Source organism: Carcharhinus amblyrhynchos, chromosome 13 (genome assembly GCF_965287045.1).
Source record: "Carcharhinus amblyrhynchos chromosome 13, sCarAmb.v2.hapA, whole genome shotgun sequence".
NCBI lineage: Eukaryota > Metazoa > Chordata > Chondrichthyes > Carcharhiniformes > Carcharhinidae > Carcharhinus > Carcharhinus amblyrhynchos.
The window spans coordinates 29,119,727-29,187,647 of record NC_137336.1 but is presented as its reverse complement, the minus strand read 5'-3'; the positions used below and the strand labels follow the sequence as shown (position 1 = coordinate 29,187,647).

At 40.1% G+C, this 67,921-nt stretch overlaps 1 protein-coding gene across 2 annotated transcripts; it reads right to left on the bottom strand.

The window, feature by feature from the left end:
- Positions 1-7,288: 7,288 nt before the first annotated feature.
- Positions 7,289-61,323, bottom strand: ddx46 (DEAD (Asp-Glu-Ala-Asp) box polypeptide 46). Of its 2 annotated transcripts, XM_080201445.1 has the most exons (24): positions 61,223-61,323; positions 50,222-50,413; positions 48,094-48,132; positions 46,371-46,499; positions 42,944-43,031; positions 41,477-41,642; positions 40,195-40,343; positions 39,270-39,383; positions 38,974-39,139; positions 33,410-33,530; positions 33,138-33,313; positions 32,445-32,566; positions 30,341-30,419; positions 21,650-21,732; positions 19,499-19,663; positions 17,190-17,352; positions 16,418-16,611; positions 16,177-16,314; positions 15,840-15,989; positions 15,480-15,653; positions 12,332-12,550; positions 11,114-11,258; positions 10,726-10,799; positions 7,289-7,681 (listed from the first exon to the last, which is right to left on the bottom strand). In XM_080201445.1, the coding sequence occupies exons 1-24, from the start codon at positions 61,237-61,239 to the stop codon at positions 7,634-7,636; spliced, it is 3,111 nt and encodes a 1,036-aa protein (XP_080057571.1). In that variant the 5' UTR covers positions 61,240-61,323; the 3' UTR covers positions 7,289-7,633. The 2 variants fall into 2 exon arrangements, with proteins under 2 accessions (XP_080057571.1, XP_080057572.1); XM_080201446.1 differs by lacking the exon at positions 48,094-48,132.
- Between the last annotated feature and the right edge of the window lie 6,598 nt (positions 61,324-67,921).

Here is a 67,921-nt window from a genome sequence, read left to right as displayed (position 1 = left end):
GACTCAGTGGGCTGAATGGCCTTGTTCTGTACTGTAGGGATTCTATGGCTCTACGGTTGGTTCTATTTCGCCATGTCTGTCTGTACCACTTTCTGCCACAATTTCTAACTGTACTGCTGCTTCCTATATTACAATCGTGACCACACTTAAGGATTCCCAAAGCTTGTGAAATGCACCATCACAATGCAAGTCCATATTTTCATTTGCGACAATAGTTTGTATTTTTTTAAAATTTCTAACAAATGCCTGGTTTGATCTTGAAGTTGTAAAAGCTCCCGTTAGTAGAAAATCAAGACCAGCTGAACAGGATAAACAGCCATATCAATTATATTTGTATCAATTCCATTTACATCTGCAGTTCCTCTTCTGTAATTACGCATGACCATTATTCAAAAAAGAGTTGAAATTTCTTCATGACACCAAAACAAACAGTTAATTCAGTCAGACCAAAGGACCTGCTTTCTGATAAATAATTGGTACTGATAAAACTGGAAATAATTTTATCTGCTCTCACTATGTCTTCTTATATTGGATTCCCCTGCCTAAAGAAAAATAAATAAAAATTCTGTGCATGAAAGTACGTACTCAATCCAGTCAACTACCCATTACTTCTGCTCACTAATTAAATAAATAATAGTTTATTTGTACTGGACGTAATTAATATATTTCCAAAGCTTCAATTTGTAACTGCTGAATTGCTACTTCTAGTTAAAGGCTGTGCTAGAAACATATAATGTTACAAATGCAAAGTTTTACAAGATTTTCATGTTTTGGGACTGCATGTTTAAATTAGAGAAAATAGCGGACACGTGACTTGTGCTGAAGTCGGCCTGACAGCAGGGCTGGGTGACATGATTGTTAAAGATTAACCAAAGGCCTAGGTTCTTTGCTGGATAGAAGATGTAAGGCATTCACATTTGGAGACAATGGCAGAAGCATCTATGTTTACAAAGGTTAGATTGCTAGTCTCCTAAGTCTCAGGTGGTGTTGAGAATGTTGGGTTGTAAAAATTCATGCTTCAAACTGTCCATTTACCTTTAAGATGAAAGAAAGTTTGGATCGCAAGGATAGCTAATCAGCATTTCTTCCTGGATAAAAGACCCAGGTGATTCACTATGCCATGGAGAGGGAAAAGATTTCTAAGATGCCCCGGAAACTCACAGATAGAGGGACTCTGCCAGGAGAGAACAACTAGAAGCTGTAAGTTTATTTGATTCACCATGCAAGACTATGAGTGAGAGTAGATGCTTGATTAGAAAAGACAAAATTCGTAAGCACTTATAAAGAGGATACTATATTTGCCTAGCTTATGCTACAGGGAGAACACTCAGGAATCACCTTGAAAGGTATATTCCTGGGGTTAGAAGTTAGCAGCCTGGCAATGGAATGGAAATAAATCCTTGGGAGCAAAGAATCACTTTTAATTGGTCTGGGAAAATTGAATATCTACCTAAGAAACAATGTAAAGTATAACGATGAATTAGAATTTTCCTTTGTGTTAGGGGAACATTTTGTTTGGTAGTTTCTTGCACAAATGGTGTTTAGTCAATGTTGCTCCTAATTTGCTTGCTGGTGTAAAAGTCTTAAAATATGAAACCTTGATATATCATCTTTTTAGCTATTCACTAGATGTTTAATTCCCTTTAAAGGTTATTGAGAGAGACAAAATCATAGAATGGTTAGGGCACAAAAGGGGAACATTCAGCCAGTCATGTCCAAACCTCTATGTTTATGAGAAATGTTACAGATGTACACTCTGTCAATCTGCATCACGTGGCTTCATATTGTTACATTTTCCTCCATTTTTCTTTTGTGCTAATGTTTTCCCATTCTGAATTCTAATTTCAACATTTATTTTTACCTGTAAGAATAGGAGCAGAAATACGTCTGATGCCTCTTTGTGCCTGGTACGCTATTCAATAAAGTTATGTTTGAACTTCTAATGGGGCAGAGCGGTGCTTTGTATAGGGCAAAGTTAATATTTGTCAACTAAACATTGGTAACGTCAAAGACATTGGGCTGGATTTTCCAACCTTATCCACAGCTGGGATTCTCTGGTCCTGCTGCAGTGAACAGAGATTTGGCTGACCGCCAAATTTTCCATTCTTGCTGGTGGCAGTGTGGGCGTGAACAGCTGGAGAATTCTGGCAATTGTCTTTTGGCAAATCTCCCTTGTCACCAATTCTATCCTTTTTCCTTGGCCATTGCCTCAGATTGAATTGGATAGTTTGCAATCTATCGGGAAAAGGCAGGAGAATGGGGATGAGAAAAAAAAAATCAGCCATGATTGAATGGCGGAGCAGACTCAATGGGCCGAGTGGCCTAATTCTGCTCCTATATCTTATGATCTTATTGTTTTATTTGTTTTTGAGCTGTTATTTTGGCCCATATCTTCTCTATCACAAAGACTAACTGCTTCCACTGCATAACATCACTTGTTTCTCTGCCTGTGCTTAATGTATGTAGCAGAAACCTTTGAGTTCATTGTTCAATCTGTCATTGTCTGTGCTGGCTGACAGCAACTCAGCTAAGCCCACTGCCCTTCCCTTTCGCTGTAGTGCTGCAACTTTTTCCTTTCAAGTGCTTATCCAATGCCTTGTGAGAGCACCGATTACCTCCACCACACCCTCAAATAGTGCATTCTGATTTGGACTCTTGCAGTTTTGGCCAACCACCTTAATTCAAAGTCTTCTGGTACTTTACCTTCCACCAAAAGGAACTTCCTCTCTATCTGGAGTCCTGATTTTTAAATTTTTACGCTTGTGTTCAAATCTCTCCATTTCCTCACCCCTCCCTATCTCTGTAACCTCTTCCGGCCCAACAAGAATTTTGCATTCCTCTAACTGATACCTTTTGTGACCAACTCTCTTCATCCCACAATTGGTGGCTGTACCATCAGCTATATAGACTTTGAAAACTAGAAGTCCCTCCTGAAACCTAGCTATCCTCTTTTAACATCCTGCTTGAAACCTACTCCTTTGATCAAGCTTTTAGTCACCCTTAATAAGTTATCTTCTTCTTTAACGCAGTGCCAATTTAACTGATTACGCCACACAGGCACCTTGAAATATTTTCCTGGTGAAGGCACTACATAAATGCAATTTGTTGTTGTTGAAATTACATGGGCTGATGGGCTTTCTTCATTAAAAATGATCCCGTAATCTATTGCAGCCACTGGAGTTTAAGTGGTTATCACAGATTCAAAGCAATCTTCTGTGAATTGATTTCAAGTTTGCTAGCGCAATGGGCTGCATGATGATGAAAAGACATGCATTATGTTAACTCACTTTTACCGGTTCCTTTCATTAAAGATGCAGGATTTCAGAAGGGGTGCTTCAAGCGCACAAAGAGGAACAGGAAGTACGACAATTATCTGGAAGCAAATTAAATCACCAAAAGATCGAACAGCACTGAAAAACCAGTTGAGGTATCTAAATGGATACAAAATTGGTTTCTTGACAGAAGTCAGAGGGTGGTTGGAGAGAATTGTTTTTCTAACTGGAGGCCTGTGACCAGTGTTGTGCCTCAGGAATCACTGCTGAACTCACTGTTTTTGTAGTTGGCATTGTAGCCACATAGATTTCTAGGACCCCCTCGATCTTAGATTTCATAGTTCTCTTTGATGATCATAGTCATTGGGGAGAAGCCATCTAAGCACCCAAGGATTTTGCTCGTTTTCACTTGGACCAGCCAATGATGATCCATACCAACAAAGAAGCAAGTTTTCTGTAAACCATCTGAATAATTATTTATTTAGCTTTTCTTGACAATGGATCAATTATTTATTTAACACTGTGGACAATTGTTTGTTTATATACTGAGCCAGATCATATCTTACTTATTTATTAAGACCACTGTTAATTATTTATGTCAAATATATTTATTAGTATCAATTATTTATGTCTTAAATTAGGCAACATGGTTTGATTTTGCATATCTCCCAATTTATAAGGAAATCTCTCTCGGGTGAGGTTCACGGTGCTAAAGGAAAAGATGTGTTGTAGTCAGTACCCATAAAGAACAAAGCAAAATCACAGCGGGGATTCCAATCCTAAAGCAAATTGTCAGTTCAGGATCAATGTTTCAACAGGGCTCTTAGTTTGGGAAGGACAGTTAGGAAACTGAGAAAGATCAGTGACTGGTCAAAACAGTGATCATTTTTGCAAGGGTATTCAGATAGAAGCATGAATGCAGTAAACTAGAGCATTCAGCTGCAATACCTGTCAATAACAGTGCCGTTGGAATTACCTGGTGTTTGGACACCATTATCCATTTAACATCCATAGTTAATATTTGAGTTATCCATTCATTGTCATTTATTGCCTGTCCCATAATACCATTGGGATGGTGGTGGTGAGTCACCTTCTTGAACTACTGTAGTCCCCCTGTTGTAGGTACACCCACAATGCTGTTAGGGTGGGAGTTCCAGGATTTGACCCATTCTGTTGTGTATATGAATTTTCAAAAGTACTTTAACAAAATATTAAGAGTATCGCATAATAAACTTGTTCACAAAATCAAAGCCTATAAGATTAAAGGGACATTGGTAACAAATTGGCAAAGGGGCAGAGAACAGCTGGTTTTCAAACTGAAGGGAAGTATACAATGATGTTCCCTAGTGGTAGGTATTAGGATAACTGTTCTATTTGTTATGTATTCATTCCTATTGTACCTTAACATGGTGGTTTTGTGAAGCTGAGTGGTTGCTAAACCATTTTAGAAGGCAACTGAGATGCAACCATGTTGCTATGGACCTGTCACATATAAGCCAGGCCAGGTGAAGTAGCATGGTGTAATTCATGTTACTGAACTAGTAATAGTGTTAGTCATAGTAACTAGTAATGGTAATAGTTATGAATAGAACTCCCACTCACCTGATGAAGGGGCAGCGCTCCAAAGCTTGTGGTTTGAGAAATCAAATAAACCTGTTGGACTTTAACTGGTGGTGTGAGACTTCTTACTGAACTCGTAACCCAGAGTCCTCAACTAATAATCCCGAGATCTATGTTCAAATCTCACTATGACAGTTTGTGAATCTGAACTCAATTAGTTAAATAAATATTGAATAAAAACTAATACCATCCATTGTTTGTCATAAAAGCCCAACTAGTTCTTTATTTGTTTACTGAGAGAAATTCCAACAAATGGTAGACCATCTGCACTCATATGGAATCCTCTCCTTCAATGTTATGTTATATCTCTTGTTTTTTCCAAAGTATCCAGAAAACATCAACCATGTTTTGGCCAGCTCTATCTTTTATTCTTCTTGCTCATTGAACGCTCCTGTGATGTGCTCTGGGACACTCGCATCAGAAGTGCTAGATTGCAGGGATCAGTGCTGGGGCCTGTTGTTTGTATATATAAAAATGATTTGAAGGAGAACATAGTGGTCTGAATTTGTGGACGACACAAAGATTGGGGGAACTGCGGATAGCAAGGAGGATTGCCAGATACAGATAGGCTGGAGACATGGCTGGAGAAATGGCAGACAGAATTTAATCTGGATAAACATGAGGTGATACATTTTGGAAGGTTTAATGCAGGAGAGAAGTATACAGTAAATGGCAGAACCCTTAGATCCCTTTGATGTTAATGCTTCTAAGTGCACAGGTTCACAGTTCCCAGAAGTGGCAACACAAGTGGATAAAGTGGTCAATAAGGCATACTGCAAGTTTCCCTTCATCAGTCAAGGGAGAGTATAAAAATTGGCAAATCATGTTGCAGCAGTATAGAACTTTAGTTAGGCCACATTTGGAATATTGTGTACAGCTCTGATCGCCACACTACCAGAAGGATGTGGAGGCTGTGGAGAGGGTATAGAAAAGATTTACAGGAATGTTGCCTACTTTGACAGGTATTAGCAATGAGGGGAGAGCAGACAAACTTGGCTTGTTTTCACTTGAACGTCGGGGGTTGAGGGGCAACCTGATAGTTTACAAAATTGAGAGGCAAGGATAGACAGCGTCTTTTTTCCCCAGGATAGAAATGTTAATTACTAGGCAGGGAACAGAGGGATACAGGTGCATAGAGGCAAAAGGTCTTTAGTTTAGAAAGGTGTCATGTGTCAGCACAGGCTTGGTGAACTGAAGGGCCTGTTCTTTGCTGTACTGTTCTTTGTTCAAACGCAAAGTGTAAATTGCATGCCTTGTTCTTCATTTCCCAATTCCAAAAGAGGTTTCTCCTAGGCTGATCAGGCTGGGGGTTTTATCAGTGGTAGGAGGACACTCAGCCTTGGGAATTGCTTTGGCAACAGATTTCAGACCTTAGTCTGAAAAAAAACCTGGAAAAAGTGCTGGAAATATTCGACAAGCCAGGCAGCATATGTGGAGAGAAACAGTTAATACTTCAGGTCAATGACCTTTCGTCAGAAGCTCTCTTTGAAATATACATGATTCTGAAGGGGCTTGACAGGGTAGACCCAAAAGGTTCTTTCTGTTGGCTGGGGAATCTAGAACATAGAGAACAGTCTAAGGATAAGGGATCAATTATTTAGGACTAAATGTGAAGAAATTTTTTCACTTCAAGGGTGTGCATCTCTGGAATCCTCTTCTCCAAGGTGTTCCATCATTGACTATATTAATAGATGGATTTTTGATCACTCAAGGAATCAAAGGATATGGGATGCAGGCAGGCAAGTGGAGTTGAAACTCAAATCAACCACAATCATATTGAATGGTGGAGCAGGCTCAATTGGCTGTCTAATCTACCTCTGCTCCAACCTATTGTATTCTTGTAAATTTTGTTTCCCTCCACAGATTCTGCCTGACTTGAGTATTTCCAGTATTTTCCATTTTTATTTCTAAAAAACAGTTCCTGTGTAACAGAAGATGTTGTCTTTCAGATGAGTTAACAGGATGCATGTTTTCACACATTGAAGTAAAAGATCTCATGACACTATTTCAAAGTTAAGCAGGGAATTCTTCTTTCATTCTTTAATCAACCCCAAAAAGAGTTAAATGGTGACTAAATCCATTGCACTGTGTGGGATACACATATAGGATATGTTTTTTGACAATGACCACTAAAATAATTAACTGCTATTAGAGGCTGGGATGTCTGAGTATATAAAAGGTGCTGTAAAATGCAAGTATTTTTCTACCCAAGTAAAATGGATTTACACTCAGAACAATTGATTCTATATGCAGAAATGAAAAAGAAGAAGCATTATGAGCCACTTTTATTGGTACTTTAAGCCTAGTAAGATCAGAATAAAATGCTTGATGGCAACATAATAGTTATCACTAGAACTTCTCACATGTTTGGTGATTTAATGAAGGAAGCCATAAAATTAAAGATAATATTCATTTATTTGACTTTCTTGACATTTTTGTAACCCAGCCTACAAAAGACAAGTTTTGTACACTTCAAAAGCATGAGTACTTTTTGTTCACGTATAACAAGTTGGATTTAATAAAAGTTTAACATTTCAACAGAAACTTATCTCATTACTGCATTACACAGTTTCCAGAAATTCACAAGATGGATTCTACAGATTCTGTAGAATGGCTAAAAAATATTTTCAAATGAATTCGTAATTTTAACATTATAGAGAGAATAAAATAAATCAATTAAGCCACAATAATGGACTACCTTCAAAATAGACTGTAGACATTGTATACATTTTACAGGTCTCCTACAAAACCTTGTATCGTCCACGGTTGGTTGGCTGGTAGGAGTTTTGCTGCAACAAAAAAGCAAATGTTCAATAATTCAGTTAATAAGAACATAAGAAATAGGAGCAGGAGTAGGCCATCTAGCCCTTCGAGCCTGCCCCGCCATTCAATAAGATCATGGCTGATCTGTCGTGGCTCAGTTCCACATTCCCGCCCTCTCCCCATAACCCTCAAGTCCCCTCGCTTATCAAAAACCCATCAACCCGCGTCTTAAAAATATTTAGCGAGGCAGCCTCCACCACTTCAACGGGCAGAGAATTCCAGAGATTCACCACCCTTTGAGTGAAGAAGTTCCTCCTCGACTCCGTTCTAAACCGCCCCCCCCCCCATCTTGAGGCTGTGCCCCCTAGTCCTACTGTCCTTTCTGAGCAGGAAGAGTCTCTCCACCTCTATCCTATCCATCCCATTCATCATCTTATATGTCTCAATGAGATCTCCCCTCATTCTTCTAAACTCTAACGAGTACAAGCCTAGTTTATTCAGCCTTTCCTCATAGCTCAACCCCCTCAACTCTGGCATCAGCCTAGTAAACCTCCTCTGCACTCCCTCCAAGGCCAAAATATCCTTGCATAAGTGCGGCGACCAAAACTGCACACAGTACTCCAGCTGCGGCCTCACCAATGCCCTATACAGCTGCAGCAAGACCTCCCTACTTTTATATTCAATCCCCCTTGCTATGAAGGCCAGTATCCCATTAGCCTTCCTGACCACCTGCTGCACCTGCAGGCTGGGTTTTTGCGACTCATGCACAAGGGCCCCGAGGTCCCTCTGCACCATCGCCTGCTGCAGTTTTTTGCCACGTAGGTAATAGTCCTTCCTACCAAAGTGGACCACCTCGCACTTGCCAACATTAAATTCCATTTGCCAGTTCCTGGCCCATTCACCCAGCCTACCTAGATCCTGACCACCAATCAAACACTGTTAATCATTACCTTTTCAAACACCTTATGCGTACACCCTACAGAACTACCCATCCTTGCCTGTTACAAACTTTTTTGAAACATAAATGTTTATGTTGCTAACAGACTAGCTTTTCCACCCCCTAAACCTGATCCCCATTTTAAAATGACAAATAGCTGGCTCTCAAAAGCAATGAGAGAAATAAAGGGAATTTCCTCCGCTGTCAGTAATATGCAGTTTCTCGTGTACACGTGCATTTGTTAGAAAACAAAATACAATTCTTGAACATTAGAAACAAAGGCCAGCCCACATCATAAGAAGCCTAAAATTTCTTGGTGTGAGGGGAGCTTCAAATTGGCCAATTCTGCTGGCAAAGAGAAATTGCCAGAATTGGGGTGAAACCAATTGTTCTCAATTAAAAATCTCAATCGGAAAGGTGCTGCCCTCTTTCCCAGAGCGAAGGACATGTGGGAGCGAGGGGCGTGTGGGGCAAATCATTGTCTGATTTAAGAATCAGCTTTCCATCATCATTCCTCCCATTAAAATTGACAAAAGTAAGACTTAAGTGTTTTTATAATCTATTACTTTTATAAGATATCTTCTAAATTATTAGACTACTTCGAATACTCATAAAATGGGTATACTTCCAGGAATTAATATTAAGGGGTCATAGAGGGGGATGGGAGGGGTGCTTGGCCAGGGGTAAATGTGAAGGGCCACGTAGCTAGCGAATGTATTTATGACCAAATATCTCTTCCTAATCCTAATATATGCATGGATATAGCTAGAAAGGACTTGGTTACATTTGATTTCTCTATTCACATCTATATCGTGGCCAAAAAAGGGACAATAACATTGAGAATGCTTTGGGTTCCCTGATGCTATTGCGAGGTCACTGGGGGTTTCACATCAGGAAAAAAAAACTGGGAAATCTTAGCTTAATGTAATATTACTTGAGATAATACTGATGTGGGTAATTAAAAATCAGTTGGCACATCTCCCAAACCTCTATGACAAACATAGCAAAATGAGGCTGGGGCAGTTGGATGTTTGACTGTAAAAAACCTTTTAGCAAGGTACTACAGGAAGCTATAAAATGATATTACAAAAACAATGAGACAATGGTGGGAACAAGGGAGCGAATTGGCCACAAAGTATTACTGATTTAAGTGTCAGCAAGGGTGGTAAACCCTTTTGTTCAAACAAACCAAGACCTCCAAATATATTTTCTATGGAAGCAAGCTCAGTACATTGGAACAGCAAAGGCCTTTGTGGTACAGGCTCATAGGAAATCAAAAGCTGCACCTGTTTGATAGAGATGTAAAAAATCCAATGGAATCTTAGGTTTCATTACAAGAGGCATAGAATGCAAAATCCACAGAGGAAATGATGAACCTACGATAAAATCTTTACCATGTCAGTTAGGACAGAGAAGCATCATGCACAGACCCAATAGGATGTTGGCTGATATGAAGAAATGGAAATACGAAGGAAGACTTGAAATATTGGGTGCTTTCATTAAAGGAAGAGAAGATAGGGCATTCTGATAGAAATGCTGACAACAATGTTTAAATTTATGAGAGTATGCGACAGGGTAGATGGAAGTGAACTATTAATAATAGTTGAGGGGCTAGAAACAAGAGGTCTTAGACGAAAGATTATAGCAAGAGATTTAGGACAGAGGGCAGGAGAAACCTCTTTACACAGATTTGAGAGGCTGTGGAATTCACTTTCAGGATTAGTAGTTGAGATGGCAAAATAAGCCAAGAGATAAGATTAAGTTGGACAGCTAGATGAAGGGAAAGGAGTTTAAAGGATATGACAAAGGATGGGCAAATGTGATTAGAAGTATGGAATTGTGTGTGTGTTGAGGATAAAGACTGACAGACTGATTCCACTGACAACTATTTCCATGTTGTGTATTTCTCTGTCCTTTTGATCACAAAATGCAGATTTTTTTCCCCTTACTAAGCAGTCCCACTTAATAAAAGTAAAACATGGCAATAATTCAGTCAATGTTTATTGTATAAGTAGTAAGGGTTTAGAAACAGATTATTAAACTCACTCAAAAGATCATTTTATTGCAAGTGATTTTTGTCAATACTGGGTGGAGGGGAAGGGTTTCAAAGAATTTTTCCATTAAGCTGCTTACCAGTCTAATAAGTTCTTCTTTAATAAGTCTTGTAATCTCAGCTTTAGCTTTCTGAACAGCCAGTTCACTGGCACCTGTTAAATGGTAGGAAAATATGTTACAAAGAATGAAAGCATATTAATACAGCAGTTTCTAAAATTCAGCAGCAAGCAAGTCAAAATTGAAGTACGCAGTTGACTTCTTAATTGTACATTATCATCTAATTTTAGAATGCAAATATAAAACATGTAAATAAAACATTAATGAAGCATCAAAAGGCTGTTGTGCTTTCCATCTATCCTGTCTCATATGCCACTCTTTAAACAACACAGCAATAACTGCAGTTTGTGAGCATGATGCCTAAAGCAGTGTTTCAGCAAGTCACACTTTAAACACATTCAATGCTTACTTTCTATAGCAAGGTAGATTTTCCGTTCGCCTTCTTTGGGCTCTTTCCCTGGAGGGAAGTACGTGCCTCTAATAGTGATAGCAGCTTCTGAATATTCACTAATCCTCTGCAGTGCTTCCTTGGAGGTTACTTTCCACCTGGCCGTCTATAAAGTGTTAATCGCAAAGAAATGAAGGCATGGCAGATACTTCAACCCCGGTGCATGCTTATATTACACAAAGGTCCTTCAATTCTACTATACCTGGACTTCAGATCAATAAAGCCTTTGGTATCTTTTTAGCATTCCTACATGGACACATTTCAAATCATTTATTAAAGCATCAAGCATTTATCTTTCTAATTTTCTTTTGTCCTTAACCAGCAATTTTATTCCCATTTTTCACACAACTTGAATTTATATAGTGTCTATAATAAATTTCCCAAGGTTTGCCAGCTTTATTTAGCAGTTTGACACCAAGGCACACAAGGAGATATGAGGCAATATCGTATAAATACGATATTACCAGTTATCTTTATAGTCACAGACCAAAAGTAAATTATTTCACATTAATCATAGCAGAGCACAAAACTAAGTCGATTGACAGTATCCCAAGCCTCGTTCAAATCTCTTAGATCTATTAGAGAAAGAGCGATCCCATTCAGTTAGTCAGCAATGGTGGAAGAACAATATACCAACTGGTGAAATAACTCAGCTGGCTTGGAATGCACCAGCTACATTCCTGATTGCATCTTGAGGGAGCAAATGGTTGTAAGTGGGTGAAACGATAGGGATTTAGAAACACTGAAATTTTTCTTGTGGGAATGGGTTTAAAAGGGGGAGTCCTTGAACACTTTAATAGTTGTAGATGTGCAGTGGCAAAAGGAGAACCAAAGATAAGGAATGGGGCATATAAGACTATAGTTGTTAAGGGCACTCATGAATAAAAGCATTTGGATATCGCCATGTTGGTGATTGAGGCCAAGAGGTCTCAGGAAATGCCAAGGGCAAGGTGGTCGTGCATAAAGTCTTGAATCTTTATATGGAGGGTGTGCGTTGTATTATTGGTTAACTGTCATCTAATTAAAACAACAGTGTTTTTGCTTTGGTTTTGAGTGACTAGGTGAAGAAGCAGAGAACTGTCGTAGATAGATGGATGATACCAAAGTATTAAATCTCAAGTTGTTCAGGAGTCCAGTTAATTTACAACTTTGAAGTCCTCCCAGAAGACACCCTCTCACCTGTGGGAAATCATTGATCTCGAGCTCTTCCTCATATCTTTTGAATGATTCTGTTTGTGCATTTTCTGGTTTCTCATCATCTTGCTTCTCTGCCGGCACATAGTTGAGTTTGGCATTGATCTTTTCCGCTTTCTGCTCTGCAATTGTTTTAGCAGACACAGTTGGAGCTTGGAGAGTGCGGCCTCTCATGATAGCATTTGTAGCCTGCTGCATAACATCCTGAATTTAAGGGAATAAAATAAATGTAATTAACAGTAAAAAAGAAAATGCAGCATATTACTGGGAATGCTGCACATAGAATGACACAACCTATTGGAAGAATGGCAGGACAAATTCACACACCATGATCATCCACATTTCAAGCTTTCAACTATGCCACTGTGAAGAAATGTTAAGTAAAACTGTCCCCTGACGCAGGGAATGAGAAGGAAACAGATAGGAGAGTTACTCTGAGCCAGTCTTCAACTCTGCTTAATATTGTTTAGAAACAATAATTCAGTCTTGAAGATCTTCTCAATCTTTTATGCTCTTAGCCAGAAATGGTTGGTAACTCGAGTGTCAGAAAACAAAGCAGTAACTTAAGATTTACTGAAAAATAAATAAACAAACAGTGGATTACATGACCCCACATTATTTGGTGGCTTACTTTTCTTGAAAGATGGCTGTTGATTCTCTGACACACAAGTCTCTCAGTGACGATCAAATGTTACTGCCTACTTTTTCTTAAAAAGCAGTCTCACAACATTAGGTTAAAGTCCAACAGGTTTCTTTGGTAGCATGAGCTTTCGGAGCACTGCTCCTTCATCAGGTCAGCAGCGCTCTGAAAGCTCATGCTCCCAAATAAACCTGTTGAACTTTAACCTGGTGTTGAGAATTCTTACTGTGCCCACCCCAGTCCAATGCTGGCATCTCCACATCATATTTTTCCTTATACAACTGGCATGGTAATCATAGGACAAGAAATGAATAGAAAATAGAGATGTGTCCTGAAAGCAGACATTCCCATTAATAGTGTGGACTGACATTGCTGTGCCACAATACAAAACAGAATATCTAATCATTCAACAGAACATGGAACACACAAACACGTCTGGGTAGATTTTCATTTTCACATCTTTGCAGTAAACTAGTAGTGTGAATCATATGCTTATTATACGAGCTGCCACATTTATATCCATTAAAGTCAAAGGAATGAAAATCAGCTGGGTTTTATAAAAGATGGACAATCATCTCTGTCAGATTACTGCTCAGACGGTGAAAATAACAATTCAACCATTCAATCCCATTAAGATTATACTAGTAACACAGAATTTTATTATGGACAACCTGCTTTCATTTGTCGCCAAGAGATTTGATATCCACTGGAGTACGTCTTTATTGACAACCTCTGGTATTTCTCTCAGTCTTCACATTTTAATTGGCAGCCTATTCAATTTTGAGACTGTTATAGCAGAGACCAATTACGTCCCATGGTGCATTCTCTACCTAGAATCTCTGAATAATGATTCTAAGCAGAAACCAAAGTAGATCTCCCTCTGCCTAGATGAGGAGCATTGCAAAAAGTACCTTTATGAAACTGTGTATGAAGGTCTGCTAGCGATCGCTTATGCTAATTGATTTAAGATACTGACCTCTGGTTCATAGCTTGCAACTAAGTGAAGTTAAATAAAACTACATTGGAAATTATTTTACGCAGCTAATCTTATCCATTATGAGTTTCACTCCATTCTGACACTCTTCACATTTTTCACACTCACATTCTTGATTTTATCTGATGTTCCAAAAATATTAAATTAGCTGCGGATCCACATAAAACAGCTTGGATCTATGAAGAACATTTTTTTTAAACAATCATTTGTTTGCATAACTTGATTTTGTACCAAATTTCAAATTTTGTGCTCTGACGAAGGGTCATCCAGACTCAAAACATTGGCTCTATTCTCTCTCCCCAGAAGCTGTCAGGCCTGCTGAGATTTTCCAGCATTTTCTGTTTTTGCTTCAGATTCCAGCATTCACAGTATTTTGCTTTAATTCAAATTTCAATTTTATTGCAAATGCAGTAAGATATTACAAATTAACTAATATTGCCTATGAAAAATCTGCTCAACTCTGAGGTTATCATAAAGTATACCAAGGGTGTAATAGCTATTCACTGATGTTATTTCTAGAGAGGGCAATGTGAAGTTTTTCTTCACTGATACATAATCTCCAAAATAAATGCAGAACTGTCTTCAAAAGCTAGTTGCTAATCTGTTTGTGTACATTTTTATTATAATGCCAGTGTGATTTTCTTTTATTGGTTAAAAAAAAATCACATTTGAAGGTAAAACTAACTAAATAACATGAAAAACATTCTTAGTTACGTGGTCATACTTCCAAAAATAGCAATTTACTTAAGAAATTAAATGACCAATTTGCCAAATTACAAAATGAAGTGGCAAATGTGCTGCAACACAGATTAACTGGATAAAGGGAACAGGTCACAGGAATTCAAAACCCCTACAAGAAAGTGCCGTCTAGGCCATTGCCCATCTCCATCACTCACAAGTTACTGCACAACTCTAACTGGCTAGAGAGAAAAAAAATGTTTCCAAACTTGAAGAAAACATTGCTGTCTATATTTTCAATCTAAATTTATGTGAAATGTTACTCCCAACACAAGTTGAAAAAAATAGTTAACTACATTCAATTATTGATGATTCAATAATTATTGATCAATATAAAAATATAGAACTAACCAACTTAATAAACTGCATTGTCAAAGAGCAATTTTAGTGACCAAGTCCTATTCTCTCTGTAGAAGTTCTGGCTACGTTCAGATAGGTTGGTCAGGTGCAAGACACAACACAACTTGGGCAAAACCTGTGGGGTTAGATTCTATGTGGTGTTGTAGGAAATGTTTGATGAGTCAAGATTCCCTGTCTTGAAAACAGTTCTGTCAATGCTTCTCTTTTCTCAACTGGCAAACGGAATTCAAAATATTTCTATCGCTGGGTGTAGTTTTTCCTCTTTACTTGCATAATAATTTCCCATTCTAATTTATTTTAGATAAAATAACCGTATGTATATTAGTAAACTCAAAGTTTGCTGAATCAAAGTAGCTTCAAACTAGTTAACATTCCAATGGTTCACATTAGACATCTATTACCTGAGCTTCTGCACCAAGATTTTTCTGAGCATTGATCTTCAGTGCCAACCTCTTAGCAATCTCCAGTTTCTCTGCATTACCAGCAGATGGCACTGGAACATTGGCAGCTCCTGGCATTGCCATGTCCTTTACACGCTTCTTGGAATTGAACATGCTCTCGATCTGTTCATCAATCTGAAGAAAACCAAATGTTACAGCATAATAAAATGATATCAGAAGTAATTTAGATGTATTCACTAATATAAACAGTCAGCAATGACAAAATTCAAATATGATACAGGTAGCATAACACAAATGTGCATGACAGCCTTTACCCCCAAATTCCAAAACCGTAGGCTTAGTTCACTTTGCAATACTTACATCGACTGCAGTGTCCTCATCATCAGAATCCTGTAGACCCAGCGCAGCTTTCTGTAGTTTCTTTCTTTCATTTGCTAGAACTTGTTCTGTTTCATCAAACTTAAAGCCTTTCCCAGAGAAGCCACTAGACTTCTTAATAGTTTTTCCTTCCTTAACAATGCAAAGAAAATAACAGAAATTAACGGGGTTGTGCCTTATTATTCTAAAATTAGGTTAATTTCAAATTAGTTTAATTTCATGCTGAATATTAATATTCAAAATACTTGCATTTTGTATAAAAGGCAAAAAGGACAATCCTTGAACCCAATCATACAACGTAGTAACAATTACTACTTACTGCCTTTTGTTGTTCTTTGAAATCATCCCACAATTTTTCCAGCTCGAGTGGAACAGCATTTCCTGATAATTCTAAGGCCTTAATTATATCTCCTGCATAGCGGGCTTGATCTTCAGTAATGAACGTATAGGCATAACCCTACAAAACAGCAGACAGCTACTGACAAATAGAAACTGCATTTAATCAAACCTAAGAGAGCATTTCATCAGTGATCCAAGATAAATTTCTGTGCATTACTCACTTTGTTACCAGCTCTTCCAGTACGTCCCACTCGATGTACATAATCTTCATAGTGATTGGGACAACTGTAGTTGATAACAAGAATCAGCTGTTTCACGTCCAGTCCTCGTGCTGCTACTGATGTTGCCACAAGCAATCGGCACACTCCTGTCTTAAAATCATTGATTATACTGTCGCGGTCATACTGGTCAATACCTGAAACAAAATTATTTACATTTTCTGCATTGTGTTAAAGATAACAACATAAGGAGTTGGTCACAAATTCAAGTCCCTGAAAACCTGGAAAACGAGGATGCTTCTTGATGAATGAACATGTCACGGTGTTTTGGTAAACCAACCATAGAACAAATGAGACAGCTGTTTATTCAAATATGGCAGAAGACTATTACAGGCTGCACTTTGTAAAAATGTTCTCAGTACTTTTCCTTTATGATATCAGCACATCCCACGATACCTTAATTAGCTGGATTTGTATGTCAACTTTTGGAACTTCAACTTAATTCCAAGAGACATTAATTTCTTTTAATATCCATATTCTTTTTGCAATATTTATCCAATATGCGAGATTTTATGCATTACCCAGTTTCCAAACTCAAAGAATGTTCTGTGACATATGCCTCTCCCAAATAAGGCTCAAAGTTACCTACTGATACTTATACAGCCACACCTTGAGACTCTTGAGAGTCAGCACCTTCACAAGGAGATGAAAGTAAATTGTGGAAAAATATGAACACTGGGGATTAAGTGGTAATTGAAAGTATTCTCCACTATACCTCCATGTAATGACATGCAGGGGTAGGCTGCCCTCATCAGGTCCTTCAATAAACCATCGGCATGCTCTTGCTTGTCCACAAACACAATAACAGAGCCGTTTTCTTGGTAATGACCCAAGAGTTCCAACAACTTCAAAAACTTGTTCTCCTCCTCTATGACAATCTGTGAGGATAAAAACAAAAATAATGTGGAATTATAATTTTAGTTATTTTCATTATGTACGTTCTTAGATTACTAATAGGGGTCAAGTACAGTTTGGGTCCTATTCTCCCAGGATCCTCTTATCCACAAGGTTATTAAAACAAGCCCTTCAAGTAGTCTTAAATCACAACTACTTAATCTAGGGTTGTACTTTCCCAAACCCCATTATTTCGGTTGGGCCACATGACCTCACCTGCCCCAACTCCCTTATATCCACCCCATAAAAACAAATCCTCTAACCATGCATTTCCAGCCCTCTTTACTCAAAAGCATCTCTCAATTCTCCAATAATCAACGGTTTCCCTTGCTTTCAACTCATAGATCTCAAGACCTACATCAGTGTTCCCAGTTCTGCGATACTCCTGGAATTTCAGGACCCATTTCAGTACAGGGATATAACCCAATTCCGTCAGATACTGGATCTCTTTCCTAAACCCCATGGCTAACTCTAATCAAAAAGTAAAGTTAAAGTTAATTTACTAGTCACAAATAAGGCTTATATTAACACTACAATGGAGTTACTGTGAAATTCCCCTAGTTGCCACACTCTGGCACCTGTTTGGGTACACTGAGGGAGAATTTAGCATGGCCAATGCACCTAACCAGCACGTCTTTCAGACTGTGGGAAGAAACCGGAGCACGCGGAAGAAACCCATGCAGACACAGGGAGAACGTGCAGACTCTGCACAGATAGTGACCCAAGTGGCCCTGATAAGTCATTGAAGTTTTATTAAACCTTCAACTGCCCACAAATAATGCCATGGGTGGCTTCCCAGCATAATAAATCTCTTGCATATGAAGCACATTTCTTGCCTATATACACGTTCCATGTCACAATTTTTAACTTACATTTTACAATGGCAAATAGAAAGTCTCCCATCAAAGTGGTACTGGTTCAGCTCAACCAGCTAGCTCTATGTCTCTGTGTAGTGAACAATCAACTCTATCCTGAAATCATTTTCCTGGATGAGTGCAGCTCCAACAACACTCAAAAAAAACTTGACATCATCTAGGACAGAATAGTGCTTTTGATGGAACCCCATCCACCACCTCAAACATTCGCTGCCTCCACCTGTAGGGCACAATAGCAGCAACCTGTGCCATATTCAAGATGCACTGCAGCAACTCACCAAGATTCCTTCAACAGCAACTTCCAAATTCACAACCTCTACACCCCAGAAGGATAATACCAGCAGATTCATGGAGCGACCACCACTGGGGTGGCATAGTGGTTAGCACTGCTGCTTCACAGCGCCAGGGACCTGGGTTCGATTCCCAGTTTGGGTCACTGTCTGTGCGGAATCTCCACGTTCTCCTTGTACCTGCGTGGATTTCCTCCCAAATTCTGAAAGACGTGCTTGGGTGCATTGACCTGAACAGGCACTGGAACATCGCGATTAGGGGATTTTCACAGTAACTTCATTGCAATGTTAATGTAAGCCTTACTTGTGACTAATAAATAAACTTTACACTTTACTTTGCAAATTCCCTTACAAGCCACATACTACATACTTTCACCATACCTAGGTCAATCCTGGAGCTCCCTAACAACACCACTGGCATACCTGCACCCAGACAGATTGTAATGGTTCTAAAAGATGGCTCACTATCACCTTCTCATAAGCACTTTGGGATGGACAATACTCACATCCCAGGAAAGTATAAAAAAATCCAACTGTGTTCTGACCAGCAGGATACTGTGCATCACTTCCTCTCATTTCACATCATTGTTAATACAATGGTCAAATCTTGGTCAAATTTTTCCATCCCAGTTTATTATTCGATCTTCTTCAATCCAAATTTCTCAGCGTCAATTCAGCTCGTTATCAAATTTCTTCAACTGTGTTAGAATTGGTTACAGTGGTGTGGCTTCACTTAAGAAGCAGTTATGCAATGGTAGTAATTATATTTTTTCTCAGAAAGAGAAAGGTTTCACGTTGGCTAAGAAGCAACATTTAAAACTACCAATAATAAAACAAAATGGTCACAACACCATCCATAAGAAAATGAAAACTTCTTGTCCAGGTCGTAGAACTCTGGTCAATACATGAATATTCAGCTGTGGAAACAAAATAATGAGTGGGTTGCACTCTTGTCCAACACCTACCACATGTTGCTCAACATCAGAGCAAACGACACTCCTACTGCCTACTTGAACTTCAATTGGTTTTGTTAGTATTCGTCGTGCTAGGGCCTCCATCGCTCTGGGGAATGTCGCAGAAAACATAACTGTCTGTCGGTCTGGTCGAATGTTTTCTACTATCCGCATTACCTATAAATTCACAAATAGCAACTGTTAGTCGATTTGACTTTCAGTAACATATATCGTAGGTAAATTATAGGTTAGAAATAAGATTGCACACAAACCATCTTGAGAGCAGCAGCATCACCAAGAGAAACTGGGTTGCCAGTTTCATTAGAATACTGCTGAGCTGTAGTGCCATTTTCCACCCCAGAGCTTGCTGTTAACAGAGGCAGAGTCATGGGAGGGTGGGAGGGGCACAATTTAGGGAGGTAATAAAATAGCAGGCAAGGTGACTGGCATCAGCCTGTGCTTCGAATGGGCATTTTTACTGCTTCTCACTCTACAAGAGAAGAATTTTAAAAACTTTTAAACTTATTTTTTGCACAGTAGTCTCTAAGTGTTGGTGGTTCAATCAGGTAGATATTGAGAGAACATTTTCACTTGTAGGAGGATTCCAAAATTAGTGGCCATAACTATAAGATGGTTACCAACATGTGCATTAAAGAATTCAGGCTACCCTTAGAATGTAGAATCAGGGAGGAGTCGAGGTAAGTAGCATAGCTGGATTTAAGAGGAATCTAGACAACTGAATGAGGGAGAAAGTAATAGAAGGATATGCTGTTCAGTTCAGTTGAAACAGATTAGGAGGAAGCTATGTAGTTGTAAAATAGAAGCCACAGACCAGTTGAAGCAAATGGCTTATTTCTGCACGTAATTTTTAAAAATCATTCATTCGATGTGGGCATGGCCAGTATTTATTACCAATCCTTAACTGTCATCAAAAAGGTGGTGGTGAGCTTCCTTCTTAAGCCACTACAATTTTTATGATGTAGTTACATCAGAAGTAATCTTAGGGAAGGAAATATAACAATTTAGCCCAGCTGTGATGAATGGTGTGTGACTTGAAGGGGTGGTGGTGTTCCCATATTCTTGCACTCCTTGTTCTTCCATGGCAAGTTATGAATTTGAATGCCATCACATTTTGAAAAAATATTCCTATGTGCTAGAGATTGAGTTTGCAGTATAGTGGCATAGTGTTGAGCACTGCTGCCTCACAGCACCAGGAAGCAGGTTCGATCCTTGGCTTGGGTCACTGTCTGTGTGGAGTCCGCACGTTCTCCCTGCATTTGCGTCGGTTTCTTCCAGGTGTTCTGGTTTCCTCCCACAGTCTGAAAGACATACTGGTTAGATGCACTGGCCATGCTAAATTCTCCCTCAGGTGCCAGCCAGAGTGTGGTGACTAGGGGATTTTCACAGTAACTTCACTGCAGTGTTAATATAAGCCTACTTTTGACACTAATAAATAAACTTCATGCTCATGATTGCCGGGACCAAGTTACTAATCTGACCGCATTGCTGTATAGAAGTGACAAGCAGCACCTATGCCCTCTTAAACATCCAAAAGGCAGGGAGATATTCAGTGGAAATTTACTTTCCCTTGAACGTTCACACACAACTAGCCATAAAGCAGAATCACAGGGGGTGGGAGAGGGTGGAGTGTAGATGGAGAGAGAAGGGAGCGTTCTGTACAACTACAATTTCACAATTTGTACTTCTATAAAACGCAACATTAAACTTTAATACCTCTCAAATATGTCATGCACTACTATACCGATGACTGACTAGGAAAAGTAATGCAGCATAGTGTAACAAACAATGAATTTCTATATATACATGTACAGAATATCATGCAATAAAAATGTTAAACTTCTGAGCTCAATTGATGGAAAACTTTATTTGCCATAACAAACAACTGCTTATGTAAATAGTGAACCATTCTATGTTATATAAACACTTAGCAAATCACTCTCAATCAAAAGAAAATATGAATTGTTTCATTAAGCAAGCCAATCAACCTCTCAGCATGCACATATGAGGAATTATGTCAATGCTTTGTATTACCATTTTCTGTGCAATTTGTTCATGGCAAAGACATATCTACATAAGCAACACGTCGGCAAACAAAATTATCAAGCACTATCTCCTGGGAAATGTTTTCTTCAAAGTGCTTACCTGGGGCTCAAAACCCATATCAAACATTCTATCTGCTTCATCAAGTACAACATAGGTAACTCTGCGAAAATTTGTTACACGACCTAAAAAAAAAGCAAGAACATAATTTTAATAAGTGCTCTGTGCAAACATTCAGCAATCCTTAAATAATTTCAACTGATTTTATATACTAAAACTAAAAAACACCTTCCCAAATTAAGCAGCAACTTGGTCCATATTTTCTTGACTATAATTCTGTTTTCTACTTTGTCTTGTCTTCGTACAGATATTACATTCTTAGGTACAGATTATACATTGGGTACAACACTGTGAAAACAGTTGCCCATGTTTTCTAACTCTTCTCTTGTATACCATCAAGGCAAGCAGAACCTGCAAAATTCACAAATTAGCCCTCTTCAAACAAACACCCATCATACAATTTTAGACTGAGATGAAGCATGGAGCCACATCAGCCATTATCTGACAAGTCTCAGCATTCACCTAGAAAAAGAACATATTAGAGATTACGCCGCATGTGTGGAAGACAGGGATTTTGCTATAGCTATTAGTGTATTTTACGCGACAGCATATCTCCTCTAGAGTCTTAACTAGTGAAGTACTGAGGAGCTGCTGTATGCTCAGTTTTATACTAAGTATCTGAATACAAGAATATTAAAACTCTAAATGAAGTGGAAAAAAACAAATTAAAAATGTTCCAATATAAGTAGAGCTTATATTCTGCAAAGAATAATACATTTACAAGGAGCCACAAGTTTAGTAACAGGATACTGCACAACTTTATTATGGACCTACCTCTGATGGGTTAAGTCTTGCATGCCCAAATCAAATTTCTTGAGGAAACTTTCTCCGTATGGGTCAAATAATGTTGACAGTTTAGTAAAGTGATATTCAATATCATACAGTATTTGTCTAATATTAAACTGTATATTTTCTCATGCAATCACGTCTGATATAAAACACATTAGGTGTTACAATGAAGTCATAATGAACTACCTATAAATCCACATATATCCACAGCAGTTTTCTTTTGTATCAATGTGATTTAATTGATTTTTATTTTAAAGCACAATAATTTTGTAAGTAGCCCCTGCGAAAAGCTTAAATTTTGGTAGATTTGTGCAGTCTTACTACACAGCAAGATGGAAAAGGAAACCGATTAAAGGGAAACTATTGACCACTTACTTGCTGTATAAATCTATCGACAAAGTTAACCAGTGTGTATTCCAAAGGAATTCCATTTTGGCTAAATTTATTTTAACTTTGTATAGTTCACTGGTGAGGCCACATTTGAAATTGCACACAATTTGGGGTCAGTCTCGTCTTGAATGCAATGGATAGATTCAAAGAAAAACGGCAAAGCTGATTATGACCCTTGTAATTCAGCAGAATCAACTAACTTGTATATGCTAGGGAATGAAAATTGAGGAAAATATGTTGTAGCTCCTTCAAATAATGAGAGGCACAAGTGAAGATACAAGGTCACTTGAGTTGATCAGGAAACATAAAGCCAATTGCCATGGTAACTTTTGTTAGGGTGCTGGGCCAGAACCCCAAGTTACATTAGGATGCTGGACTAAATCAGAACAATTTTTCTATTCTGGTATTAGCATGAGGAAAGGATACTTCCTTCCAAGAATGATTCCATTGGAAAGTTCAGGATCTTTTGTAGTAAAAGAAACTTTATTTAATAAAATTAAATAGAACTCTTAATGAAGCAGCTTAATTATTAACAGTTGAACAATATTTAAAATTGAAAGGAAGTAACTTTACTTTCTAGATTATGACTGTTTCAGTTCCAATTAAGCAACAATCCTCTTAGAGACTTAAATCCCACTTTAAATATAATCAGCAACCTTAAATATACTTTTTACAAATTGTGTTGAGTCTTGAAGCTTTCAGAGGGAAAATGAGTCTTAGAGCAGTTCGGAGACCACCGACTTCAGCTGACTCCCAGCTAGAGCTGCCCCTCCAAAACTGCAAAAGCTCCTTTTTCTCTCTGCTATAGACAATTTATTGTATGACCCTATCATCTAAATAACAAATTCCTAGCTGAAAAATTAATTAAATTGTTTCCACACCCTTGAGCTAAATGTTTGCCAGACGCACTAGCTGCCAGCAGAATAAATCTGATATTTTAAACACACTCCTCAAATAACTTGGTACAGCATTTTGAAGTCTAAAATGAATGAACCCGAAGGAACAACATGCTACAACCAAGGCATTAGAAATGTCAAGTCCTGCCCGCTTTGAATCTTCAAGCCCTTCATATCGACACCTAGGGACTTGTGCCAAAATTGTTAGATCTGTCCCACAGGCTATTCAAGCATCAGCCTGACACAGTCATACCCAACGAATTTATACCTTACAGACAATTTCGCAGAAACCAACATCAGGATTCTGTCTCACCAGCATGATAAACCCACCAAAGGTGGTGACGTAGTAGCATACTGTCAAGAAGGAGCTTTCCTGGGAATCCTCAACACCTCCAGACCCAATGACGTCTCATAGCAACAGGGCAAACATGGGCTAGGGACACAGCTAGTTGTGGGGCTCAAATCTGTTGTACTACTGTTGTAACGTTGTCAAGGTCCATCAATTCTTTTCCAGTCATGCCAGCTATTTTTTGATATCACGTGGAGTGAATCAAATTGGTTGAAGCCTGGCATCTGTGTTGCTGGGAAATTCAAGAGGAGGTCAAGTTGGATCAGTCACCGAACCTCTGGTTGAAGGTGACTGCAAATGCTTCAGCCTTGTCTTTTGCAATAACTTGCTGGCCTCCCCATCATCAAGGACAAGAATATTTATGGCGCCTCTGTAAATCATGCTGATTTCCACCTACAGGGCTAAGCAATCTCACATCAATGGATCAGACTCAAGCACTACAAAACAGCACATCCGGTTGCAAATGGCGGTGAACATTTAAACAACTAACAAGAGGCTTGTTTTCAGTAAGTTACCTCTGTGCATCAATATTTCCTAATTTATCACCATTGAAATAATACTCTGCCATTACATTTCTCTGCCTGAAGTGGATAACGTCATATTTATCCACAGTATAAGCTTCTGCAATGAATTTGCTCATTCACTCAACTTGTCAAAATCACCTTGAAGCCTCTTAACATCCTTCTTAGCACTCACATTCTCATTATGTTTTGTGTCATCAGCAAACTTGGAAATATTACTTTCTGGCTCCGACATCCAAATCACAGATGCATATCGTGATTAGCTGAGATCCCGCACAGTGATCATGTGGGACCCCAGTAGTCACTACTTGCAATTTTGAAATAGCCCAATTTATTCCTAGTCTGTTTCCTCTCAGCTAACCAATTCTCACTCCATGCCAATATATTAGCCCCAATCCTAGGCACTTTAATTTTGCACATGAATCCCCTACATGGGACTTACTGGAAATTCAAATATATGCATCCACTGGTTCACCCTTATCTATTCTACTAGTTACGCACTCAAAGAATTCCAGTAGGTTTGTGAAACATGATTTCTCTTTCATACGTTGACTTCCTCTAATCCCACTGATATTTTCTAAGTGTCCTGTTAATACATCCTTGAGAATAAACTCTAGCATTTTCTCTTCTACTGATAGTAGACTAAACAGTGTATAATTCCTTGCTTTGTCTCTTTTTTAAAAAAAACAGTGGGGTTATGTTTGCCACCTTCCAATCTACCTGGACTGTTCCAAAATCTATGGACTTTTGGAAGCTGACAACCAATGCACCCACTATTTCCGTGGCCATCTCCTTTAGTATGCTGGAATGTAGATTATCAGGCCCTAGGAACTTATCAAGTTTCAGTCCCATTAATTTCTCCAGCACTATTTTTCTAGTAATACTAATTTTCTTCAACTTCCTCCTTTTCACTAGATCCTTGATTCCTTAGCATTCCTGTGTTATTTGTGTCATCCTCCATGAAGAGAGAACCGTCAGCTATTTACCATTTATATAGATGATCTGGAGGAGGGAACCGAGTGCAGGGTGTCGAAATTTGCTGATGACACCAAGATTGGGGGAACGGCAAATTGTGCGGAGGGTGTGGAGAGTCTGCAGAAGGATCTAGATAGGCTGGGCGAATGGGCCAGGAAATGGCAAATGGAATTTAATGTTGGCAAGTGTGAGGTGGTCCACTTTGGTAGGAAGAATGGTAGGAAGGACTATTACTTACGTGGCGAAAAACTGCAGCAGGCGACGGTGCAGAGGGACCTCGGGGTCCTTGTGCATGAGTCGCAAAAACCCAGCTTGCAGGTGCAGCAGGTGGTCAGGAAGGCGAATGGGATGCTGGCCTTCATAGCGAGGGGGATTGAATATAAAAGTAGGGAGGTCTTGCTGCAGCTGTATAGGGCATTGGTGAGGCCGCAGCTGGAGTACTGTGTGCAGTTTTGGGCGCCGCACCTGCGCAAGGATATTTTGGCCCTGGAGGGAGTGCAGAGGAGGTTTACTAGGCTGATACCGGAGTTGAGGGGATTGAGCTATGAGGAGAGGCTGAATAAACTAGGCTTGTACTCGTTAGAGTTTAGAAGAATGAGGGGAGATCTCATTGAGACGTATAAGATGATGAATGGGATGGATAGGATAGAGGTGGAGAGACTCTTCCCGCTCAAAAAAGACAGTAGGACTAGGGGGCACAGCCTCAAGATAAAGGGGAGGCGGTTTAGAACGGAGTTGAGGAGGAACTTCTTCACTCAAAGGGTGGTGAATCTCTGGAATTCTCTGCCCGTTGAAGTGGTGGAGGCTGCCTCGCTAAATATTTTTAAGAAGCGGGTTGATGGGTTTTTGATAAGAGAAGGGATTGAGGGTTATGGGGAGAGGGCGGGAAAGTGGAACTGAGCCACGACAGATCAGCCATGATCTTATTGAATGGCGGGGCAGGCTCGAAGGGCTAGATGGCCTACTCCTGCTCCTATTTCTTATGTTCTTATGTTCTTAACTGCTCTGCCATTTTCTCATTCCCTATCATGAATTTCCGTTTCAGACTGAAAGGGGCATTTGTCTTCACTAATCTTTTTTATATTCTAATTGAAGCCTTTGCAGTCTGTTTTTATGTCTCATACAAGTTTACTTTCATATTCTATTTTCCCCTCTTTATCAGTCTTTTGGTTCTCCCAATCCTCAGGTTTGTTACGTTTTTTAGCAACTTTATATGACACCTCTTTGGATCTAATACTATCTATAACTTCTTTTGTAAACCATGATTGGGCTGCTTTGCTTGTTTCGTTTTTGTATTAGAAAGGGATGTACTACTACTGTTGCAATGCATACATTCGGTCCTTAAATATTAGCCATTGCCTATCCACCGCCATGCCTAATATTAAAGTTCTCCAGTCTACCATAGCCAACTCATGCCTCATATCTTCACTGTTTCCTTTGTTTAGATTTAGGACCCTAGTTTCAGATTGAACTTCTTCACTTTCTACCCTAATAAAGTTTTTTTCATGTAATGGTTACTGTTCCTAAAGAACCCCAACACAAGATTACTGATTAACCTGTTCCCATTACCTAATACCAAATCTAGTACAGTACATTCCCTTGCTGGATCCTCACCATGCTGGTCTAAAAAAATCATGTCATGCACACTCCAGGAATTAATTTACACAGTATTGTTGCTAATTTGATTTGCCCAATCTATACGTAGATTAAAGTCATGCATGATTACTGTAGCAGCCTTGTTATATGTACTTCTAATTTCCTGTTTCATGCTATTCGTGACATTATCACAACTATTTAGCGGCTGATAGACAACAACGACGAATGTTTTCTGTCCCTTGTCATTAGGACAGCACTATGGCATAGTGATTAGCACTGCTGCCTCACAGCACCAGAGACCAGATTCGATTCTCAGCTTTGGCCACTGTCTGTGTGGAGCCTGCATGTTCTCCCCATGTCTGCATGGATTTCCTCCAGGTGCTCCAGTTTCCTCCCACAGTTTGAAGATATGCTGGTTAGGTGCATTGACCATGCTAAATTCTCCCTCAGTCTACCCAAGCAGGAGCCAGTGTAGTGAATAGGGGATTTTCACAATAACTTCATAACTATTTGTGACTAATAAATAAACTATGCAAACTTTATTTTGATGGATTCTACATTTAGATTTTCTAAGCCTTTCTCACTATTGCACAATTTCATCCTTAACCAACACCATGAAACCACCTCCTTTCCATTTTTGTCTTTCCTTCCAAAATATCAAATACCTTTGGATATTCAATTCCAGTCTTGGTCAACCTGCAGCCATGTCTCCATTATCACAATCCTTTTGTATCAGTATAGACCAATTTATGCTTCTAAATAGTCTACCTTATTGTGAATGCTCCAGGCATTCATATAGAGTGCTTTCAGATTATCTTAACATTTTTACATGCCTTTTGTACTACAGCTTTATTTGCTGCTCGCCCTGGTTTCCTTTGCCTTCTATACTGCTGACTTTCACTTCTATCTTTATTTTGCTTTCTTGTGTCTCTCCGTTTAGCTTTACCTCCCATCATAGAATCTCTACAGTACAGAAGGAGGCCATTCAGCCCATCAAGTCCACACCGACCACAATCCCACCCAGACCTTATTGTTGCAACCCTACACATTTACCCTGTCACTCTAGTTTAAATCCTTCCCAACAGAATTAGCAAATATCCCTGCAAGAATATTGGTCCAATACTGCTGGGGCGCAACTCATCCAGCTTGTACAGGTTCCATCTCAGGAATCCAAATCCCTTCCTCCTTTCTCCTCTTTTTACACATTCACCTGGTCTATTCTCCTACTCCTGTTCTCACTAGCATGTGGCATTGAAAGTAATTCTGAGATTAGAGCCTGCTTTTTAAACTTATTTCCTATCTCCCTATATTTGACTTTCAGAACCTCACCCATCTTCTTACCTATGTCTTTGGTGCCAATATATTCCTTAATCTCTGGCTGTTCACTCTCCTCCTTCAGAACATTCTGCAGCTACTCAGTGACCTCCTTAATCCCCTAGCACCAGGGAGGCAACATCCATCTTGGTATTATGTAAGCAGCCACGCTTCTCCTAATGTTAGAGCCCTCTATCACTGTTGCTGCCCATTCTTTTTCTCCCCCCCGATGCCTTGCTCTCGCATACCTGACTCTTGCTATATTCCCCTGATAAACCACTTTCCCCAACAGTATCAAAAACAAAAAAATTCTGTTAGAGGCAGACAGATCCAGACACTACCAACCTAGTGCTTTTGTTCTGTCTGGTAGTCACCCATTCCACTTCTGCCTGTGCATTCTTTACCTGCGGTGTGACCACCTCACTTGCTATTCACAAAGGTCGCATCCTTGTAGATGCTCCACAGTGATTCCACAACTCTAGCTCCAAAATGTGGATTTGAAGAGCTGCAGCTGGAAACACTTCCTGTACACTTGGTCATCCTGGACACTGGAAGTGTCCCTGACTTCCCACACTGCACAAGAGGTGCATTCCATATGGCCAAGCTGACCTGCCATGATTTACTTTAGGGGCAACTGAAATACTCACCAGGTCCTACTGACCAAGTCTGTCACTCCTCTTTGAGGAAAGGTAGAAAAGGAAAGGATCACCTATCTCCCTCCTCACCAAACTTTCTCAGTCACGATATTCCAACTGTCATACTCTACTGCAGTCCATGCAGCACTCTAGTACTGACAAAGGCAGCATTTTTTACTTTCATACTCAATTGAACGTAGCCTCTGTAACCTGTTTAAGCCAGTTATTTAACTAGTTGCAGCTGCAAGCAGAGCCTGTATCCTCCCTGTTTTAAAGCCAAGACTCACCTTCTTCCAAACCAAAGGGCAACTTTTAATTAAATTGTTAAATTAAAAACTAGACTTCAGATAAAAATTAACTTATAATTTAACCCTTAAATTCCATCAGTCACCAAAGTCCAAATGTTACACATTATTGCAGTCGAAGTAGCATTCCAGCTGCTCAACAGACTGAATGGTCTATCGTTTTAAAATTTCATTCTCTACTAAATTTAGGATTGATAATGAATTAACATTGCCTAAAACGTTGAAACTATTCAGACCCTAAAATGAAAATATATCAATAAGTGAAAAGTCTACTTGCTGTGCAGTAAGACAAAAGAATTTTTATTTTAAATTGACCCAAATTAGAATGTTTTGTCTTGAAAATTTGTTTGTAGTTGATAATCTAGAATTAAAGCATGCTGCTAATGTTTTTTTTCAGATACAGAAGTGCACTGATGTTAAGAGAAGCTGCTTATATTGACAGAAGTGCTCACTCTCATAATACTGCACCTGAAACAGATTCTACCACTCAACAACAGCAGTAAGACTCCTCTGCAGAACCCAGGAAACCACTAATTGACAAAAAACTGATGTAAAGACTTTCTTTGTAGTGGGAGGGAGTAACAAAATGTGCACCTTAGTTAGCATCAAATCTGTAAAAGCGTTAAAGTGAGCGTTGAATAGTAGGTGCTTTCTCCAGAATTCATTCCATATTGCACCAGTGGAGCTAACCACTTAATCGACCATCACCTAGGCTCTACATAGGAATCCTTCACTGCTTAAAAAAATGTAAACTCTGGAAAACATATAGAGGGTACTTTCTCCTTTTGAAGTGCTCTCCCCAACTTTCCGCTTTAAGTGGCTTCCATGTATGCTTAACAGTCGCTAAATGATTAAGTGTAAAGCATAGCAAGTGCTCAACTGTTTACAACTCCCTTTACTTACCATTATTGGCTGCAAGCATATCTATCATGCGGCCCGGTGTACAAACTATAATCTCTGCTCCTCGCTTTAGTTCAGCAATCTGGATTAAGAAATAAAAGATTTTTTAAAACATAACATTAAACAAGTTATTAAGATTTAGGGTTCAATCATTCATTCAGCTGATCTTGTTTGGAAGAAACTTCTAGACTTATTACTGTTTGCAGACAAACAATGTACTTATTAAGACAGATTGCCATAAGAAATTTAAAACTTCATGAAGTCATATCTGCAATCATTTGCTAGATAGAAGTATATCCTAAATTGTTACATAATTTAAAATTTGGTAAAGAAGTTACTTGTACAAGTACAATCTCCCAAATCCTGGAACTGTCCAAAGACCAGACATATTTTATAATGGTCCATGTATCAATTTTAATTGAATGAAATAAAAAAATAGAATTACCTGGACAATTACCTTAATTACCTTAATTCACCTAGCTGCTGCATTGGCATAGTATGGCTTCAGAGTAGTTATTTCCTCTGCCACTTCACCTACTACTCTATTTCATACTCCAGATGAACTATGACCTGTTCTATGCTTCAAGTGACCCATGACTGCACCCCATTTGACTCAAACTACCCAATGCGTGAAATCTGGCAATATCCAAAATCTTCGATAGCCCCACGTTGCCAGATTTGAAATACTATACCCGTACAATATTATTACATAGTTTGAGCCAAACTTAATACAAACTTACAAAGCAGGGGTAGACCAATCAGTCCTTTTAGCCTGCTCCACTATTAAATAAGATTATGGCCGCTCTGATTTTAACCTCAACTCCACATTCCTGCCTACTCTTGTAACATATACGAACATATCAATATCCTGAGAACCATTTTATCCCCAGTGTATATTTTTAAAACCTCAGCAAAGTAGTTACAATCGTATAATGATAAAATGACATTTCTGCCCAGTAATGTACTTGATCATACAAGTTGAGAACATTAAATTCAGCCTGAGATTTCTACAAGACAATTACATAGCTAGAGCATGAAGACTAATGGAAGAACTACCAAGCCACCTTTCACTCAAAACAGACCCAACCATATAACCAACATTTAGGAATCAGCAATAATTTTTTAAATGGATTTTTTGATGCCACTTCAGAACGTCAATGCTTTCCTCTCCCAAAAAGCAAAAATAAACTTGTTTTTCTCCCTCAAGTCTCACTAACAGTTCTGATCAGGCCCACCGTCTCCATGCAACTTCCCAAGCTCAAAATTAGCTTCCAGCACTTATACTTCACTGTCAGCAAAAGGGCAATGCTGAGTAAGCACCGAGAATCTCAAATACCAAAAGCTGGTGGCTCTGACTAGGCAGCCATTTATCGAATAGTTTTTTTAGAAAATAACTCTATTTAAAAATAAAGGCTGTAAGATTTTATGCATGGATCCACTAAAAAATATTATTGTGGTGTATAATGCCAGGGCATCTCATTATTAGTTAAACACTGAAGTTGTAATAGCACAAATCTGAGTTCTTATATCCCAAATCTATATTACATTATTACATGACACATTTTTGACATTGATTGTTGCGGGAAATGAAAATAGGACTGATGGATAAAATGCAAAATACTGCAGACATTGGAAATACAAACCCAGAAAATCCTAGTAAGCTTCCACAGATCAGCCAGTGCTTGTGGTGAAGAAGATAGGATTAACATTTCAAGTGAATTATTTTCCAACAGAAACAGAAGGCAACACACCTGAAAGAAGAGTCCTACTTTGCACTCCACAGTTGCTCTGTGACCTGTGTTTCCTGCATTTCTTGTTGTCATTATTGCACTGATGGTTAACAGTTTTAAAAAAATGACTTGCAATTCCAATAATTACCTCGTCAAAACCGCATGAATGAGATTTCAATTTGTTACAAAAACTCAGAATTTCACTACATTAGAATCCGTATCAACAATCTGACTCCAATAACTGTAGATTTTAAAAAGAATCAATGGGTCTGGGACTCAATTTTAGGATTACACTGAGTTAGGTGCAGGTGGTGCATAGGACCCACATGAATTAATGCTATCAGCTTAGAAAGCAAAAGCTGGCAGAAAATAATTACCTGTTCACTTATTCCAGTTCCACCATAAACACACACTACTCTTAGTCCAAGTGCCTTTGAGAACTTCTTACATTCTTTTGTAATCTGAAGGGCCAGCTCCCGGGTTGGAGTGGAGATGAGTGCTGAAAACAAAAGAAAAATTAAAATGTTTGATAATACAAAAGTGCATTAAAATGCTACTGTGCAGAAACAGGCCATTCAGCCCACATGTTTGCACCAGCCAAATAAATAGGAAAAAAGAAACTAGGTGTTCATTTTACCTCATTTTCCAGCACCTGGTCCAAAGCCTCCTTGCAGGTTACAGCATTTCAGATACAGATCCAGGTACCATTTAAATGAGTTGAATATTTCAGCATCAAGCACCAAATTAGGCAGATGCCCACCACCCTCTGTGTGAAAAAGATTTTTTCTCATGCCCCCTCTAATCCTTCTACCAATCAACTTAAATCTCTGCCTCCTGGTAATTGATCCCCGGTTAGGGAAAACAAATCTTTCTTGTTTTTCTCAAAGTATTCCAATTTACTGGCCATACAAGTTTGCTCAAAAACAGAAAGTGAATCACGTCAATGGCAAAAACAAGAGGTACACATAGACAATTCAATCTCAAACGGAATCAGCATATCAGGGGTTGCATAATTCTGATGTTGAATGCAGTGCTCTGTCATCAGACAGCATGCAAGACTAAATACTCACCAACAGGACCTTCTGATTCCTCAAGCGGCCTCTGATCCATGATGTGTCGGAACATCGGTAAAAGAAAAGCTATGGTCTTCCCACTTCCAGTCTTAGCAATTCCAATTACATCGCGTCCACACATGATGGCAGGAATTGCCTGTGCTTGAATTGGTGTTGGCTTCTCATATCCTTGCCTAAGGTTAGAGAACAATACGTTTTCTGGTGAATTTAGAGAAGCAAATGCATTTATAAAATCATTTCAACGGTTTAATGTTTTATAAAATACTGACTTTTTCAATGAGCTTAATATCTTCATAGAGATCCCACATTGCACCCAAGATTTTATTGGTTTCGGACAGCCTTTGCCACGCACAGCAATTCCCTCCAACTCCAATCTGTAGGCATTCACTTCTGTAAAGCAACACAAAAGCATGAAACTGCAAAAGTACTGCCACTTCAACAAAAAAATACTGATGTTGAAAATCTGAAATAAAAACAGAAAATATTAGAAATACTCAGCAGTTCAAGCAGCATCTGTGAAGGAAAACAGAACAAACATTTCAGTTTGATGAGGGCGCTTCAACGTCCCTTAAATACTTCTCTCAATTTCCTGACATTCCTAAAAAGTGTTTTGGGAACATTCTTCTACTTTAAAAGTGGCATTCTATACATGTAAATTGTTTTATTGTAGTGCATCAGGTCAGATCATGTCTGAAAGGGTAAACATGTTTGACCAGTTTATTGCAGGTCTTGGAAGACATAGCATGTGAGCCATTCTCTTGACAGTTTCTGTCAGTGGCGGCTTGCCACTGCCTACTACTTGTAGGGGCAGGGCAAAAAAGTATGTCTCAATTCCAATTCAGACCATATTCTAAAGCAATGCAAATTATTTTTTGAAGAGAGTTACAACATTCAGAGCATCACAATAAATAGCCAACTAACTAACCAGAACACGAACTACAACTGCTGAGGAAAGGTCAAATTGCGGCATTATGTCATATAGTCAGGGTTACCATAGAAACAAGAGAAAGATAACCATCAGGTGCTACTCAGTCTTAAATGACAATTTATTCAAGTACTATGTCATTTTGATGGCAAGGTCTGGTTCAATTAATTAGTCTGCTCATATAAAATACATTTGACATATTATTTATTTTGCAAATCAAGAAGTTTAGAAGCTACTGTACACAAATCATGACATTGTAAACTTTTTAATCATATTTGAATTTCAACAATATCATACCTACAGATATAATACTGTGAATGCAATGCAATGTGATAAGTAATTACAATGTGGTCAACATGAATGCTGTGCGACAGTCCTGAACTGTATCAATGGTTCTCACAGTGGGGAATGCTTGTTGCAGCCCAATTGCCCACATTCATCCCATGTACACACAGTTCAGAAATCAGGTCCAACCTGGCCTATGAACTGAAACTACCTCAATCACATATACAGCAGATATCGTAGAATCATACAGCGTAGAAAGAGGCCTTTGGCCTATCGAATCTGCACTGATGTGTGAAGCACCTGACCTCCCACCTAATCCCATTTACCAGCACTTGGCCCACAGCCACTGTCAGGTGCTCATTCAGGTACTTTTTAAAGAATTTCAGGCAACACGCCCCTGCCACCTGCCAAGGCAGCATATTCCAGATCCTCTGGGTGAAAAATGCTTTTCCTCACATCCCCCGCAAACCACTTGCCTCTCACCTTGATTTTGTGTTCCCTCATGAATGATCCTTCAACTAAGGGGAACAGCCAATTCTTATCCACTCTGTCCTTGCCCTTCATAATCTTGTAGCCCTGAGTCTTCCCTGGTCCAATGAAAACATCCAACCTAATTTCGTAACTTAAATCCCAGGCAGCATCCTGATGAATCTCCTCTATCCCCTCAAGATTCAAAGAATCATCAGCCTCCACTTATGAGCATTAAAAAAAATCACAACAACCATCCCATTTTTCCACCACACTTCACTGCCTCCCAAAACAGAACAGCTTCCCCCCTCCCCATTCCCCCAGAGAACAACTTCCCCCTCTCTCCTGCCCCCATATAGAAGAGCTTCACCCTCTCTCCTCCTCCCCCCCACACAGAACAACTGCCCCCTCTCCCCTCCCCCTCAGATATCAGCTTCCCCCTCACCCCTGCCCTCCAAAAACAGCTTCCCCCCACCCCTCCCTCCACAGAGAACAGCTTCGCTCTCTCTCATCCCGCCCCCCGCCCCAGAGAACAACTTCCCCCTCTCCCCAACAGAAAACAGCTTTCCCCTCTTCCCTCCCCCCCAGAAAACAGCCTCCCCCTCTTCCATCCCCCCCACAGAGAACAGCTCCCTCCTCCCCTCCCCCAACTGAGAAGAGCTTTCCCCAACAACCACCACTAATAGCTTTTGGCACCCCCTCCTCACTGGCAACAGCTTCTGCTCCCCGACCCCCCGCCCCCAGCCCAAGATAACAGTTTTCCCCTGACCCCCCACACAACAGCGAATAGCTTTTGCCACCACCTCTTCACTGAGAACAGCTTTCCCCATGTCCCCCATTGAGAATAGTTTTCCTGACCCCTCCTCACTGAGAATAGCTTTCCCCCACATATTCTACCCCCCCACACAGAACAGCTTTCTCTGCCCACCGAGAACAGCTTCCCTCCTCCCCCCAGCTTCCCTGTCCCCATTGAGTACAAAGACATCTTTAACCTAAAAAGACTGTTTCACCACCAACCCTCCATTGAATATAAATTCAGCCTACCCTTCTCTTCTACTTGTACAAAATACTGATCTAAAGCTTGTGCTCCCCTCACTTCCACAAAAAAAGGGGATTATTCCTATTTCAGTGGGCAGGAATTAATTCCCATCTAATATAAAACATCCACTCCAACCAATCTCTGCCTCTTCCAACTTTTCCCTCAAAGGCAGCCCATCATTAATCCAACACATGCCAAATATTTACTTTCTATTGCCTCTTCCCCATGGAAAGAAAATTCTTTACAACATTGCCTGCCCTGCCCCAGAAGATGGAACTTGCTCTTGACCCTTTGTAGCTCCCAGAGAAAAGATAATTTGCCAAGATCAGATGCCAGCCAAGCAGAATGCTGGATTCAACTTATGTGCATTACGGGATGTTAACTAAATTATTATAAAGTTTTACATATGGTACTTAATTTCTTTTTTTAATCCTTACATTAAAGGCAAGAATACAATCATAAAGCCAAATGTCAGATATGCCATTTTTTACGACATACTCAGCTGAGGCTTACTGCCCCATAAGGATACCATGGCATTATTGAAAGAAAAGCAAGGAAGTTCTCCCTATGCATAGATCATCATCTATCCTTCACACTACACAACTTCAAAAAACCCCAAATAATCTGGCTATTTGTCTCACCGCACAATGTCGCACCTTGCTGTGTGCAAAGCAGCTTCCATAGTTACAAGTGTTTAAAAATGAAACATACCTAAAAACAGCATAGGTAGAAATGGCGGAGGTCCAAAGAGACCTCAGGATGCAGATACATACATTATTAAAATGTTATGAACAGGTATAGTAAATTATCAAAAAGACTAATGGAAATCTGGGCTTTATATCTAAAGGATTACAATACAAGGACGCAGAAGTCAAACTACAACCATACAAGGCCCTGGACAGATTTTACCTGTGAGCAGTTCTGTTCATCACACTTTACAAAAGATATAATGGCCTCAGAGGGAATGCAACACAGATTTACTACAATGATACCTGGATTCCAAAAGTTAAATTACGAGGAGACCTTACACAGACCACAACGGGATACTGTGGAATTTAGAAGTTTAAGGGTTGACTGATTGACATTTGCAAGATATTAAAAGGAGACAGGTAAGGTAGGTAGAGATAAACGAATTCCGCTTGGAATGACTAGAACCATATCTTTCAAAAGTGCAATTGGGAAACACTTCTACTTGGAGAGGCGGCAGAAGTCTTCCATAAGTAGAACTGATGCTAAATCAATTTCAAAATAGAAAATGATAGGTTATTGCTAACCAAAAAAAAGGGATATTATATAATAGAGTTAAGTTGCAGAACTCCCATGTGCTCACTGAATGGCAGAACAGGCTCAAATGACTAAATGGTCAACTCTTGATCCTATATGCTCCTATATTATGGCCATGAAGCACTTTAGGATGTGCTGACAAATTAAAAGTTGCTGTGATCTGTTGTTGTTGGACACAGATTACTAAATGGCACTAAATTGTAATCAATGGTATACAATGGCTAAGTGGTTCAGTATTGCAAATCGCAATTGTCCACTCAATATACTTTTCCCACCTGGCTTGTGCTGTTTTGTAGAGATTTTCACTTGATAGCTAAGGCTGAGGTAAATGCAGTTTTTACCTTTTCAATTTTTGGCTGTGGTTTACCTGTTCCACACACACACACCACCGCTCCCCACCCCCCACCCCATTCTAGCCTGAGCTTAGTGCCTGTGTCTAGTCACCAATCCTATCTGTCCCTGGTTTGTGTTAGAACCATCTTCACTCTGTTAGATTCATAACTTCATGAATTATGCTCATGCTTGGAGCCTGTTGTCTTGCCCTTTGCATCTCCCACTTGTGAGCTCTCCTTCCTTCTTCAATCTCTTGATCACCTACCCATCATCCACACTTGCATGCAACCCTTCTGCCTTCAGAAACCTCTTTCTAAGCCTTAGGTCAGATACAGTAGGGTTGAAGTCTTAAAAAAAAATCAATCTTTTAGGGGCACTTAAAAGTGAACATACTAGACAAATGCACATTGTTAATGAAAATGACAGGCAAGAAAATGTCATCAATAGTGCATCAACTCAAAGTCCCTACCAGAAGCAGCCACACAAAAAGATAGATTAAAACTCCTTTCCACTCTGGGTAAAAATAAATCTGGAGAATTATTCTTTGCTGCCAACACTCTGGGCAATCCATAACTAGTCTAGGAGATAATGTTTTTCATGCTCATATTATCTTGTATTTCATCTACCTTTTAGAAGATGCGATCTCTGCTGAGCCAAGAAATGGGCCTGCTCTCTTTTGAAGGGTATGAGTCAGCACTCACCTCACGAGCCAGCAACTTGCTCTGTAAAAAGAACCGCCAAACATCTAACCTATCCTTGTGCAATTCAAGACACATCAACTCTAAATGCCTTAGCAAACAGAGTCTTTTTATTTAAAGCCTGCAAAATTTGAAATGAGGCTTTTCTCCTTCCCTCACTTATTTTTCACACTATTGCGGTGGGCCAACAAAATCTTCTTTGAGAGTTTGTTCATATGATCACTGGGACGACAAAACTATAAAACCCACCAATGCCTTGTGAGCAATAACATAAAAGATTTTCCAGTGATATCTTAAACAGCTTGCATATGGCCAACACTTCCTGTGCTAACTTTCGATGAGACAATTTTTGACATTTTAAGTTATGTTCTTACCAAGGTTGTTCAAAAAGGAGTGTTTTCTAGTGTCCAGGTCAACATTCAGCCCTCAACCAACATCACCAGAATAAATTGTACTGTTGTTTATGAATCTTGTTAGCTGATTACCATTGCAGGATCAACAGTAGTCATCAGGTGAAGTGGAATTTAAGAGCAGGGAATATTTGGGCCGGGGTACACAAACATAATTCAACATCCATTCTAAATTTAAATATTATCAAAATGATTACTAATTCTTTGGTCCACTTTTAGAATGGAAACTACCAATGTAAACGTGTAACTTATCTGTTGATTTCTGTTGCAGCCAAGTCTTTTCACCAATTTATCACTGTTCACAATTATTTTCTTAAAAAAAACAGAAAGGAAAACATTGCAAAATACTCATCTTAGCTGTAAGACCACCTGTAGCATTGTAAATACTAACCTTCGGCAGTCATTTTAGCGAGCTCAGGGACTTCAACGTAAAAGTTCTTTCGATAGGCTTCATACTCTATTTTTCCATGATCCACAGGTTCCAGTAGCTTCCTCTGTTTAGTCTGATACCCTGTGAGTGCAGTCTGAAGATCAACTTCTTCCTCCTCTGAGGAATACTGCCCAGTTTTAAAAAAGACAACAATAATTTGTAACCACACTCACAAAAGGAGTTTGAACTTGGATTATATTTGAATTTCAAGCTACGAACAAAATAAAAACAATGTTTCCAGCATTCTTTTCTACTACCTCCATTGCATCCTGGTCATTCTCCATTAGCTCTCCTTTCTTTTTTTCCATTTCAGAGTATGGTTTTTTGGTAGTCACCACAGTCATGACTTTCATAACAGTTGCACCTGATTTCTGGAAATGACAAACTTTGTATTATTATGAGTGCTGGGCAGAAATACTGCGAGAAACATTGGAGAAGAGACGCTTATGACAAAAGCAGCATTATTCATTTAACGAACTGCATTTGGAGAGCATGAAATACTAATTCATGAAGTTTAGTCCTCAGAAATGACACATCACTGGTATAACTTTTAGTGTATCTCATTGACCTACAGTGGAATGGACTGCTCAGGGAGTACTGAGAATTCTCCTCTATGTAATGAGAGTTTTTTTATGGCTCTGATTGGGTAATCGAGGGATCAACTGACTATTAAGAAAAATCAGTATGGCTCCTGCTAGCCTCCTGGACTTGAAACTAAAACTCTGCCAACTTTAGAATTTCTGAGTTGTACGAACAGTAAATTCTATGAATTACAGCACTGGATAGCAACTTAACCATCTGGGTCAAAATCCACCATGTACAAAAACAATTGTTTGTACTGAACTGCATCTTAACTGGTTTAATGTAAAACCAAATGTTGGTTCCTGGTGATCTACTGACAAATATTCTTGAAAATAGATGTAGATAATCAGGCTACTATTGTAGTTTGAAAAACATCTCTTGACGGAAATTATTCCATGCAATACCATTTCGGTTTTCACTGCAGTTATAACATGGGATGATAATATCAGCATCGCTTAAGAATAAAAAGGCACTTCCCTACTTTGCATTTGTTAGAACAAGTACAAATAGTATTAAGTACTAAGGCAAATAGTATTAAGTACTAAGTAGTAATAGTATTAAGTACTAAGAACGAGAGAGTTTTTAGAAAAATAACTTTACCTTTTCACTTCCTCCTTTCACACTCCCCATGTTAAATTTCTTCACTTCCTCCTTTATATCTTCCATGTAAGCATCTAATGGATCCAATTCTTCATTGTCATCATCTCCTTCTTCTTTCCTTTCACCCTCTATGATTTCATCTTCATCATCTGTCCAAATAAAAGGTGAACAGTTAAGTCATAAATACAGATAATTCATACATCAGGTAATGAGTGTTTACACAGTACTGAACTGCCAGGAATAAGCTTCATAATAAACATCAGAATTAAGTCAGGAGAATTAGACAGTGTAGATTTATACACTATTTGCTTCCATTATAGTATACAGATTCAAATTCAACCCAAATCAAAGTTCTGAAGATTCACATTAAACATTAAAAGTTAACTCTGTTACTTTCTCCAGAGATTCAGCCAGAGCTGCTAAGTCTTTCCAGCATTTTGTTTTTACGATAAAATTAAAGTTTCCTTGCACCTTCAATTTCAAGAGGCCAGAGTCAAAAGCTAACCAGGCATTTCTCCATGGAACGACTTCTTCATGTTAACTCAGAGAACAAAACCAACCACAATTTGATTTCATTTATTACTGTCACATGTATTGGGATACAGTGAAAAGTCTGGTTTCTTATGCATATACAGAGAAAATGTACCCTTCATAGATTACATGGGGAGAAGGAAAGGGTGCAGATATAATGCTACATAGTTATGATACTAGTCATAGCTAGGGTGTAGGGAACAATCAACTTAATATAAGGTCGATCCATTCAAAAGTCTGATGGCAATCCCCAAGTGGCACACAGTATTCCAAATGTCCTCCAACCAAGTTTGACATTTATCTTCCATGCAAGCAAATAATTCACATCAACTCAACAGTTCTCTTATCCCTTCTGCCTCTTTTCTTTCCCCATCCATCCAATTTAATCTCAAATTTATATCTAGTTTCTACCTCAAACACTAGCCCTGAAAAGATTTTCTAAACGTTTCAGCAATTGCTTATCTGCCTGATCAAGTTAGATGTAAAAAAATTCCCTGGTGCGAGCTGAAGAAGTGTAGTGGAGTTCTCGCAATGTCCTGGCTAGCATGCACCCCTCAACTGATATTAATAACAGTCCATACTTTTCTTCAACCACTACCATCAAAAAAATAGATCAACTAGTCATGCATCTTTTTTTCACTGGTATGGGATCTTCTTGTGCATAAAATGGTTGCCATGTTTGGTTATGTGACAATAGTTGTGACAATTTAAAGTAATTCACTGCATGATCACAAAGAACTAAGAATCTTACCATCATCATCCTCAAGGCTCCATTTTTTGCCCTGTTTCATCTCTTCAAGTTCTCTCTTTATTTCACCAATATTTTCAACAACCTTTTTGCGTTGTTCTTCCCTCCATTTCTCAACTCGTTCTTTTCGTTTCCTCATTTCCTCCTCCAATTTGCTTTGTTCAAAATTCTATTAGAATTCAAGATAATTTGAAAATTAAATTTAATCAACAGAGAAGCTTGTTCAAGTAGTCATTAATCTTCTCTGTAAATACAGTGTTAGCTAATCAATTAGCATGTGGATAATTGGATGATTTCAACTAATTCCATTTCTGAATAGTAAGTAAAAAATGAGTAATAGAGATCATCTGTTGGACACAAAATTTTAATATTCACATTTCATGACGCATACATGTTAAAAGTGATGCAGGAACAAACAGACCTAAGGATATATGTGCAGAATTCTTTGAATGTGATAGGGAAGATTGAGAAAGCGATTATGAGAACCGCGTTTTATAAAAGGAGGTACAGAGAACAAGGAAGTTATCATGCACCTTTATGAAACACAGATTTGCCTCAACTGGAGTATTGCATCCAATTCCACACACCTCAGAAAATATTTCTAAAAATTATTTTAGGAACGAGGGACTTCAGTTACGTGGATAGACTGGGGAAGCTGAATTGTTTTCCTTTAAGAAGAGAAGATTGAAAGGAGATTTGATGGAGGTATACAAAATCAGGAGTGGTCAAGATACAGAAAAACTGTTGCCATTGGTAGAAGGGTAGAGAGCCAGATTTAAAGTAATTGGCCGAAGATCTAGATTGAACTGCCTGAGGACAACGGAGGTAGATTCGATCATGGCTTTAAATAGAGAATTTGATTAGCAGATTACAAGAAAAAAAACTCATAACTAAGGGGGAAAGGTCTGGGGAATGGGACAAGTTGAGTTGATTTTAAAGAGGGCCAGTACAGACACAATAGACCAGATGATCTTTCATATGATAACAGTTATACGATTCATTGTGTATCCATGGTAAAATGGCAAGATTATGATTTATCATTTCTATAGGACTAGCTAAAATGGTGTGCGCATGGTCAGAAAATCCTGCTTTTCGAATTAATAATCTAAGCGTGACTTTAAGCCCTGTTCCAAAAACTTTAGTGTGTAATCTAGAATGACACTTCAGTACAGTTTGAGCAGAGTGCTGAACTGTCAGAGGTGTTGTCTACCAAAGAACAGTAGGAAGCTTACTTGGTAGCTAGGTCAACATTAATTCCAAACCAATACCAAAAGCTGATTAACTGACCATTTTGGTCATTGCTGGTGTTTGTGGGTGTTTGCTGTGTGCAAACTTGTGCAATGCTTCTTTACAGTAAAACAGCAAGTACAATCCAAAGGTACCTCATTAGCTAGAAAGCATCATGGCACACCGTAAGGTTGTGAAAGATGCTAATTAAATGACAATTATTTCTTTCCATCTCGCACTTACACTAACGTCTTTGTCATCATCTTTCTCCTCCTTTTTCTTCTCTTTGACGGCTTCATTGGTCACTTCTACACGGTCTTTCGATTTGGATCTGAAAAATACACATAATGTTATTCCTAGATGCACTGGGAATGTCTGACGTAAGCAACCTTAAACACAATTTCAACACGCGTTAGTAACTTCCATCAGCAGCTCAATGGCGCCTTCATTTAATGGCCATTCTATTTCCTTGAAGAAATTTTGTACTTAATTTAATAAAATAAACTAAAAACAGGAATGTTGGAAATATTCAGCAGGTCAGGAGCACGTGTGCAGAAAGGAATAGACCAGGTCAATGAAATTTTATGTCGTGATGAAAAGTTGGCAAAGTTACCTCTGTCTCTCTTCATAGATGCTGCCTATATCAGTATTTGCAGCGTTTTCTGCCTGATCTGCTCAGTATGTCCAGCATTTTCCGTTTCAGCATCTGGGATATTTTACTTCCACATTAATAAATTATAATTTCAACCACCCGCATCACTGCTCCCAAGTTAAGCATAGCTCAATGTAAAATAAAGCCTCTTTTATTTCAGAAATATTTTAACTTTATAAAGAGCATAGCATACCATGCAGCACTGGAAAACAAAATTAGGAGAAATTCGGAAAACAACAGATCCAGGATTTATTCACAATGACGCTGTGGGATTAAAAATAAGGCTTTTAAACTTCTGGATCCAAAAACAGATGCTTGGGCTATCGTACAGGACAGCGATGTAGTCTTGTCCAAACCACCTACATCAACTGAAGTATTAGAGCCTGTGTACAGTAAGATTTCTCACAGCTACCATCTGCAAACAATTGCCAATTCAATGTCATCTAGGCAATAACTAGGCTAAGATTGACTGAATCCGTTCTATACAACACTCGTATAGCTAACGGTAGAGATTTTATTCCATCAGCCGAAAGTAAATTCAAACTCGGGTTGTAGTAGTGAAAGGTCAATGTCTCAGGCAACCGATCTTCTAGGAAATTTTGCACCTGCAAGTCCCGAAATTCACTCTGAGGTTCGCCAACTAAATTAGACTAGGCTTCCTATACCTGCCTCAAACCATCACTACTAGAAATATTCAGCTCAATGATATTGTTCCATTGCTACCCCAAATGTTTTTTTTATTATTTCATGGGATAAGAGTGCCACTGGCAAGGCCAGAGTGCGGCTAATTCTGGAGTACAAGTCTTCAGTACTATTGCTGGTATGTTGTCAGGGTCCATAGGCTTTACAATAACCAATAGCTGCAGCCTTTTTTTGATATCATGTGCATTGAATTGAAATAGCCAAAGACTGGCACTGTGACGTTGGGAAATTAGGAGGATGCAAGATCAATCATTCATATGGCCTTTCTGGCTGAAAATGCTTGCAAATATTCTTGTCTTTTGCACTGTTGTGTTGGCCCCTCCCATCATTGAGGATGGGGGCGTTTGTGGAATCTCCTCCCGTTAGTTGTTTATTTGTCCACTACCATTCAAAATTGGATGTGCAAGATTGCAGAGCTTTGATTTGATTAGTTGTGGGATCATTTAGCTCTTTCACTGTTTAGCATGCATGTAATTTTGTCTGCTTCAAGCATTCACAGTTTTGTGTTAAGGCTTCATCAGGTTGGCACCTCATTTTTAAGTATGCCTGGGTGCTGCTTCTGGCATGCTCTCCTGCGCTTATTAAATCTGGGTTGATCCCATGGTTGACGGTGACAATGAACATGCTAGGCCATGAGGTTACAGATTCTGATTGAATACAATTCTGCTGGTCCTGATGATCCAAATGCTCTCAGATGCCCAGTTTTCAGCTGCTGGATCTCTTCATAATCTATCCCATTTAGCTGATGGCAACATCACACAAAATGATGGCTGGTACCCTACGGTGTAGATGTGACTTTGTCTGCACTAGGACCAAGCAGTGGTCACTTCTACACGTACATGTATCGTGAACTGATACATCTGCGACACGTAGACAGGTGAGGGATAGTTTCTTCCCTCTTGTTAGTTCCCTCCATCTCCTGCAGGCCCAGTCTAGCAGTATGCCCAGCAGTACTGGGTCAGCTCAGTCAGTTGTGCTGCTATCAAGCCACCAATGTGATGGGTTTTGAAGTGCCCCATCCAGGCTACATTCTGTGCTTTTGCTATACTATTAGTGTTTCTTCCAAGTGACGTTCAACATGGAGAAACATCAGTTAAGAAGGAGCGGTGGATGGCAATCAGCAGGTTTCCTTGCCCATGCTTGACCTAATGCCATGAGATTTCGTGGGGTCTGAAGTCAATTTGGAAGACTCTTGAGACAATTCCCTCCCCATGTATACCACTATTACCATCTCTAGTGGCTCAGTCCTGCTGATGAGATAGGACATACCCAGGGATGGCAATATGGGCATCCAGGACATTGTCCGTAAGGTATGATTTTATGAGTATGACTGTGTCATGCTGCTGCTTGACTAGCCTGTGAAAAAACTCCCACTTTTGGCACAGGCCTCCAGATGTTGCTGAGGGTGACTTTGCAGGGCCACCTGGGTAGGATATGCTGATGTACTTTTCCGTGCCTAGGTCATTGGCCAGATAGTCCATCTAGCATTATTCTTTTTCAAGTCTTCTCTTGCAGTTAAGTATAACTGAGTGGCTTGCCAGACTCTTTCAAAGGGCAGTTATAAGTCAACCATATTAATGTGAGTGTGGACTCATATGTAGACCAGACTGGCTATGGATGGTAGATTCCTTTCCCAAAGGACAATAGTGAAACAGATGGGTTTTTTATGACTATCCGGTCGTTTCCTGTTCATCATTGTTGAGTCTAGCTTTTACTTAATTAATTAATTGAAAGCTGTCCTGGTTGGATTTAAACCCATGTCCCCAGGGGCCTCTGTATTTCTTGAATCACAGTAAGGAACCTGATGGAAGGACATAATATGCATCAGGCAGATTATTCCTTAGAACTAACAGAATAAGTGACAGACTCATGCAGTGCGTGGAGAATGCACTACATCATGATAAACCGAACTAATGGTAACAAAATTTTTCCATATGCTGTCACCATTGTAACTTTTACAAGCCAGGATCAGCAAGATGTCACCAGCATGTTAAAACCAGCAGGTAGAACAATAAAATATGTTCAAAGCAAATCAGTTATTAAAAATATACAATTAATAATTTTATAAATTATCCAATTGGGATATTGAATTACAAGTACAGTCCTTTGATATCAGTCAATGATTACTGAAAATGAATCCCTTTTCAGTGATAGAAGAAAGGCGCGTTTGAACTGAAAGAATATAAGCTCTCACGTACATGGGTTTCATACCTAAATCCATTTGCAAGTTCAACTAAAGAATAGACTTGGGTTTTCAATTACTTCATTTGATATTCTAATTGGTTATATAATACCCAGTATCTGGCAAGACAATACCTTCTTTCCTTGCTCTTACTACGGCTTCGAGAGCGTGGTTGAGAATGTGATCTACGGCTTCTACCTCTGCTTACTGATCGCCGTTTTTCTCGACTGCGGGATCTCCTCCTCTCTCGACTCCTTGATCGTCTACAAGATGGAAGTGTTTGATTTTAATGACTGGAAAAAACAAGAGCTAATCATCTTAGCACAGTCCACCTTACTGTCAAATGCTGTTACAACCTGGTGGGAATCTGAATTGTGCAAACTGGTCGTAGTCAAATCTAAGTACATACAGGTATACATGTTTCTTAAATTGTAAGTGACTTTCAGTATGGTGCTGCATTTACTACCATCACATGCAAATCTGCTTACAGACATTTTTCTATCTTCCTTAACCAACTGCGTACAACAGGACCCTGCTGTAGAAATATATTAATCAACGTCCATTTTCAATAATGAACTGCATTGAAAAGTTACTTCAAGAACAGCAAAAACCTATATTTAAGTTAGAAAGAAAATATATCCTGAACGGTATAAAGATGGAAGTATATAGAGTCATTCACAATCTTAGGATGCTAATGTGATTCACAGTCAAAGTCCTTTTGATTTACCATTGTAAAGTAGGCAAATGCAGCAGTCAATTTGCACTTGGCAAGGTCCCACAAACAGCAATGAGATAAATTGGTGACGCTGGTTGAGTGATAAATGCTAGCTGGGACACTGAGATAAACCTCCCTGATCTTCTTTGAAAAATGCCATGGGATTATTTGTGTGTACCTGAAGGAGCAGACAGGGCCTTGATTTAAACTACTCATTGAATAGATGGCACCTCCAGTAATGCAGTACTGTAGTAGTTCTATACTGATGTTTCAAACTACGATATAGGTTCAAGTCTCTAGGATGGTGACTGAACACTCAATGTTCTGGTTGAGAGGCGAGAGTACTACCACTGAACGAAGGCTGCCACCTCAGACCAGATCTTGCAGTAGCCATTATGGCGAAACGCAGTGTGTTTGTCATCATTACTCTTTTAAAACTGGCAGAACCCTCAGAGTCTTGCACATGTGCAGTTAAATGTGGAAATTCAGAAGTTGCTGTCAGTGATTCTATGCCTGCCGCTAGCGTACTCTGTTGAAAACCCCCAGACTGCAATCATAAAGAAGTCAGTGAACTGATGCGAACTTGTCCTTTTACGCTATCAGTCTTGGTATAGAACCCTTGAAATAGGTATAACTTGTGGAAGTAGCTGTTTCTAGGTTTTTAATGGTACACTAAGTTCATAATTGCTGTTGAACAGCCTCACTGACCCCAGAAAACTAATCTTATATTTGCGGAAAGTCATTACAGTCTTAAAAAAATCTTTTTTGAATAATTTGTTCCAAAAAACATGGATGATATGTCATCTTCTACCTTAATCCCATGCATAAATCCCAATCATTTATCTTGCTTTCTAAAATTATTAAAGGTGAAGGGTAATCAGCATATTTTACTTCCTGGTTTGCTGTCTGTGAGAATATTTCAATGTGATTGGCTGCTTACCCTGCTTGATGACATCACAGTTGCCGAATACCTGGAGATCCCCTTGACTTGACGCCAAATTAAAACTGACGTTGGGAAAGGGGAAATCCATGCCAGAGATCACAAGATCTTTGTGGGCAGCTTTTTTTCAATGTCAGCGGTCAGCTAACCGCAAAATCCAGGCCCTAATGTTAGGTTAAAGTTTAAATTGCTATCTACTCACTTTGATATGACCACTGACATTCTGCATCTCTGTGGTGTTCTGTGTAAGATAAAATTAAATAAACAATTGGAACGAAAGTGGAAAATAACACAGTCAAAACCAAGTTATATTCAGCTTTACATCTTGCACTGGAATTTCTAAAATGGACTAAAAATTCATGATTTTCCCAGGGATGCAGTGTGGCTACTTTCTATTCTATCAATTAGGGACAATGACCACATATTCACATTACACAGCTGTTTTAAGGTGTTTGGCTATGTTTTCCAGCTCCCTAGAACTATGGAATCCTCCTAATTTTACGGCCACATCACAATCCAAAACATCTGAACAAGAAAAAGAAACAGGGACAATCACCAGGCGCTGCTCTGGTAACAGCCGGCTTCAGAGCAACATTGGCATTGGTTGGGTTGCCGAACAACCTCTTAGTCAGGGATGGAGCATCAGATATGTTGACCCCCAAAAATTTACTGCAGAAAAGAAAGAATCATTTATTAAAATACCATCAACTGCAAGCCCATGTCCACCAGATATTATTTTAATCACCATAAATGCAGCATTCTAAATTAAATCAATCATAGATCTGGTACACTCTACGCTACTAGATCAATTTAAAGAAGCCCAATTAACCATTGACTGAGTGTTCACATTAATGCATGGTAAAACCTGACAAATATGCAAACTACATTTACTTAAATATTGTTATCAATGTTTACTGAGTATAATGAATGTACCAGAACATCCTATTCTAAAAAAGGAGCAGAGTGCTCATCAAAGCACTCTGAAATAACACAAATTGAAGGTCAATGTATGACACAATCTCGTAAAACATACACTAAGATATTCATTATATTCTCAACGGAGGCTGCTGTTCACAGAGGAGTTTTCTTTCTAGAAATGTCAGCCACTGTTCTGGTACAAATAAAATGAATTCCAAACTTCTAATGTTATCAGCAATGGTAGGGTTATTGTGTAGATTACAATGGGTAGATAAAACTGCTCACTATTGTAATCATATGCAATTCTTTTTCTGCACATTAAAAAAATGTGTCCATGCTTTAAGTCATATCTATAAAATTTGTTATTTTACATTTATACCAACCATAAATTATTGAAGCAAATTTAGTTATTAAGGATTTTAAGGTGGCAAAAATATTTTTAACAGTTAGTATTCAATGAATGAAAAGATAGCAAGCAACAAAAAACTGCTTGGCTTATGGAATTAGCAGTGACTATATTATGCATGCATATTTATAATTTCACCACAATTGGACATCAATCTGAGTATCTAAGTAACAATGAATCAGATCTGTACATTATCTCGAAATTGTACAGATAAACCATTCTTTCATAACCAGTGAGTATATGCAGTGGAGTAACCCAATATGTTGTTTTTATTTCAGATTTCCAGCATCCCTAGTATTTTACCTCTATTTTGCTGTTAAAAGCATGATGCTAGATGCCGAAAAGCACGCCAACAATAACTTATAAAACAATTATCTCACCTATTTCACCATGTCAAATTAGTTTAAGGGTTAGGCACACATCTAATAACTGGGTCTTTTTATTTGAATATCATAAAATAATTCTGGCACACAATGCCCTGCATGCGCAAAGAAAGCTGCTATTGTTCAAAAGTTCACTTAATAACTACAACTTAATTTAACTTCTGTGACTTAGTAAAAATTTATAATCAAATTTAAAGTAATGGTCACATATTTAAAATTCTTTAAACTGGAAAAACCCAAAAGGAAAACGCAAGTGAGCAACGGAAAAAGATTTGTCACAAATTAAGAGTAAATGGTTAAGTAAATAATGAGAATATATCATAATTAGAGTAAGCTGTTTATTGGATTTAGCGCCCACTAGCAGGCTATTTCCCTGTTCAAATATTTTGCTATGGTAAGCATCAAGTTAATTTCAGGCTTCCTGCTGTTCTGTGCTCTAAAACATCTAGACTCTAGTTATTAGCTAATTTTTCATTTAGTCAGTCAATTCAAAAACATATGGTGACATAAGACTTTGAAAGAAAATTAGCTTTAAGGCAAATTACAATATTTGTGATGATCTTTCCCATCACAACAAACAAACAGCACAATTTATTCATTTTACAAAGTACTAACATCCTCACCTGAGTCGTTTTCTTTCCCGGGATCTTGACCGTCTCCTATCTCGACTACGAGAACGATCCCTTCTCCGATCACGTTCTCGGCTGCGTGAACGACCTCTGACATCCCCAAGTTTAGACCGCTTCTCAGCAGGTGAACGGCTTCTGGAGCGACTCCCAGAGCGCCCACGCGATGCAGATCGCTTCCGATAATGCCTAGAAAAATGATAAAACTTGGATTAACCTTAGCTTTCACAAAGGAAACTTGGGTGATCTATGCAGAAGGGTTGCCGCTCCCTGAAATAAAATTCATATCTCAATCAAAGCTTAAACTTTTCTGATCCTGTTTCCCCCCCCAAAACAGGCATCACTCCCAACCGCCATCACCCCCAATTCCAACTGTGTGAATAAATTACTGGACAAATAATCCAGACAACATGCATTCAAATTCCATCATGTCAGTCTGAAATTTTGACTTCAGTTTTAAAAATTTTACAATATAAAACCCGTGCAGCAAAAGAATAGCTTTTAGAAAATCCCAATCGTTCACCAATATGCTGTATATAAGTAAACCAGCCATTGTATGCATTACTAGCCTTTACGGTAGCTTGGCATTCATTCCAATTACATCAAATCACTACAAGGCTGCAGGCCCACCACCAACCTTCACAATGGACTAAGGACGGGCAATAAATAGAATTGCTGAATCCCGCAGCTCAATTATTCAATCTTGAAAGATTTACCCAATTAGATCCAGGCCCCACTTCCATTGCCATATCTATGAAAACTTTACTGCTTCAAGCTATTTTCCAATTTCTCCTGAAAATGTTTATTGAATCTGTATTTATCAGCTTTTCAAACAGCACATTTCAGATACTAGGAATCCTATGCATAAGAATACCCATGCGCAACTCTCCCTCCCCTGATCTGAAGACAATTGGCAAGAAACCAAGGTTCTCCACATAATCGAACATTTTCTGTCTATACTATTAAACTCTTTCATAGATTTGAACACCTTTATTAATTTCCCCTCACTTTACTCTGTTGAAAGGAGAAAAATCCAAACTCTCTGGAGCCTCCAAATGCCTCGCCCATCGTCCTATTCTAGTAAATCGCCTCATTGATTGAGGAAACTTTGCATGCGTTCTTTGTTTTTGTGCTCTATACTTGTAATTACAAACTCCACGATACATACTCATTTAACAAGAAGTCTCATTAAATTGTTCTGTCAACTTGAAAGTGTTGGGTAAAGGAACCAATAGATCTCCCTATTCTTGCATTTTGAAGTTGTACCATTTAATTTATATTGCCTCCGCTTCTTCTTCCTTCCAAAATTCCAGTTGTTCTGTCCACTTAATCAGTCGATGTGCAAAGAAAAGTTTGTTTATTAGTCACAAGTAAGGCATACATTAACACTGCAATGATGTTACAGTGAAATTCCGCTAATCACCGTAGTCCGGCTCAATGCACCGAACCAGCACGTCTTTCTGAATGTGGGAAACCTGAGCACCCAGTAGAAACCCCATGCAGACACGGGGAGAACATGCAAACTCCACACAGACAATGACCCAAGCTGGGAATTGAACCCTGTTCATGTGAAGCAGCAGTGCCAACCACTGTGCTACTGTGCCATCTCGTACGCTTAACATTCCCAAATGTTGTCATCTGCAAACTTTGAAATGTTTCCTCTTTTAACCAAGTTCCTGTCACATATCAAAAGAAACTGCAGCCCTAATAATGATGCCTAGGCAATACCACTGTGTAATTAGTCTGAAAAACATTCATCAATACTTTTTACTCTTTTCTTTGTCTACACTCCCATTGCCCCTTCAATTTTGGTTTGGCTTGGCTTGCTAGCAAGTTGATTTTATGGCACTTTATGAAAGCCCTTTAGAAGTCCATATGTATCATCTACACAACCTTTATTAATCCTCTGCATTATTTCAATGAAGAACTCAAAAACATATTACGTCTGACATAATTAACAAGTCCAAAGAAGAATTCCTCCATCCCCTTGCCCATTACATTGTTTTTCCCCCCGTTCATATTACTAGTTTATTGTTTTTACAAATTTCTCAAATTTGCTTGCAGATTTGAACCTCTATTGCTTTCACACTCTTTGATGGGCTATAGAATATACATAGCAACACAGTTGTGGTCTTGTGAAGTTCTGATACCTTTTGAATACTTGTGTGTATAATGGAGATCAAATGTTAGTTACTTTGTGTGTAACAAAACCAGAGGTTAAACAGTGTGTATGTAACAAAGTTTGATACCTGGTGTAATTTTGTGCTAACTTGCTAAGGTACAATAAATAAGATTTGTTGTACAATAACTTAAAAGATGGAGTGTCTTTGTCATGGCGTCAACTGACCTGAGTTCGAGGGCAAAAACACCAGCCTTAATAACATTCATTAACTTTTTCTCCGCTGCTCTCTGGGGACAAGAATTCCACAGACCAATGTCTGTTAGAGAAAAAAATTCTCCTCATCAGTGTCATATATTGGAGACTCCTTACTTTTAAACTGCATCCACTACTTCTGATCTCTTCCACAAGTGGAAATATCCTGTTGGCCTGCAAAGTCTCGTCAGGGTCTTGTATGTTTTAAAAAGATCACCATTCTTCTAAACTCTAATCGATGTAAGTCAAATCCACCCCACCTTTCTTTGTAAGATAATCCATTCGTCTGAGGTATCAGTTGAGTGAACCTTTTCTGAACTGCTTCTCATGCAATTATATGCTTTCTCAAGTAAGGAGACCAAAACTGTATACTGTACCCTGCTGTGGTTTCAACAATGCCATATACAATTGTAAAAAAACTTCCCTAGTGTTATATTCCTTTTCCCTGCAACAAACAACATTCCATTTGCCATCCTGGTCAATTGCTGTATCTGCAATATTAACTTTTTTGTGATTCACGTACCGAGGTCCCCCGGATCAGAGTTTTGCAATCACTCTATTTAAATAATAGAATGCTTTTCCATTCTTCCTGCTAAAGTGGTTAAGTTACATTTTCCCACATTATACTCTATCTGCTGTTTCTTTCCCCCCACTCATTTACCCGATATAAATCCCTTTGGAGACTCTTGATGCCCTCCTCCTTAGTTTAATTTCCTATCTATTTTTCTGTCATCTGCAAATGTAGCATTCAGCCCTTCCATCCCAAATCATTTAGAGAGTGTAAATAATTGAGAGCACTGATCTTTGTTGCACACCACTAGTTACAGGTTGCCAGTCTGAAAATGACCCATTTATCCCTATTGTTCACTTCCTGTTAGCCAACAAACCACCTTACCACACTAAAATGTTTCCCCTACACCACGAACTCTTATATTGTGTAGCAATCCTTGATGTGGCACCTTATCAAACACCTTTTGAGAATCCAAGTACACCACATCCAGATTCCCCTTTATTCACATACAATTATTTATTTTCTCAGTCAAACATGACGGTGAAGCCTTCCATTGTTTGCTGGAGCAGACGAGTGAAGGAGCAGAGAGAGAGCTAAGATGTTACCTGTTAAAAACCTGTTTAAAATAAGTTTAAAGCACTTTGTTCTTCGTAGAACTGTTTAAAGCATTTATTGTATTTACTGCTTTAAGAATTCTGAGGGAGTGGTTAGAAGGGAGTTGTGGTCCAGACAGCTTTAAATCAGCGCCAGGTTTAAAAGGAGGCCTGGTGTAGACAGCGGGCAGCGTCGGAGCGGGCAGCGGAGTGAGAGGGAAGCAGAGTGAGCTAATAGGGCTTAATATCAAAAGGGGCTTGAGGGAAAAAAGGCCAGGTGAGTTTGTTTGAAAAAACAAGGAAAAAAAAAATGTTTTTCCAAAACTACTACAGTGAATAATGGAGGGGCATGTGATGTGTGGTTTCTGTATGATGTGGGAACTGGTGGACCCCAGGGTCCATCACAGTGACCATGTCTGTAGTAAGTGCAGGTTGCTGGAGGAGCTCCAGCTCAAGGTGGATGAGCTGGCCTCTGAGCTACAGACGCTGAGGCTCATCAGGGGGAGAGAGGGTGCCATTGTCAATGGGGTGCAAGTGACATCCACCCCCCCTAGACGGGCTAACTCTAAGGGTCAGGGACAAGAGGGGGCTGCTGGGAGGAGGAAGGAGGGGTCAGGAGCGGAGGCCTCAGCCTCTTAATCTGCATAACAGGTTTGAGGTTCTTGCTTCCAGTCTGGAAGAGGACGAGGCAGGTGAGGTTGGTGAGCAAACTGCACACGGTACAGTGGTGCAGCAGGACATAGGCAAAGAGAAGGGGAAAAGGAACGTAGTAGTGACTGGGGATAGTGGGGTGAAGTGTATTGACACTGTCCTTTGTCACAATGACAAAGTGCACAGAAGGGTGTGTTGTCTGCCTGGTTCTCGGATACGGGATGTCGCAGCTGGGCTGCAGAGGAACCTGGAGTGGGAGGGTGAGAATCCGGTCGTTGTGGTACATGTGGGTGCCGGCGACATAAGTAAAATGCGAACTGAGGATCTGGGGAGGGAGTATGAAAAGCTGGGAATGGAATTAAAAAGTAGAACCGACAAGGTGATTATCTCTGGGCTACTGCCTGAACCGACTGCAGACTGGCGTAGGGTTGACAGGATTAAGGAAGTGAATGGGTGGCTCAGGGACTGGTGTGGGAGGAATGGGTTTGAAATTATGGGGCATTGGCACCAGTATTGGGGTAGGTGGGACCTGTTCGGGCGGGATGGGGTTGGTCTGAACCGTGCTGGGACCAGAGTGCTGGCGACTTGAGTAAAGAGGACTGTAGACAGGGCTTTAAACTAATTGGGGGGGCGGGGGAGGGTGCAAGGGTAGGTGACGTTACGAGGTCTAAAGTTAAGGATAGGGTACATGTAAGGGAAGAGGCCGAGGATGTCCCAATAATAGAGGGAGTAGGGGGCGTGAGTATGGTTGGTGGCGTTACGGCAAATAGGGTCCAGGTGAAGGCTGGGATGAAAGCGCTTTATCTGAATGCACAAAGCATTCAGAATAAAGTGGATGAGCTGGTGGCGCAGATCGGCACAAATGGATACGATCTGGTGGCCATTACAGAGACGTGGCTGCAAGGTGACAGGGACTGGGAGCTGAATGTACAGGGCTATCAAGTGTTTAGGAAGGATAGGCAGGAGGGAAAAGGGGAGGGCGTAGCTCTGCTGATTAAGGATAGCATCAAGGTGGTAGCAAGGGATGATACTGGAGCCAAGGAGCAGAACGTGGAATCGTTGTGGGTGGAGATTAGGAACAGCAAAGGGAGGAAGACGCTGGTGGGTGTCGTCTACAGGCCCCCGAATAATGACCTGGAGGTGGGGCGGGCTGTTAACGCGCAAATAAGTGCAGCATGCAGGAATGGGACGGCCGTAGTTATGGGGGATTTCAATCTGCATATTGATTGGTCGACCCATGTTCGACGCGGTGGGCTTGAGGAGGAGTTCTTGGAATGCTGCCGGGATAGTTTCCTCGAACAGGTGTGTTGGAGCCGACGAGGGAGCGAGCTATCTTGGATCTGGTGCTATGTAATGAGGCAGGTAGAATTAGGGAGCTTGCGGTGAAGGATCCTCTTGGAGAGAGTGATCATTGTATGGTGGAGTTTCTGGTGCAGATGGAGGAGGAGAAAGTGGGTTCCCAGACACGCGTACTTTGTTTGAATAGAGGGGAGTACGGTAGGATGAGAGAAGAATTGGCGAATGTGGACTGGGGGAGCGCGTTGGAGGGACGGTCTGCTGAGGAGCAGTGGAGGATCTTTAAGGAGATCTTTCTTGGTGCTCAGCAGAAATTTATTCCGATGGTCAAAAAGGACCATAGGAGGAGAGGTAATAAGCCGTGGATAACGAAGGAGGTGAAGGAAAGTGTTAAATTAAAAGCGGAGGAATTTAGAGTAGCAAAGAGTAGTGGGCGAGAAGAGGATTGGGAGAGGTTTAAATGTCAACAAAGATTGACAAAGAAGTTGATAAAGAAGGGTAGGAGAAACTATGAAGCTGGGCTAGCGCTTAATATAAAAAAGGATAGCAAGAGTTTTTATAAATATATAAAAAGGAAGAGGCTGGCTAGGGTGAACGTTGGTCCTTTAGAGGATGAGAAAGGGGACCTAGTGGTAGGGGATGGGGATATGGCTAAGGTATTGAATAACTTTTTTGTTTCTGTCTTCACGGAGGAGGACGTGAATAATTTGCCGGGTGTTAGCGATGGAAAGGTGGTAGGACTGGAGGGTCTTAATGACATTACTGTTACTACAGAGGCGGTGCTCGACAGACTGGAGGGGCTGATTGTGGACAAGTCCCCAGGACCAGATGGAATGCATCCGAGGGTTCTGAAAGAAACGGCGGAGGTGATAGTGGATGCCTTGGTGGTTATTTTCCAGACGTCGCTGGATTCCGGGGAAGTGCCGGAAGATTGGAAAACGGCTAATGTTACGCCGTTGTTTAAGAAGGGTGCCAGGCAGAAGGCGGGGAATTATAGGCCGGTTAGTTTAACGTCTGTGGTAGGTAAAATGTTAGAATCCGTCATTAAGGAGGAAATTGCGAGGCATCTTGAAGGGAATTGCTTGATAGAGCAGACGCAGCACGGTTTCATTAAAGGGAAGTCGTGTCTGACAAATTTACTGGAGTTCTATGAGGATGTGTCTAGGGCAGTGGATAGAGGGGAGCCGGTGGATGTGGTCTTTCTGGATTTTCAGAAGGCGTTTGACAAAGTACCCCACAAGAGGTTATTGCAGAAGGTCGGGGGACATGGAGTTGGGGGTAGGGTGTTAGCGTGGATAGAGGATTGGTTGTCAAATAGGAGGCAGAGAGTGGGGGTCAACGGGTGCTATTCGGATTGGCGGATGGTGACTAGTGGAGTGCCCCAGGGGTTGGTGCTGGGGCCTCAGCTTTTTACCATTTATATAGATGATCTGGAGGAGGGAACCGAGTGTAGGGTGTCTAAATTTGCTGATGACACCAAGATTGGGGGAACGGCAAATTGTGCGGAGGGTGTGGAGAGTCTGCAGAAGGATCTAGATAGGCTGGGCGAATGGGCCAGGAAATGGCAAATGGAATTTAATGTTGGCAAGTGCGAGGTGGTCCACTTTGGTAGGAAGAATGGTAGGAAGGACTATTACTTACGTGGCGAAAAACTGCAGCAGGCGACGGTGCAGAGGGACCTCGGGGTCCTTGTGCATGAGTCACAAAAACCCAGCTTGCAGGTGCAGCAGGTGGTCAGGAAGGCGAATGGGATGCTGGCCTTCATAGCAAGGGGGATTGAATATAAAAGTAGGGAGGTCTTGCTGCAGCTGTATAGGGCACTGGTGAGGCCGCAGCTGGAGTACTGCGTGCAGTTTTGGGCACCGCACCTGCGCAAAGATATTTTGGCCTTGGAGGGAGTGCAGAGGAGGTTTACTAGGCTGATACCGGAGTTGAGGGGGTTGAGCTACGAGGAGAGGCTGAATAAACTAGGCTTGTACTCATTAGAGTTTAGAAGAATGAGGGGAGATCTCATTGAGACGTATAAGATGATGAATGGGATGGATAGGATAGAGGTGGAGAGACTCTTCCCGCTCAAAAGAGACAGGCGGACTAGGGGGCACAGCCTCAAGATAAAGGGGGGGCGGTTTAGAACGGAGTTGAGGAGGAACTTCTTCACTCAAAGGGTGGTGAATCTCTGGAATTCTCTGCACATTGAAGTGGTGGAGGCTGCCTCGCTAAATATTTTTAAGAAGCGGGTTGATGGGTTTTTGATAAGAGAGGGGATTAAGGGTTATGGGGAGAGGGCGGGAAAGTGGAACTGAGCCACGACAGATCAGCCATGATCTTATTGAATGGCGGGGCAGGCTCGAAGGGCTAGATGGCCTACTCCGGCTCCTATTTCTTATGTTCTTATGTTCCCTTGTCTTCCATTTCTCCAGCAATACATTAACTTATTTCACACATCCTTGTCCATAAAATCAGGGAACACTGAATGTAGTCAAATACACCACACAACCCAGCCTCCCATTCATTGATTCTGTCCACATTTTCTGCTGCCTTGGCAAAGCAGCCAGCATTATTCAGGACCCCATGCATACCCTGGGCATTCTTTCTTCTGCCTTCTTCCATCGGGAAACAGATACAAAAGTCTGAGGCCTCTTACCAACCGACTCAAGAACAGCTTCTTCCCTGCTGCCGCCAGACTTTTGAACAGACTTACCTTGCAGTAAGTTGATCTTTCTCTACACTCTAGCTATGACAGTAACACTACATTCTGCAATCTCTTGTTTCCTTCTCTATGAACAGTATGCTTTGTCTGTATCGTGCGCAAGAAACAATACATTTCACTATGCCAATATATGTAACAATAATAAATCAAATCAAACTTTAACGACATATAATTTTACATTTTCTCTTTCATAAAGTTTACATTTGATTGCATTAGGACAGTGGTCAGGAAATTTGGCAGAGCTGGGATTGAGTCCCAGAGTTTACAAACAATAGGGGAGGCAGCATAGCATAAGTGAAACAGAATAGCAACTGCCTGGGGGAAAGCATAGAGGTTGGGTGCATACAAACTTCGGACCATGAAAGGTTGGACAGCCTGGATTTGGAAAACTGGGAGTGCAAAGTGAGGTTTGATTGACCTGCAGAGTCTTATGGACTTGCAACACCAATAGCTCCAGGGAAAGGGAGAAGAAAGCCTGAATATATGGTAGATACTCCTACCATAAAATATGAGATTTAGCGAGTAAAGTAGATTCATGAGAATCCGCCCAGCAAGTGAGACCCATCTTCAATACAAATCAAAATTTGTTTTAGCGTTTTGGCATACTTCAGTTAAGTGCGTGGAATTAACCATCCTGACCTTCTCTGACAAAAGAAATGTTATTAAATGATCCAATGCTGAACTTTGTACATGTTGGGGGGGGGAGTTGACAGTCACTCAGTTTCGAAACACACTCATTTTAATGCCTCAATTCAAGCAATGCCTTTGATGTATCCATACATCATCTTTATCAAGAATCATGCAAAGTAATCAAAATCTCAAAAATCTAAGGAAGAAATTAGGACAGTCTGACTGCAAATTAAACAAAAAATATAGCTGTCTTTATTTCTCTGCAAGCTAAATTAATAATGCATCTAAATATCCCTGTGTGGAGGTTAACGAGGTACAAAAATTAAAGTGCACCCCCGCCTCTTTCTTCTGACTTTGGCATGCACCTTAAAGGCCTATAAATCTAGACCCAAATTAACACAATCTGCAGGCAATTAAACTATGATTTAGCTGCTACTTGATTTTTATCCACTTCCCAACTTTGGGACATCCTGCACAATGAATACAAACAGCTCTCTAAAGAAAATGTCACATTTATGCAGCACATTTCATGACCAAGGAGCATTCTACAACCAATCAAGAAGTTCTGAATTGCAGTCATTGTTGTAATACTGGAAACATAGCAGTCAATTTTCACACAGCAAGTTCCCACAAATAGCAATATGATAATGACCATAATCTGTTTATGATGTTGACTGATGGACACGTTAGCCAAGACACCAGGGGCAATTCCCCTTTTTCTTTTTTGAAATAGTATTGTGGGAATTTTGATCCATCTGAGAGCATAGACAGATTGGCATGGGTTTAATGTCTCATCCAAGAGATAGCACCTGTGTCAGCCTAGACTTTTGTGCTCAAGCATTGGAGCTGGCCATGAACTCACAACTTTCTGACTCATGACTTTCTTACAGATAGGTGCACCATAGAAAGCATCCTTTCTGGATGTATTACCGCTTGCTACGGCGCCTGTGCCGACCAAGACCGCAACGAATGACAAAGGGGTGTGAACGAAGCCCAGTGCATCACACAAACCAGCCTCCCATTGATTGACTCTGACTACACTTCCTGCTGCCTCGGAAAAGCAGCCATCAATATCATGAACCCCACACAATCCAGACATTCTCTCTTCCCCCTTCTTCCGTCGGGAAAACGATACAAATGTTTGAGGTCATGTACCAGCCAATTCAAGAACAGCTTCTTCCCTGCTGCCATCAGACTTCTGAATGGACCTACTTCATATTAAGTCAACCTTTCTCTTCACGCTAGCTACGAGTGTTACACTACAGTACCCTCTTCTATCCTTCTCTTATGTATGGTGTGTTTTGCCTATAGAGCACTCTAGAAACAATACTTTTCACTATCTCAATACAAGTGACAACAGATCAAAACAAAAAAGATTCTCCCTCACTTTTCTCTCCTGTCCTTCTCTATGAATGGTATACAACACTGTCCATATAGCTCACAAAGAAACCCAATACTTTTCATGATATCCTAATACATGGGACAATATATAAGTCAAATCAAATCAGACATGAGCCACAGCTGACAAGGTAAAGTCATCAAGTTATTTCATCTGTAGAACTCAACCAGTGAACCAGGACTGATTTTGTCAAGGCTTTCACACCATTCCTGATCCTGGTTTCATTTGACACATGCACTCTTCATCTGGTACAGAAGGAGCCTTTGCCAGGTTTCAATCCAAAGTCAGTGAAACCACGTTCAGTTATCATTCTCATGGCTAAAACCAGCTTAGAAACATAGAAACTAGGAGCTGGGGTTGACCATTCGGTCCTTCGAGTGGTCCACCGCCAATCACTTTGATCAGGGCTGATCATTGAATTCAATATCCCGATTTCTTCCCCCCTCTCCCCCAATATCCTTTGATCTCTTTAGCTTCAAGAGCAAAATCTAATTCCTTATTGAAATCAGACAACAACTCAGGCTTATCCAAGTTATCAGGAAGCAGGAGCTCCCTTTGGTCAGTAAGACAACAGGTGATAGGCACATATGGAAAAAGTCAAACGCAACTTCCCAAACACATAAAGGGGTTTTTATTGTTGGCTGGAGGCGGGACCCGTGGAGAAACGTTTCCTAAAGCGCATGGGGAAGGTGGAGCCAATGCAGCGGGGCCTGGCCAGGCGACTACCGGGGCCCCCGAGGCCCACCCCGACAAGCGGCCCCCCTCGCCGCTGCCGCCCCTCCGGCTGCGCTCCACACCATCGTTCGCGATCCGCAGTAAAAAGTGCACCTTTACCTGGACTCTCTGCCCATCGCTGCCGGTTAAAGACAACAGAACCACCGACTCCCCACCTCGGCCTCAAGCCCGGGCTCGGAGCGCACACCAGCAGGGAAGCGACAGCGGCCGGACTCCCAGCACCCGCGCCCTCCACCGACCGGAGGCTTAAACTGTCACCGCCCCTGTCATTGTGACTGACTGGCATTGCCAACAGACAACAACAATAACAACTTGTATTAGTTTTAAATTAATTTTGTTTATTTATTAGTGTCGCAAGTAGGCTTACATTAACACTGCAATGAAGTTATCGCGAAAGTCTTCTCAACTGCCCTCTCAAATACCAAGCAATCTCACAACATCAGGTTAAAGTCCGACAGGTTTATTTGACTTTAATCTGGCGAGATTTCTTATCGTGCCCACCCCAGTCCAATGCCGTCATCTCCGCATCATGGCTACCCACTGAAATGGCACTCAGTTCAAGGGCAACTAGGAATGGGCAATAAATGCTGGCCAGCCAGCGACGTCCATGTCCCACGAATGGATTTAAAAATCCCTGAGTGGCCACACTCCAGCGCCTTTTCGGGAACACTGAAGGAGAATTTAGCATGGCCAATGTACCTAACCAGCACATCTTTCAGACGGTGGAGGAAACCAGAGTATCTGGAGGAAACACATGCGAACACGGGGAGAACATGCAAACTCCGCACAGAGAGTGACCCAAGCTGGAAATCGAACCCGGTACCCTGGCGCTGTGACACAGCAGTGCTAACCACTGTGACACCGTACCACCCCTTATTATGCCTATTCTCTTCTTCTAGATTCTCTTCCTGTGCGAAGAGAGGCATGCAGCAGACAAAGCACATGTTTAGGTAAATATAAAATACTGCAGATGCTGGAATCTGAAACAAAAACACCCTGCATCTTTGTTCTGCTATTTACACATTATGATCATTTAAGGAATGGTATTAGCAACATTCTCAGCCTTTATCATCACCATTTACATACCCTTTGTTTTTTGTGTATGCCATCCCTATCAATTAAAGTCTCCGTCTACCCTCTCTCCCTTACCCTTAGAGTATAAATCTCCTCCTATTTTCCTTGTCTTCATCACTGACAAAGGGTCATCCTGACTTGAAATGTTGGATCTATTCTCAATCCACAGGTGCAGTCAGACTTGCTGAGATTTTCTTGCATATTCTGTTTTTGCGAAAGTACATGTTTATCTCTGTTTCCTTAGCTGAACCTTTTTTCTGGAACAGGTGACTACCCTGTTGTCTATAGTGGTATCAAGTTGTAAAACTTCTAAAGGCATTTCAGAGAGGCATTCTAAAACAAAATATGATGCTAAGCTGCATAAGGAGATATTAGGCTTTTTCAGAGGCTTTTTCCCAAGGCTGAAATGGTTGTCACAAGAGGGCACAGGTTTAAAGTGCTGGGGAGTAGGTACAGGGGTAAGTTTTTCACTCAGAGAGTTGTAGGTGCATGGAATGGGCTGCCAGCAATGGTGGTGGAGGAGGATTTGATAGGGTCTTTTAAGAGACTTTTAGATAAGTACATGGAACAGTAAGATAGAGGGTTATAGGTAAGCCTAGTAATCTCTAAGGTGGGGATATGTTCGGCACAACTTTGTGGGCTGAAGGGCCTGTATTGTGCTGTAGTTTTTCTATGTTTCTATGTTCTATATTAGGTGAGATGGTCAAAGAGGAAGGTTTTAAGGAATGCCTTAAAGGAGAAAAGCAAGGTAGTGAGACAGAGAGGTGCAAGGAGGGTATTTTAGAGCTTGGAGCTGAGACAATCAAAGGCACAGCCATTAATGATGGAGCCAGAATTAGAGAATGCAGCTATCTCAGAGGCTGGGGCTCTGCAGCTGGAGGAAATTGCAGAGATAGGAAGGGATTTGAAAGGTAGGATCAGATTTTAAAATCAAGATGTTTTTGACTGGGAGACAATGCACAGGAGTGAACAGGACTTGGTTGTATGTTTAGACGCAGGCAGTAGAGTCATGGATGACCTTGCTTACAGAGGATGAAATATGGGAGACCAGCTAGGAATGTATTAATATAGTTAAATCTAAAGATAAACAAAGCATGAATGAGGGTTACGGCAGCAAATTAAACAGTGTCAAAGTCGGGTGATGTTCCAGTGGGGGAAATAAGTAATTTTAGTGATGTCATAAATATGAGGTCTGGGGTTCCCAAGCCTACAGGAATGGCCTGGAAATTACAGGAATTGAAGATTCTCCAGCTTGTGTAACCCTGGACACTAAAAGAGATAGTTAAATTATTTGAACAGCATTTCTCATTACCAGACGTAAAAAAATATTGAAAATGGGGAAAGAAGGCTGTTTGGCTGACAATCAAGCATCATCCAATTGGATAACAAGTCCTTTTGTTTTCTAATCACAAGGATGGATGTGTTGACTGACACATGGCTGGAGCACAGGGGCAAGTTATGTGGTGAAACCTCCAGGATGCATTTATTCAGTGAGTAACCAGAATGAGATCAGTAGCTCATCTCAGGATCAAATTCAACATCAAGGTTGTGAACAGGCTGCTTTAATCTCAACCTGTTGTCAGAGAGAAGGATAGAGTCATGATCCAGTGTCATTGTGTCATGATCCAGTGACTGTTAATTGCTGCACAAACAAAATCCTAACGGGAAACTTAACCTGTTAACTCACTTTTTTTTGGTATTCTGACGACACAAAGAAAAGTCCACTGAATTCAAGAGCCACAAATTCCAGTAACACTTTGGGGATTTTAAACATTACATCAAAACAATTTATTAACAAAAGAAAAGAAAACTTGAACGCTCAAGATTACAGTTACATAGTTAAAACTGCTTCATAGCATATTCCTCAAAATAACCTCACTTTGTTTGACACACAAGTAAACATACTTAAACACTCCCTCATAGATATTTATCTGCAAAATTCCAGTAATATTACCATAAGTCAAACCTGCTGTTGCGGTAGGAAAGATGTATCATAGGATTTCTCAAACTCACTTCCACTCTGCTGTGGAAGATCAAGAAACTTCAAAATAAAACCCTACTTTCTCAAAAACAGACACTGTTCTTGTCTAGCTGGAATGGCTGCTACAAACTTTCACCTTCACCACCCAGAGCTATGCCCCAGGAGGACTCAAATAACCACCACCACAAAGCTTAACATCACTCCTTAAATATCCTTTCTCTCTTTCATCTTCAATTCCACTGTCCTCAGCCCCTCTTTGAACTTAACTTTCCCAAAACATAAAACTGTTTGATGTTCTCCCTATTGTCCCATTTTCAGGTTAAATCAAATTTAATAACCTTTTCTTATTTATTTATGACTTTTTAGTCCGCTTTCAAATTTAACAGCTGAAAATCCAAACCCTTACTTAACTCCAAAGTGCAAATTTCCATTCGTTGTTTGTTTACTTATAGAAAATTCACTTGGTTATACCTATAAAATGCATGCTTTTAACACCCACTCTACCTTCATGCCTCAAACCATACCACACAATCAGTCTCAAACTTCATTACATATTTTTCACACACACAGACCCAGAGGCTGCTTCATAGAGTAACACAATAGATCTCATAAATGTTACAACTAATAACATTTCTTGTCACAGTAGCAAACTTTGATAAGAGTTATTTCAGTACAGTGGCAGGGGTGGAAATCTGACTTTTCTTTACTCATTCATGGAATGTGGGCATTGCTGGGTGGGCCAGCATTTACTGCCCATCCCCAAGAATGTTTAAGAGTTAACCAGATTGCTGTGGCTCTGGAGTCACACATAGGCCAGACCAGTTAAGGATGACAGATTTCCTTCCCTAAAGGACATTAATGAACCAGATGGGTTTTTATGACAATCGACAATGGTTTCATGGTCATCATTGGAGTCAGCAGATAAAAGAGGTCCCACAATGATGTTTTTAATCTCACTGACTGTGTGCCCTGACAAAATTTCTTGCAGTGTTAATGTAAGCCTAAATAAACTTTTAAAAACTTAGCTGGTGAGGTAGAGGGTGACAGTGCAGAAGAAAATGATGAGAAATGGAGAAGGAAGGGATTATGGAAGGACAGGTGGGAAAGAGTGAAAAGGAAATGAGCCAAAGATGGATAAAGAAAAGATGATGAACTGGGAAGAGGTGTAAATGAATGGGAAGTGGTGAAGAAAAATGAGAAAGGGCTGAAAATGAACAGAGACAGGGGTGAATATGAGTGAAGAGCTTAGAAGAGGGGACAGTAAATCAAGAGGAAAAGAAGTCAGAAAAATGATGGGGGGGACAGGGAGTGGATGACGAATTGGGGTACGATGTAGGTGGGGTGACACAGTAGTGGGCACAACACAGAAGAGAAAATATGGCTGAAATCTAGAGAAAAGGAAAAAAAAATCAAAGTGAGTGAGGAATGGGAGGTAAGGGGAAAAATAGGAGATCATGGAGAGATGGGGAGAGAAGAGTGCAAGAGATGAAGGGATCGTGGAAGGACAGAGGGGAAAGTGTGAAGAGGAAATGGGTGAAGATGAACAGGGAAAGATAATAAGGGAGGGGTGGATAATAAATGGGAAGGGGTGAAGATGAAAAGGGGGAGTGAAGATGAATGGAAAGGTTAGAAGAGAGGGCGGCGAAGCAAGGGAAAGATAAAGGGAAGGGGAAGAGTGAGCAGGGAAATATGCAAGATAGGTTTTATGGGGAGTGGAGAGATGGGATGAAGAAAGGCATTGTCAGTGGAAGAGGAAGTACTTGAGGTTAATAAGGTCAGAGTTGGGTAGGGAATGAATGGGGATGAAAGGAGATGTTGATTCTAAGCATAAGTGTCTCTTAGTGGGGGGCACTCATTGGATAATTACTTTTCATATATGAAGAGATGCTTATTGAGACTGAGGGTGGGTTGTAGAGTTAGGAACTATACATACATAATGTTTCAATTTGTGATTAAATCTAAAACTGTTTAAGAATTGACTCTGGTCTCTTCCTTCACCTACTGGCTGTCAGACATTTAGGAGGAGCATTGAAAGTCATTGGAGAGGGGAGGGAATGGATTCCGATTTTTCTACCTCTCTTCAGGCACAAGTCCAATTTCAATCTCTCTTAACATTTCAACATTTTAGGAGGAGGTGAGAGCCTAGTGATATTTTCGCTAGACCATTAATGCAGAAACTCAGCTAATGCTCTGGGAACCTGCGTTCAAATCCCACCGTGGCAGGTAGTGGAATTTGAATTCAAGAAAAAAATTTGCAAGTAAAAATCTATTGGTGACCAGTAGATTTGGAAAAATCTACTGGTCGGAAAAACTCATCTGGCTTACTAATGTTCTTTAGGGAAGGAAGTCTGCTGTCCTCACCTGGTGTGGCCTACATGTGACTTGAGCCCAGCAATGTGGTTGACTTTCAACTGACCTCCATGGGTAACCAGGAATAGGCAACAATTGCTAGCCCAGCCAGTGATGCCCATGCCCTACAAATGAATTTACCTGGCTTCTAATCTTTCATAACTTCTTGGACCTTTTAGTCTCTTATGAGAATCATTTTACTGGCAGTATCTGATGCTCAGTTGACTATATGAGGATAATCTGACTTAAATAGTGGATACATTCCTGGAAACAATTACTTAAATCAAAACTGCTCACATCAAAGCAACCTTTCCATTTGAAAGTATGTTATATCAGGAGTTGTGTCCAGAACCAAGAATTTTGGCCCTAATATGCAACATGATCATGAAATAAACAAAAGACAATGTGGATAAATCATTTACAATCCTGGCAATTTGGAAAAGAACCACAGAGAACAGGATTTGTTTTTCAGGCTGACTCTATAACCAGTAACAAGTCAGGAGGTCACTGCGACAGCACATACCAGTGGCCAGGATATTAATCTCCTCCTCCACTACTGGACAGCATCCCAGCCTTGGCCCTCTTCTTCCCATGGAGTCAGTGACCGCTCTCCAGGTTAGGGGAGTGCTGTTCAGCATCATCTTCCTCATGACGTTCTGATTCACCATGGTGCTGGTGGCCATCAGGCTGAAGGTGATCAGAGTTGGAGACACCAGGCTCCTGGTCAACTTCCTGGAGCTCAAAGTTGGAGATATCTGACTGAGATTCCACGTAGCCATGGGCTGCTGCCTTGGAACATGAGGAGACCTTGATACGAACCCATTGGCTATAGATAAGAGACTGGAGGCTTATTGTGGGCTTGAGGTGAGGATTAGCCTCAAACCTGTGGAAAGGAGGAGGGACAAATGTGCAAGTTGAGCACATTGTGGAACCTTATGGTATGGATTAAGCGGTTTGCACAACAAATAAATCGATTGTCATTTAATAACAAAACAGTGCTATTTGAGACTGCTTACAATGGGATATAAGTGTACCTATAAACTGACAAGGTGGTTAATAAGTCTTCAGAAGCAAAAGTCCCTCCACCAAAATCCCTTCATTTACAATTCCTACAGCAATACACAGAGAGCTAGCAGTCAGCAGTCTATCTTGGGGAGTGCCATAGGAATTGACATTCCCGGTTAAATACAAGGAAGAGACTCCCGCATTAGCCCATCAATTGACTCCTTAATCAGGGAATTCATATCCCAAAAGGCCAACGTCAGTGGCTTGATTGAAGTCATTACAGTGGTAGGGGAATGGAATCAATTCTTCATATTGACTGTGAATGCCTGAAAAGAACAAACAAAAAGTCACCAAAATGAAATAAAAGACAAGAGTGAGAGCAGAAGAGT

Coding starts and splice junctions, on each gene's coding strand:
- ddx46 (XM_080201445.1), bottom strand. Junction 21,733..30,340: donor TATGCTTGCAGCCAATAATG/GTAAGTAAAGGG, acceptor CTTTTTTTTTAG/GTCGTGTAACAAATTTTCGC. Junction 10,800..11,113: donor AATCTACCTTGCTATAGAAA/GTAAGCATTGAA, acceptor ACCATTTAACAG/GTGCCAGTGAACTGGCTGTT.